Source organism: Coptis chinensis, chromosome 4, assembly GCF_015680905.1.
Source record: "Coptis chinensis isolate HL-2020 chromosome 4, ASM1568090v1, whole genome shotgun sequence".
NCBI lineage: Eukaryota > Viridiplantae > Streptophyta > Magnoliopsida > Ranunculales > Ranunculaceae > Coptis > Coptis chinensis.
The window spans coordinates 50,103,548-50,175,636 of record NC_141459.1 but is presented as its reverse complement, the minus strand read 5'-3'; the positions used below and the strand labels follow the sequence as shown (position 1 = coordinate 50,175,636).

General features: G+C 39.7%; 4 protein-coding genes across 11 annotated transcripts; 1 reads left to right on the top strand and 3 right to left on the bottom strand.

Annotated features, from left to right (window-relative positions):
* Nucleotides 1–15,002: 15,002 nt before the first annotated feature.
* On the bottom strand, nt 15,003–16,319 carry LOC147503849 (uncharacterized). The gene has a single exon (XM_086604979.1). It carries the CDS (start codon nt 16,317–16,319, stop codon nt 15,003–15,005), a length of 1,317 nt encoding a protein of 438 aa, XP_086461105.1.
* Nucleotides 16,320–26,944: 10,625 nt separating this feature from the next.
* On the bottom strand, nt 26,945–35,360 carry LOC147503848 (putative mannitol dehydrogenase). Its single transcript, XM_086604978.1, is given in 7 exon segments — nt 26,945–27,211; nt 27,327–27,483; nt 30,652–30,663; nt 34,515–34,862; nt 34,864–35,011; nt 35,132–35,245; nt 35,347–35,360. Coding segments are annotated over 7 exon segments (996 nt in total). The 3' UTR covers nt 26,945–27,008.
* Nucleotides 35,361–38,039: 2,679 nt separating this feature from the next.
* On the top strand, nt 38,040–38,690 carry LOC147503847 (uncharacterized). Its single transcript, XM_086557028.1, has one exon. The coding sequence runs from the start codon at nt 38,255–38,257 to the stop codon at nt 38,549–38,551; it is 297 nt and encodes a 98-aa protein (XP_086413154.1). The 5' UTR covers nt 38,040–38,254; the 3' UTR covers nt 38,552–38,690.
* A 4,886-nt stretch (nt 38,691–43,576) lies between these two features.
* LOC147503846 (F-box protein CPR1-like) lies at nt 43,577–50,886 on the bottom strand. 8 transcript variants are annotated; one of them, XR_015192847.1, is made up of 4 exons: nt 50,410–50,886; nt 48,758–49,955; nt 48,320–48,390; nt 43,577–44,128 (listed from the first exon to the last, which is right to left on the bottom strand). XR_015192847.1 is itself a non-coding variant. In XM_086557027.1 (4 exons), exons 2-3 carry the CDS (start codon nt 49,901–49,903, stop codon nt 48,761–48,763), a joined length of 834 nt encoding a protein of 277 aa, XP_086413153.1. In that variant the 5' UTR covers nt 49,904–49,955; nt 50,410–50,886; the 3' UTR covers nt 48,156–48,390; nt 48,758–48,760. The 8 variants fall into 8 exon arrangements, 5 of the variants coding, with proteins under 5 accessions (XP_086413153.1, XP_086413150.1, XP_086413148.1 ...); XR_015192849.1 differs by having other exon boundaries at nt 43,577–43,990; XR_015192848.1 differs by having other exon boundaries at nt 43,577–43,984.
* Nucleotides 50,887–72,089: the final 21,203 nt, after the last annotated feature.

Sequence of the window (72,089 nt, the reverse complement as noted above, 5' to 3'; positions counted from 1 at the left end):
TAGGATGAGTAAGGAAAATAAAGAGAAAAACCTGTGGGAAACCAAAATAAGTTAGTTGCTTCAGAAAAGAAAAAGAAAAAAAGTTTTCATCCAAAGAAAAGAAAATAAAATAAAAAGTTAGAACTCCAAAAAACAGAATCAAATGAGTCAAAAGCCAAAACAAAAGGGCTAAGGATGGAAACTAAGTGTAGAAGAAAAGTAAGAACAAGGTGATAAAGGTAAAATGAATAGTTCTACTCACGAATAGAAGATTGAAACTTAAACGCAAGTAAAACTAAAAGTAGACTTTACGTGATGTTTATCAAAGATTATTCTACTCTCGAATCTATTGAAATAGAGTGGAGTAAAAGATTCGTTCCACTCCTAGTTCTTTAGCATTCAATGTTTTCTAATATTATCAGTCCTAGCCAAAGTTAGTGAGAGTAATGGTGGGAATTTAATACTACGATGCAAATTTAACTAACAAGATATGAATAACTCAACTACGAAATGCTAAGGTTTGAATCTAGATAAAGAATTAGGGAAATTTGATTCCACCTTGAATCCAACTTAATAAACTAGTATAGATTGTTGTAATCCAATTCTTACGTTCTTACGATAAGAATTGGTCGTTCTAATTCCTAATCAATCATGACAATCTCTACCAAATAATGACTAGCATGTGAGGAAGTCCAACCTATTTTCATGACGAATCAACTACCTTCTAGAGTGGAATAGACTCTTACAATTAGTTCTACACTATACAATCAAGTTTTCATAAAGGCTTCATCAAACCCCTCTAATAGAGATTTAGCTAGAATTCATTAGACTATCATTTCTAACACAAGAACAATAAAAACAAGTCATTATTGAATAACTAATTAAACTTTCTTAATCTAAATTAACAATAGTCTAAGATTCAAACATGGATTACAATTGAAATTTAAACTAATTTAGAACTAAGATTATGAATACTAATTATCAATTTAAAATAACTAAATCTATGAATGAAAAATTGAATTCGAATTTAAATATTGAAATATAACTAAGTAATTTATTCTAAAATTCAAAACTTGTTCTCACAACTAATAAAATTGACAACTAACTAGATTAATCTATATAAACTAATTTAATCAATTAAAACTAATTATATATTACAAAACTAAATTTTATAAACTAGAACTAGGTTTAGATCTAGATAACTTAAGAGCTAAGCTTTTGTCTCTTGATATAGAAGAGCTAGATCTCCAAATTCGTGCATGGGCTGAGGAGTCATGTTTTGGGCCGAAAAATTGAGCCCAAAACCCAATTTGTTGAATCCAAGACTTTCCATTCTGTTCGTGTTACTGTAGCACGAGTTTCTACCAACTTATACTACTCTGATAGAGTCAAGGTCTGGACCATTGAAAAAATGTTTCTGAGCCGGTCATTTTGATATAAAATGGGCCCAAATCCGAGGTCTAAGTCCAAAGATATGGTCTTTTGAAGTTCTTTTGACTTTTCTTCAACTTTCTAATCCGATTTGACTTTCACTTAACAGCTTTGACTTGGGCTTTTTAAGGGCTTTTTCTCCATAAAACTTGGGCTTTCTTCATAGAACTTTCATAGCAATCTCTTTAGCTCCTTTTAGCGCCTAATTAGTAACGAATTTACATTTATTCAACTCCAAAGCCTAAAATACTCAAAAACACGTAATTTGTGATAAACCTATATTAATTATTAATCACATAATTGGTCTAACAGCAATATTGTTAAGGGGTTAAAACTACAGTTTTGGGCTCTTATCACAAGGTTTTCTCTAGTTACATGTAATTGAAGACCCTATTATCTCAACTTATTTATTTGAATATCCATTCCATTTTTTCTTAAACCATCACCTCAACCCTGTATCACCTAATAAATACCTCTAGCTCAATTAGGATTAATTTGGTGTGATAGTAAGTAGTAGATGTGTTCGATCGACCTCGGCTTTCTTGGATTGTCATTGAGATTATGAGGAAACGTGTGCCCACTGCTCACTGAAGTTAGCAAACTTCAGTGGAAAAATTAGAGTTTTATGTGCCTTGACACATTCCTTGTGAGAACCTACTTATGCACGCTACCCAAAAGTTTCAAAAACAGATGTCATTGCATTTCATAGCATAGTTCATTATATAGTTGTTTATCTTCACTACACCATTTGGGTGAATTGGCCACAATTAGGATTTATCATTAGTAACACTTCTTCATCCGTTAGAAAGTTAATCACATTTATTATCCGTTAGGCATACTATTAACCGTTGCTTAAATAGTTGAATTATTCAATAACATTTATGTAGATATTTAGTGACGATTAGTAATATGTTTGAAACTAAGAAAAATCATAAAAATAATAAATCACATGGGAGAAAAAGAAAGATAAACTCAAGCGGGAGTTTTTCACTTCTCGTGCTCATCTAAAAAAGAGAAAACAAAGGAAAAAGCCTGACCGAAAGGATAAAACGAGAAAACTGCGAGCTTGGACGAGTAGTGCTGCACTGCTGCCGTGTCGTAGAGTTCGTCCTCTCCATTTCTTCTTTCTTGTTCTTCATCTCATCTTCCTCTTTCTACAAATAATTATTTAGGGTTTTGATTCTAATTTTGGTTTTGTATAGTTATCTTCCTCTTTCTACAAATAATTATTTAGGGTTTTGATTCTAATTTTGGTTTTGTATAGTCATGGTTTCGAGATTTCATTTTTAGGCAAAATTGTTCGATCTATTGAACAAAGGATTCTCTTTAATAGAGGTAAGTAATTGTCAGTCATGGTCTGGGTTTTCCTTTTTTGTTGAACATATTTAAGTTTTGTTGATTGTTGTTTATTATGTTGATTTTATAGAATCCAGTACAAGATTGTTTTTAAAATGAGAAAAAAATGACATTTTTATGAAATTTCATTAAAGATTGATTTTTTTTTTATCTCTGTTTGTTAAGGTTCCAATTCAGATATCACACAAACTGAGAAATTTTCCAGTTCTCTGTTCATAAGGTACCAATTTCTCTTATTGGTTGTTACTAATGCTTTGGTTTTGAACCAAATTGCTTACTTTTAATCATTCTCTATCAAATTCATGATTTGGGGTTCAATATTTTAAGTTTTTGAAGGTGCTTGATGTCGTTCTTTGTTGTAAGCTTCTTCGAAAGTGTTCGATCCGCTCAAGGTAACAACTAATTAATGTAGTGTTTTTAGTGTAACAAGTTTGTGACATTAAGGTTTTAGCTTATGGTGGTTAGACTTTGGATTATTATGTAAAAGATTGTATGTTTATAGCTTCATATATGGTGTTCTCAAGTTCAGTTTCTTATCAGGTTTTATAGTCAACGAGGTTTTTCTTTTTACTTCTTTTAAATAGTATTGGAATAGATAATAGAAGTGAAAAAATTATTCTTGTAGTTTAATGTAATGCAATGTCTTGGACTAAAACATTGGATTCACATTAAAAAATCAAATCCTTGTTAGCAACTAGTAATTGCTTGTGCCTTAACCATAACTTCAAGCTTCAGTTAGTGTTAACGGCTTACTTGCATCCAGATTTGTGAGTATTGTTTGATTTTGACACCCATAAACTTACTAGGTATCTCTTATTATTGTTTCATTTTTTTCTTTTCTTTCCTGTTTATGATAGAACAATATTGTGGAATTTGTAACATACTATAATGATATCACAATCATCCCCAATAAATGTTATAATCTAGAATTCACTTAAAGGTGTTTTTGGAAAATTAAGTTTAGTAGTGTTTCAATTATTCAATTGTACACGTTGCATACACGAGTAGAGTTTTTGGTTAATTTCTTTATGTCAAAGCTAAAAGGTTAAGCTTTATGTGAGTAAATATATATATATATATACTGAAAATTTAAAAAAGTGTCGATTTTATTGACAATAAGTATGCAACTAGTTGTATATACATTAGTATAATTGGGTTTTATTATATGGATTAGTTATGGTTCACTAGAATCATTATATATATATAGGCAACATGAATTGGGTAGCCACGTACCAGAGAACATGTGCATGGGCCATTGACAAGCTTTCTTTTGTGTGTAGATGAGATGTTGGATATGGATAGATGATGGTCATTGAACAAAATAGAAGCGTATCAAAACCTAATTATCCCTCAATAAGTAAAGGATGAGTAGGGTATCGTTCCACTTTTAAGTGTATGTTTATATGAAGGACAGGACTGGAAAGGGGGTCTGAGGGATTAAAAACTATTATTATATATTTTAGATTCTAATACTAAACTAAACTATTGAGAATTTATAAGAAAGAGAATTCAAGAGATTAGAATCCACCAATACTTTTGATTCAATAACCTTTTGCTTCATAGTTATTCTCATAAGTAAACTACAATTAGGCAATCGAGCGAGTGGCGATGCCCTCTTGGACGAAACATCGTTAACTAATAACTCTACTTAAGGTTGTTCCTATGTTCATGTTACTAGTATCTTCTTTCCTTTTATATGAGCTTGTGCAGCTATTCAATGAATCACCATCTAAGGCAAACACAATGAATATTTCCCTTACTCTAAAACACTACACAACTAGAAGAAAAGTAGAGAATAATAGTATAATATTCAATGACAATAAATAAAACCCTATTCTAGCATTGTATTCAATTGCAATAAATAAAAGCATGTTACTAACAAATATTCAATTGCAATAAATACAACCCTAAACTAGCATGATATTCGATTGCAATAAATAAAAACCTTAATCTATACTTCCATCCCCTGGTCTGGGCAATGGAACTAATGACTAAAAACATAAAGAACTAACCTAATTGAAGAACACCATGAACCAGAAGGATCATTAAACCTTAAACACCGGCTTCATCTTCTCACTTGAAGGAGAAGATTAGCCTTCTATAAAGAAGGAAGAACACGAAGAAGAAGAGTTGAAGAACATAAGACTAGAAAGACTAATTTATTAAGACTCAACTAGTTAAAACCAATCTTTTATTATTAATCTCTCTCTGCCTCAAGTTCTGGAGACAAGAGTATAAGTGAATTGGCAAATTACATGAGGTACTTAGGTCCTCTATTTATAGAGGTTACAATGAGCTCTAGAAGCATTCCAAACCGTCATTTGTTTCCTAATACAAATAGACTTCTTTCGAAGTCCAACTTTGTCTCCAAAACTGAGAAGAAATTGGCTACAGTGTTGATCCATGCGTCTGGACGCACTATTCATGTGTCTCAGATGCAATCAATGTGTTTGGACGCTCGATCCATGCGTCCCAGACGCGTTAGCCGATTTTGTCTCTTCTGCTCTATCCTTATATCCTCTTTTGCGGGCTTTGGTCCATGTAACGAATCCTTTGGCCTTGGGCTTCCAAATAGGCTTTAAAATAGGTCCAAGTCGCATCTTTAATAACTCTAATTCCTTGGCCTTCTCCATGATTGTCCACGGGCCTCCCATGTGATCCTTAATGCTCCGAATTGCTCCGTTTTACCCCATTTTCTCTAATATTCTACAAAACTCTTTTTTTCACCTGTAGAGTCTTAAAACACAACTTATAAATACTATTAGTCCACTAAGATGGCTAAACAAGAGGCATAATCGAAGGTTAAATAGCACTTTTTGAGCACTTATCAGCCATGGGCAAAATTAATAAGTTTGGAATATCTTACACCTCATGCTTGTAGTTGGAATTAGGTGTTGGACTTAAAAGAGTAACCCATTGGTTACATACTTACCTAAGAGGGTATCTCTCTTTATTGAACCTCAAGCTGGTGGAAGGACAGATGATGGGTTGCCACTCTTATTGAAGGGGGATAAAGAGGCTTGAAAAAAGGGGGGACATGTAGCAAAAAAGAAGGGGAGAGGAAAGCTGAATGAACCACGTACCCAAATGGGAGCTTGTAATTCTCCTTATTCTAATTTTAATTGGTTTTGTTTCCTACTGCGGTTAGTTGAATTTCAATTTTATTTGCATATGAATATTGGATTCTAGCTCTTTAATTGCTTATTCTTTGTGAGATTGATTTCTAGTTCGTGGTAAACACCTCTTACGTATAAGAATTGAAATCTATGGCTATGGAATTGCTATAATTTCTTGTATTGCTAATCCTTAGGATAAAATTGGGTATTTCTTTATGTTTTTGGTTTGTGGGTTGCTTGATGTGATGGGGGTGATGTTGGGCTTACTTAATTTGTTGGCAAAGTTTAAGGTGTTTTGGTACTTTGTGTTGCATCCCTTTATGGTTTGATAAGATTGTGATTAATGGTAGTATTCACTTAGTTCGATTGAATAAATTAGGGACTGAATTATGTATAATTGTATCCAATTGTTGTTAGTGATCTATGCTTATGACATTGCTCTTGAATATAACAATGAATATTATCAATGAACCCACTACTCTTATTCTCTCCTAGCCTCGGAAAAAAGGGGATGAGACATTTTGGATTCTGCCAACCTCAGTATCTCTTGGGACTATGATTCTATATTACGAGTTGTGTCTCCTGGTAGTTCTTTGCTATTCTAAGTATTTTATTCCTAAAGGTAATTTTTAAAGTAAATCCTACTTTCTTTTTTGGTTTCTGTATGTCATTCCGCTACAAGGAAGTACAGTCATGCTAGAAAAGTAGTTGAGATCTTGTCTTGTATGCTGAACAATAATTTTATAGGTATCTAATTCCAGCTGACTAGACAGTGGGTCAATTTGTCTTTGTCATCCACAAAAGAATCAAGCTGAGTGCTGAAAAGGCAATCTTCATATTTGTAGACAATGTCCTCCCTACTGCAGGTAGTTTTCTTCTGAAGTTTTTATAGATTCAATAATTGGTAGGCTCGTTTCTATTCTTTTAGAATACAAAGTTCTTTTAAATGACAGAGGTGTCTGTATGTGTTTGTTTCAAGAGCATTAATGTCTGCAATATATGACGAGAAAAATGGTTAAGATGGAGTCTAAGGCCCGAGATTTGCCTGACAAGTGTCCGGCCTCTCACATCTGTGAAGGCGGTGGCATTGCTACAGCTTTTTCTTCACCAAAATGTAAGACCTATGCTACTAAATCAGCTCATGGCCTTGAGGTTGAGAAGGAAAGAACCCTCAAAGGAGTTGGTAAAATGTTTTCAAAAGCTTGTGTTTTGCTGGTTTCTTAAGTTTAAAGGCAAGGATATCTATTTAGTTTTACTCCTCATATATGATTCACTTGGTTCTTATAATCATTGCCTATTGAGACCATAGGTTTAAGTGGCTAGAAAAAATGTTGACTCTTCGGTATTCGTCAATCTATAATATTTGGGCTCAAGTTAATCATAGATAGAGTCAGAATCCAGTCGGGATGGCTTGCACAAAAAAGTTAGTTTTTCCAATCTATTTTCAAATAGACCAGTTTCATTGCATTTAAACATCTGTGTAAGGAGTTCTGCTTCCTTGACGACGGGCTATTTAAACTGAATTTTTCTGCTCATTTTCCTTTCATTTCTTGTGAATTATGTTATATATGTAGACTATGGTAATTACTAGTTTTCCTTATTGTGTGAGCACAAAACAACTCAACCTAGCACCCTCTCTCTCTCTCACTCTCCTTTCTCTTTTCTTTTTTCTCTTCTCACACTGTTCCTTTTATATCTCCCCCTTCCTTTTTGAGTCATCCATCTATCCTTCCATCTTACGGTCCGCCTCCCGTCCGTACCAGTGCCACGTCTGCGGTCTAGGGTTCTGCGGTTACGATCCAGTGCTCTCCCTTTTTCTTTAGTATTTTGCATTCTATCCCCTGCATCGCTAACCCAGTCATCTTTTCCACATTATGCCACTACAAATGCCCCTTCTCGACTCCGCGGTCATGTTAAAGGATCCGGGGTCGAAAACCTTCATCGCTTGTCTTTTCTGTTCATTGCCCCTACCCCTTTTTCCTCGATTTGTGTGTGAGGTGAACTATCATCATCACGCATGTTCCAGCCACCCTCGTGTCTCACGCCCTCACATGTCTCATCCTGGCTGGATTGTCACTCCAACTCCTCGAATTCCCCAACTCTCTACATTTACCCCTTTACCCTTCCCCCTTTTTAAACTCCTTTCCTTCTCCCTCTTTCTCATTTCCTTCTTTTCCTTCTCTTGCTCTGCCATTATTCTCTCTTTTCCGATCAGCCTCTGTCAGTGCGAGCTCCACTATTCTTCTGGCGATTCCCCTCCACTTTTGGCACCCTTTTTCAGGCCTAACATCTCTGTCCTTGTTCCCACCGGTACGTTTTTTGGACTCCTTCTCTTTTAGTTTGAACTGGTTATTTGGGTTTGTTCATATCTCGCGTCTGTTCCTCTACATTTCCGATGTTGGCCAGTGAATCCGATGAATCGGGCTCATCTCCATCCCTTGGGGTAGCGTCACCACCCCCTACATCGTCTGTGGCAGTACCATCCACTTCGGGGCGTCAAGGTCCCCCATTACCTCCACCATCTCGATGCCGCCGCCCCGATTTAGACTCAATTAGGGTTTCTTATGGCATTCTTGCCAATATAAATCTAGAGCATGTGCCATCCACCACCCATTACCCCCACCTGGTTCCCCGCAGACCGGGGTGCCTCGTGATCACTATGGGTCAAATAGTTGTCGGTCTACAGCTTCCCCTCACCCTCCTGGACGTTGAAGTATGTAATCATTTCAATATCCCCCCATGCCAAGGCATTGGGAACTTTTGGCGGACAATGTTTGCCGCGAACTCATACAATAAAGCTGGTGAACCTCAGATCACCAGCCGCGATATCATTTCTCACTATTTCCTCAAGAAGAGCACCAAGGATGTCGGTGTGGGGTACCAATCCTTCTGTGTGCGCCATCAGAAGTCCCCCCTCTTGCTCCGCGTCACTACCTCCGATAAGGTGTGGCACCACTACCCTTTATACGTATCGGGGCAGTTTTTGTCTGTGGACCTTCCTCCAGAACTGACACTTAACCATCTCGCCTTCATAGCCCGTGGTGAGTATCTTTATTATTCTTATCTCTTTAACCGTCTGTATCGTTGTCCACTAACCGCTGATTTTCTCCATTTTGTAGGTTGGCGACAGGATTCCAAATCTCAAATTTACTCAGGCATCTCATGTCCCGTCTTCCAGAGGCTCCGCGATCTTGGTGCTGGTCAAGTCGAACTCATGGGTATCAATCCTACCACCACTACTCCGTTATTGCAAATCCCTGACCTACAAACTTTCTGCGGCTTATCTGCTCCATTTTACCGTCCCCCTCCTCCCAAAGAAAGGAAACCGCAAGCCTCACCCCCTCCCAGAAAAAGATCCCAAAACCCAAGCTCCCACCGTCGTCATTCCCCACCTTCCTCACGGTTACGCAAATCTTGTGAACCCCGCCCTTACTCTGCTCCCGAAGACATTCCCTCTTTCCGCTCCATATCCACTTGGGACGATCAATACACCTCTCCCCTTTTCCCCACTAATGATATGGATATCCGCAAACAGAAATTGTTTGACAGCGATTCCAATGGAGATGACGATGTCATGGAGATACCTGTCCCTGAAATCAATGTATCTGCTAAAGCACCGCCAACCAAAAGGCCGCGGACTTCCACCTCTGCCGAGTCCGACCAAATCGCCCAGCAGAACTCCGTCTCAGAAGATCCTGAGCCCATCACTTCCCAACCCTTTCAATCTGCAATCCCTTCCCAACACACTCACCGCCCTGGCAAAGAACCTTGTCCCCCTGTTGTTCCTTCTTCTGATTTGTCCCCTGTGGAAGATTTTCGTCCCGTGTTCAACATACGCAATCGCAGGCTAACCACCGCCGACTCTGCCTTGGACAATGCGGCCGTCACCTCTTCTCTTTTTTATAATGCTCATTTTCTGAAAGACATAATGTATTCTGATAAGGGTTCGTTCGATCAGCATCGTACGTCATTGTATACCAACTGGGAAAGGGTACGCACTCTCTCCCTCTTTTTTTTTTTTTTTTTTTTTACATCTCGCCCTATGATTCTAGGTAAGCTTGGACATCTCTTACATGGTTCGTGGACTCCTCAACGCCAAGAATAAAGTAGTATCCCTTGAGAAAGAACTCTGCAGACCTAAAGGCTTAAGAAGCGCCTATGTCGAGCTTCAATCCGATCTGGAAGCTGCCAACCTTGCAAAAATCCGAGCCCAAGACGAGCTTAGGTTCGCGGAGTCGACTCACCAGCATGATATGGACAAAGTCATTGAACGCCTGGAACGACAGAGAGAAAAACTTCTTCAACAGCACCAATGCGACTTGGACGCTCTTGCTCACCAACATCAAGAAGCCATGGATACCCTTACGCAGACACATCAAGCTGACTCCACTGCCTTGCAACAACAACACCAAGCCAACATAGCAGCCTTACGCAGCCACTTTAAGCTGTTGGCCGATAAGCGAGTAGCCCGGAAGATTCAAGAAGAGCACGTGTGACTCACTCGAGAAGGGAGACTCCTCCCCGAAAGGCCCACCAACCCTGAGCTTGACAGAACTGATGCCGCACTGGAGGTCGGACGACCCACTAATGTCATCCTCGATCCTCCCAGTCAAAAGGACTCGTCCACTCTAGCAGCGGCTACCAACGACTCCGCAACTGCGGCCATAGACGAAGACTCTGATATCCGGTCTCATGGTAACCCCACAACCGAGCAGCTTTAGCTCTTCTCTTTTGCATTATGCTACATCTGAACTCTTGAACTCTTACCATATTCACTCTTTTGTTCTGTAAACATTTGATGTTTGTTTTGTTTCAAAGAATGCTTGTTTTTGTTTCATGTGCGTTGTTTCTTTAGCTATGGATTCCAATGCTTGATTAATTTTTATTGTACATCCATACCCCATCTTCTCATGTCTATATATCTTTCCTGAGATTTTGCTGCATTGACTTAGATAGTTAGTATTCTTTCTCAGCCGTTCTCTTTCTGCTTAGCTACCTAGCCAGAAGTGGTCCATCTCCACGAACCGCGTGTAATCTATAACTCTAGTCTACAACCACATAATTCAATTGGTACGTCTCAACTCGCCACCGACTCCGCTCCGGCCTGGTATCGGCGAAGGGCTCATCCCCTCCGCTGACTTTTGCTACTTCTGGGTTCAATGCCCCACGTGTAGTTCAACTCTCTCGTCCACGAATGAGGACAACTCCTCTTGTCCCCTGCTTAACAATGGGATTATGTCAGCAAAGGGCTCATCCCCCCCGCTGTCCATCTCTATTCTGGGGCTCAATGCCCCATGTGTGATTTGTATCACTTCGACCGCAAAGGGCTCTTCCCACTCCATGGTGTTATAGACACGGGAAGTCACTTGGGGCCCCTTACTTTGCCCCATGTATAATTCTGAACTCGTCTCAGTGAAAGGCTCAACCCCTCCACTCTCTTTCTCACACGGTTTCCACATCTTGTCCCATGTTCATTCTGGAGCTCTTCTACTATTACTGCTAACAATTTCATCTCAAAAGTGTCGTTGTATTATATATTTACATACAGCTACATATCTTTGCTCTGGATTTTCGTTACATTTAAGTGTGAAACTTTTTGAGCATTCTAACATTCCATGGTTTCTCTACCAACTTGCCTTCCTTGGTCCGCAATTTGTAGGTTCCTGCTCCTCCTACATCTACCACGATATACGGCCCTTCCCAGTTCGGCCCTAATTTCCCATCATTCTCTCTCTTTGTGCTAGGAGTTACTCGACGGAGGACCTGCTCGCCTATCTGGAAGTGTCGCGGCTTGACCATCTTGTTATATTGTCTCTGTAACCTTATGTTGTATTCTTCCAACTTGATGCTGGCTGTGTCCCTTTTTTCTTCCCCCAAATTCATATTGGCTGCTAATATTCTCCAATTTGAACCCTCCTCCACTGCCTTTGTCCGCGTTGTTGCTGCAACCATTTCTGAAGGTATCACGGCCTCCACACCGTAAGCCATAGAGAACGGGGTCTCCTGAGTGGAGGACCGAGGTGTAGTCTGATAGGCCCAGAGTACATGATTCAAGCTCGTCTGCCCAAGCCCCTTTTTATCTTCCAACTTCTTCTTCAGATTGTTCATAATAGTTTTGTTGGATGACTCTGCCTGTCCGTTACCCTCCGGGTTGTAAGGGGCCGAGAAACTCTGTTTCACCCCGTACGCTTGCAAGAAGCCAGCCACTTTTGCTCCGGTGAACTGGGTCCCGTTGTCCACTATGATGACATATGGTAATCCAAATCGGCAGATGATGTTCTCCCACAGGAACTTGATCACTTGTGTTTCCTTCACCTGTTGCAAAGGTACGGCCTTGATCCATTTTGTGAAATAATCAGTGGCTGCGAGCATGAATCTTCGCTTCCCGCTAGCCATGGGCAACGGTCCCACTATATCCATTGCCCACATAACAAAAGACCACGGTGTGAAAACGTTGTGTAAAGGTTCCGCTGGGGCGAATATTAGTTGGGCGAATCTCTGACATTTGTAGCATCTTTTAGCAAACTCCACTGCATCCCTCTTCATGTGAGGCCAGAAATACCCTTGTGTCAGCAACCGATGAGCCGTAATTTTCCCTGCTGAATGGCTCCCACAATCTCCTTCGTGCAATTCGGCCAACACCTCAGCTGCTAGTCGTGGGCTCAAGCATTTAAACAGCGGTCCATTGAAGTTTTTCCGGTACAACTCCCCCTTGAGTAGAACATATCTCTGAGAAGTCTGCTGCCATCTTCTTCTCTCCTTTTTGTCGGCCACCTCTTTTCCCGCCAAAAAGTGTGTGATAGGATCAATCCAACTCCCCTCTTCCCCCGTGACCTGACATATTTCTATTGCATCCTCCGTGCTTAGTCTTTCCAACCTTCTCACCTGAATTGTTCTTTCCTCTGACCCTGAGATTGCGGCGGCCACATAAGCCAGGGCGTCGGCATGCCTATTCTCACCGCGACCCAAATGAATGAACCTAAGATTTGTGAAATAGGCAGACCATTTGCGCAACACCTCCAAATATCTTGCCATTCAGGGACATCGTGCGGCGAACCCTCCATTCGCCTGGCACACGACTAGATTCGAAATGGAGTATACTGTCAGCTCCTTCACACCCAAGTCCTCGGCCATTTTCAATCCTGCTATTACTGCCTCATATTCTGCTTCATTACTGGATGCCACAAATCCCAATTTCGTAGTTTGCTCTATTCTGTCATTATCGGGTGTAACCAGCACAACCCCTATGCCCCTATGCCGCTGCATACACCCGTAGCTGACCCATCGGCGAACACTCTTCATCCGTTCCTCTTAACCCAGGGGTCTAACAAGTCTGGCTCTACCTCTCTCTCTAGTTCCATGACCATCTCTTCTCCCCAGGTGGGATCCTCCATGGGAAACTCTGCCAGAAATTCCACTACCGCCTGTGCCTTTTCCGCGGTCCGTACCTGATATTGTATTTCATACGAACTCAACATCACCGCCCATTTCAACATTCGGCCAGACTTTTCTGTCCTCAAAGCTTGTTTTAGGGGAAGATTTGTCACCACCACCACTATATGTGCCTCAAAGTAGGGTCTCAGTTTCAAGGTTGAGAAAATCAATCCCAAGGCATACCTCTCGATCCTACTGTATCGGGTCTCTGCATCCAACAAGGTCTTGCTCTGAAAATATACTGGCTTCTCCACCTTGTCTGCCAGGCGGACTAGTACTGAACTAACAACATACTCCGTGGCCCCGGATACTGATCTGACTTCTCCCTTTACTTTTCGGCGCGACAATGAGAGACGCTTTGCCTAGATATATTTTCAACTCCTGAAATGCCTCCTCGCACTCCGCGGTCCATACAAAATTAGGTGTATTTCTTAGCAATCTATACAGCGAACAACACTTCTCGGATGACTTGGAGATGAATCTATTCAAAGCTGCGACCCTTCCGGCTAGCCGTTGTACTTCCTTAACATTCCGCGGTGATGACATCTCTACCAAAGATCTTATCTATTCGGGATTAGCTTCAATTCCCCACTGGGTAACGATATATCCTAGGAATTTTCCTGTTGTCACCCCGAATGTGCACTTCTCTGGGTTCAACTTTAAGTTGTATCTTCTCAATATTCCAAACGTCTCTCTTAAACCTTCTATATGTTCCTCCTCTGACATACTCTTCTCTACCATGTCATCTATGTAAATCTCCATTCTCTTTCGGATCTTGCCTTCGAATATTTTCTCCCCTAGCCATTGGAAGGTAGCTCCCGCATTCTTCAGCCCAAACGGCATCCTTGTATAGCAATATGTACCCCCCTCCACCACAAAGGTCATCTTCTCCTGATCCGGCTTATACATCGCTACCTAGTTGTATCCCATTGATGCATCCATAAAGGAAAATACTTTGAATCCTGTCGTCCTATCCACTAGCTCGTCTACTCGCGGCATCGGGTAACTATCATTCAGACATTCAAGATTCACATCAGCGAAGTCGACGCACATTCAAACCTTGCCATTCTTTTTCGGTACCATGACTATGTTAGACAACCAGTCGGTGAACTCCACTTCTCAGATTATCCCGGCTCCTTTCAACCTCGTGACTTCTTTGCGGATTCCTTCCGCATATTTAGGTCTGATGCCGCGCAACTTCTGCCTCACGGGTTTGGCGTTTTCCTTCATGTGTAACCGGTGACACGCAAACTCCAGATCTAACCCAATGACCTCCTCTATTGTCCAAGGGAAAACATCTTTATTCTCAAATAAAAACTGTATCAACTTATCTTTCTATTCTTCTGGCAAGCTAGATCCTACCGTCGTGAACTTCTCCTCTTCTCCTTTCCCAATATTCACCATTTTGATTTCGTCAATCGTCTTCAGTCCCTCTGATGTCTCCGCCTCCACCTCCACCAAGGCGCACTGTAGTTGTTATGTTCGCCTTTTTCTAGGATTAGAAGCTTCTCCCTCTGGTCCGCGGATCAATCGCTTCACGGTGCCCCAGTGACTATTCTTGGCTGTCACTTGGTCACCGTAGACCTCATACATGCCGGTAGGTGATGGAAATCGTATCACTTGATAGTATGTGGATGGTGCCGCCTTCATCTCATGGATCCATCGCCTCCCTAAAATCGCATTATACTACGAAACCGAATCTATCACCATGAACCGCGTGAAAATGGTCACCGGCCCTATTGTCACTGGCAACAAAAGCTCTCCCATGGGTTCAGTCATACTTCCATTGAATCCGTATAGATTGGTCCGTGAAGGCCGCAGCTTCTTAGGATCTACTCCCATCTCTTCCAACGCCCCTCTGAATAAAAGATCCATTACACTTCCACAATCAATCATCACCCTCTTTACCATGTAGTTCCCCATAGCTATTGTAATTACCAGGGCATCTTCATGCGGTGAGTCCACTACACGGAGATCTGCACTGCTGAACACTATTCTGTCCTTCTCTGATGCCGCTCTTGAATTCTGCCGCGGTCTATCCACCCTCTCACTGATCTGTTGGATGCTCGCCGTCCATCTTATCTTGTCTCTATGAGCATTGTGACTTAGGACTTCACCGCTGTAAATCACATTGATAGTTCCCAATATTCTTCCCCGCGGCGGCATGCGTTCCTCATTCTGCTCTCCTCTCACAAACTCTCTCATCCCTCCTCTCTCCACCATCCTCTGAACCAACCATTTCAAGGCGTAGCAGTCATTAGTCTCGTGATTCCGCATCTGATGATAATCGCAGAACGGTTTTTTCGGTATCTCTATTGGTGTACTCCGCGGTCCCTCGTACCCCGGTAAATTATTGATTAAGGGTAAGATCTCGCTCAATGGCTTATTCAGCAGTGTCTGCTCTGTCTCTCTGTATAGTTTTCTCTCCCGATACTCTCTTCGGGCAACCTTCTGCGTTCCTGCTACCCGTGTGCGGTCTCCGCGGTATCCCCCGCCTTCCTTCCCGGCAGTCTTCGTCCTCTTACGCTCCCTTCCTTTTTCCAATGACAACACTGCTTTTCCTGACTTTTTGGAATCCTTCTGCATTGTATCCTCATACCTTATGTATTTCTCCACCCTCGGATAAAGTTCATGTAAGGTCGCGATCTCATTCTTCGCCACAGATTGATGTACTCCTGTTCCCGGGCGCAACCCTCTCTCAAATGCTATCACTGCAGTCCGTTCATCCAGATTTTCAACTTTCAATGTCTCTGCCTTGAATCGACATAGAAACTCTCTAACTGACTCTGAGGACTGTTGTCTCACATTGAATAGAGTCGCGATATCTACCACCCGCCTCTTCTGGTGTATGAAGTGATCTATAAATGCTTGCTCCAACTCTTGGAAATTGGTTATGCTCCCCACTGGTAACCTGTAATAGCAATCTGACGCTCCTCCCTTCAGACTCGCTGGGAACATCATGCATCGCAGACCACCATATCGCGCCTCCTGCCACAGAGGCATCTGTTGCCGAAAATGATAGATGTGGTCTGCCGGATCTCCCTTACCATCATACCTTTCGAATCTAGGCTGAGCGAACCGCTTCGGAACCTCTGATGCCCATATTTTATCTGCCAACGGGTTGTGGTTCAACCCAGCCACCACCTGACTGGCCGCTCCTCCTTGACTCTTCTCTTATCATCGGTTAACTTCCCTATCGTTGTCTATCATCTCATGGACTTGCTCCATAGTCAATCCTGCTACCGAATTTTCCACCAGATTTGGTCCCACCATCTCTTCCTCAGCTCTCCCCCTCAGATCCCTCATTCCCTTCTTCCTGGGTCTCATCCTCCGCCCTTTCTCTCTCCCTTCTCTTCCCTCAGCCTCGCGATCTCCTCTCTCATCAGCCTCGTTTCTTTTGTTTCCCGTTCCTCTCTTCGGTCTCCTTCTCCATCGATCACACCATCCGGCGCTAGATCCGGCATTGCGTTCTCCACCGCCACCTTTTTAATTAGGTCTACCTACTCTCCTCTTCGGTGCCATTCCTCTCTTGGTTTTTTTTTGTCTTCCCCACAGACGGCGCCAAATGTATGAGCACAAAACAACTCAACCTAGCACCCTCTCTCTCACTCTCCTTTCTCTTTTCTTTTTTCTCTTCTCACACTGTTCCTTTTATATCTCCCCCTTCCTTTTTGAGTCGTCCATCTGTCCTTCCATCTTACGGTTCGCCTCCCGTCCGTACCAGTGCCACGTCTACGGTCTAGGGTTCCGCGGTTACGATTCAGTGCTCTCCCTTTTTCTTTAGTATTTTGCATCATATCCCCTGCATCGCTGACCCAGTCATCTTTTCCACATTATGCCACTACACTTATGTTCTTCTCTTAACTTATCAACAATAGGAGCATAAAAAGCTAATACCTAAAAAGTAAGCTTGAGATAAACAGTTCAGGGTATAACATACAATTGGTGAGTGTATTTTGAGTGTACAATGGTTAAACTTCGGAATGTGACTCAAGAAGTTGTTAAAGCAGAGCTGCATGCAATAAAGCCTACATTACAGGTCAGTCATTGTTGTAATGTAATGATTCCACTTCATTGTCAAGTGCAGACATCACTAAAGAAGCATTGAATTGCAGGACGATGAAGGTTTGATCCAGAAAAAAGCATAACTCTTTCATACATCCTCAAGGTAGTAATATTTCTCTTTTCATCTCTCAATCCCCTCACACACACACACACATTTAGAGAAGAGACACACACCTACCCAAACAATAGCATCAATTGTAAGTAGAGGAAGTTTGGCCCTTTAATAGAGCTTATAGTTAAACTTGATTCTATCCATCCATCCATCCGTTTTGAGTGTGGTTTATGTGCCCCTCATATAAAGTGTTACTTTATTCAGGTATAAACAGAGGTTTCCTCTTAATAGAGTAACATCAACATCAATTAGAGATGTTATAGACACACACACTAACACTCATATGTTAAATAGTATATCCAAATTAAGTACAAGCAATGGTTGCTACCAAGGCTTACAGATTATGTAAAGCTTGTAGAGTTAATGTACAAATTAACACCTAATTCTTTTGTAACCTTATGCACAAATATATATTAGGTTCCCTAGCTACTTTTCTTACACTAATGACTATACTAACTTGCTTTTTCTCAAAACAGATTGTGGAGTTGGCCAACATAGAGACATACATCACCAAAGAAACAGATGACATTCGAATCGAGTTTATCGACTTCATCCAAGGATTTTTCCCTTTATAAAGGTATTTATGGGACATCAATTTGTATAGTTTTATATTTCAATTTTAGGCTTAGTTAGTGACGATACATTTGATTTAATGTGCGTTTCAATTTTTAGAATTAGTGACTATATTTTTTTCTTCGTCAAAGTATCATCAATATGAAGTGATTCATGACACTCTCTCCAACATATATGCATGTAACCTTTGGCTACACTAGCATGCCATAGTAATTATGCCTAGTGTAAGAAATGGCTCTTTTACACCTCATAGGTTGTGTTAGTAGTACATATACTCCCTTGTTTATTTTAATTTCTTTTGGGGGGGGGGCTTATAAGTTGTCTCTTATTATCTTTGTCTGACCTGTGCATATATTGAATTTTTCTCTAAGAGTACCTCGTCTGTTTTCTGTCATAGGTGTTGGGCATGGTTTGAATGACAAGCTTCTATTTCACTTGTCTGTTTTTCTGTTTGCTTCAAGATTATTCACAAGTATTTTGACAACTGGTGCCAAGCAATGCAACTTACTTTATACCTTCTTAACTTCAGTGTCTTTTGCATTCTATATCTTAATATTTTGTTATTGTGCTCTAAACTCACATAATTCTAAATGCATGCAAAAATTATTTGTCAAATACTCAAATGCACTTGATTATATACTAGGTATAGTTGATAGACCGAATTTAGTAGTACCATTGGATACATGATTTTTTTGCAATAAATACATTAACTTAATTGTTTTTATAAACTTTATTAGATGTCAGCAGGTTTAGAACGGTCTTTAATATGGGTTTTTGTTGTCATTGATTTGACAGGGAGATTAGCAGGGGTAGCAATTGCAGTTCCATCTTCATCTTTGCTGAAAATAGTATCTATGTTGGTCGAATTAGGCAACATAAGGTGTTCTAACTAGTCCTTTAACTTTTTCTTTGCAAGGTGCATGTAGTTCTTGTTTTTATGAATCTAACGTGGACAAATTCTACTCATTATTATGTATTGATCATTTCTATTTGGTGTCATTGGACTGGTTGCAGGTGTCAATGACTTTCATGATTTCTAGAGGAACGCCGATATGATATCAAAGGTCAAATGTTTCGTTTGCGTGCTACTAGGATTTATTCTATCCATATGTTTTGTTTACAAACTTATTTTACGAGTTGTTATTATATTCTTGGTTGTTTTCTCATTGTTGAATAAAATGTAATTAAGAGTTAAGACTTGTGACTTATGACTTTATGAATGAATTATGGAATACGTTTGGTTTAAGTGATATTCTTTGTTGCTATTTTTGTTATTGTGTACCCAAGTGTGTTCTTAGGCCTTTAATGGGATGGACAGGAGGTTGTGTAATGTATGTAGGATGTATGCTAGAAGCAGGTGCAGGTAACCAAACAACAATTGGAACCTAAATTTTTTTTTCATATGCTTCTAGATTTAGTAACGGATGTATATCCGTTACAAATGGATAATTGCCAACAATTAATTAGTTGCAAACGAAATCAGCATGTGTTACTAATATATTGTAACGGATATATATCCGTTACTGATATTAATTTTAGTAACACTTGAAAACCGTGACTAAATTATGTAACGGATATTAAGCTTTACTGATTTTCGTTACTAATATTTGTCATGCATTTGTGTCAACGCAAGATAATTGTTACTAATATTTTTGTAACGGATGTATATCTGTTACAAATCAACAATTATGGTGTAGTGTTTAAGATGATTTGATTATTATGCATGCATTAATTTAGGAGTTAGATTGATTATCCTTGTTTAAATGCTAGTGAGATGTGTAGATATCTGAGATAAAATTAGGGGACAATTACTTTTATTTCTTAATCGTTGTAGTATAAATAAAGTTTGTGAGTATCTTCTCTGGAAAACTCTCACGAGACTATAACTCATCCACTAGGGAATTCCTAGTGATTTAAGGTCTTATTGGCTTATTGCATATAGTCAATGCAATCACACTCTGCGAAATGAAATTAGTTAGGAACATATTTTTGGCCACTTATCTATTTTTATTTCTCATCTTTGCTTGAGGACAAGCAAAACGCTGTTTGGGGGTGGTGTTATAAGCACCCAAAAGTGTAGTTTAGATCCCTTAATATTATTATAATTAGGCTAATTATGTTTATAATAAATAAGAGTTAGTATTATTTACGTGTTTTTGTATATTTCAGGTCTTGAAGTTGATTATGTGCTTAAAGATGTCATTTTGTATGGAAAACGAGTCAAGATAATTACTGAGGAAGTTTTACGTTTAAAGCCCAAGAATCATGAAGAAAAGCCTTTTTCAAGCCTAGTCAAAACTGGGAAGTCAAAGTCAATTCGAGTAGAAAAAGAACAGAAAAGTCAATAGAACTTCAAATGGGTGTATCTTTGGACTCAAGCCTCAAAATTGGGCCTACATTATGTCAAAACGACTGGCTCGGAATAAGATTTCCAATGGACCTATTTTTAGCTTTAATCAGAGCTATAAAAGTAGACAAAAAGAGCACTAAAGTCATTTTCAGCAGTTGTGGCCTCTTTAGACTTAACCTAATGGACTTTGGGCCTCTAAAGTGAGCCCAAAGTCCCATTTTTTAACCCATGCACGAAAATGTAACCCTAACCCTCTCCTGTATAAAAAAAGTTAGGGATAAACTTATTCTCTCATTCCTCCCCATTTGTTTAGTTGTAATTTAGGGTTCTCTCTCTCTCTCTTTCTTTAGAATAGTTTAGTTTAAGTTAGGTTAAGTAGTTTAGTTTATAGCCACCATTCATTTCCATCAATAAAAACTTTAGTTCTTAAATTAATTTATTGTCTTTTCAATTATGTCTTATAATAATTGTTTAGTTAGTATGATTCCAATGAATTGTGGCTAAACCTCAATTAGAGGAGGTTTATGAAGCCACTTGAGGATGCATAGCCATTAGTATTTATTGTGTTGCATAAAGAACTTCAAGTTCTTCGTTATGAGTGTCTAGAGATAGAGCTCATAATAGAGAACTAAAGTTTTGAGCCACCACCAAAGAGATTTGTGGTGGAGCTAAACTCTCAAGCTAGTAAAATCTTGATCCGAGACGACTTGGTGTTCACTAGGGATCAAAAGGCAATTCGATAATCAACCTAATGGTCAATCAAATTGCATGGTAGATTACCTCTCTTTATATCTTTTTCTCAATTAAATCTACTGTTTTAGCATAATTATCTACTGTTTTCATATTATAAATTAGTATCTCATTATTGAATAGTTGTTTAGTCTAAATTCGTGTCAAGTACGTACAAGCAAGAGTGGATTGAAAATGATTACTCTCCTATTTCCAACATGTTTAGAGAGTATTATATAAATTGAATAGCATGAGTTTAGTATTGTAGAGCTACTATTTTTACACTATCAAATTAAAGTTGTCAATAGTACCACCTTATTCACATGGTACAGTGCAAATCATCAATTCAAAGACCAAGCTTGATGCTTAACATCAATTCAAACACCATCAACACATGATTAATTTCTGTGTAAGTCATGTTTCTCATGACAGTTAAGCTCAAACTATTGCAAGGTTCAGTACAGACATTAAAATAATTTCTTTCTTGCTCAATAAAAAAAGCAATGCGCATGGAACAAAAAATGATAGGTTGGTAATCGAAAGCAATGTAATAAGAAAATGCAACTCTATCAGGCCGTATACACTCAAACATTTTTTTTATGAGGCATGAAATGCAACGTTGCACTATCAAAAAACTAAAAAGCATAATTTAAGGAATGCACCCAACTAACGCTAAAATGTCAAAAAATAACAAAGAATAAAATTCTTTCCTCGCTACATATGAAATCGTGGACTCACCCCTTGCACTTGGAGCAGATGACATTTCGTGAGAGTGATAACTTCTTGGATGTCCCATTGTAAAGATCCTCCAAGCTAGCCTTCAGTGGATGCATCACATCCTTGCCCCTTCTCTGCCTTCGTCCTCTGCTGCTACCACCACCACCTAGTAACAAATTTCTTGTCAGACTTGCAATCTCATAAACAGAATAGATATAAACATAATCTTTGTTTAAATATGTAACTCAAGCTATAATATAATAGTCAAGCTCAAATCAGTATGTACCATTAATTTATGCAGCAATTACTAATCTCATATCAGATCAGTATCAATAGTAACAACATAATACAAAACAATATGATTATCCAACACCTTTAGAAAAAAAAATCTTATGCTTTACATTATTTTTACCCAAATCAGTAAAACTCACTATTATCAAATAAATCATACATAAGCTAAAAAGCCAAAATCTCATACCCATTTCTTATTAACCTATGTAAATCACTGGAGAAAAGTAGTGAGAGGTTGAGTTTAATCTACTTAGCTTAAAGCCCTAAAAAGTTTAATCTAATTCGGAACCTGCCTATTTTATAAGAAGAAAAGAGGTGTGAGACCATAGTTCAAAACGACACATTGATTTTAAGTACTATTCAAATACAAAAGCAATAACAAAATTTAGGCCACCACTACATTGTCACGAAGGGAAATAATTTGGAGCTCTGAAATCTTGACAGGTTGTGCATTTTCTTTTTTTGGGAAATTGTATTTCTATGTCGACTATATCTCTGTTTTGTCATACATACTCTAGTTTTAGGACACTAAATACTAAAAAATGTGAAGAACCCATGTCCTTTATAATGAAAAAAAAATGAGGAAAGTTTTACCCTGGTGTGGCATAACTATTTGACAGAATGGGTGAAGGTGGGTGTCGTCCTGGTAATGGTATCTATAACGACTTGAGAGCTAACATTTGAAGATCGCTCACCAAGCCATTCATCCTTTTAATGTCCGCCACCTAACACATCACAAAAAATTGCACCCAAATTCAGAAAAAACTATTTGTTCTCAGCATTTTAAGATTAAACACCAATTAAGGGTAATGCATATCTTGGAGAAAAATATAGCATGCATACGATTTGTCTTATAAAGATTTTGCAGACACTACATTATTTGTATCCCTTCATCCCGGTTTTCTTCTTGTATTTTAAATAGCTCTGGTTAAACAGGAAACAAAAATATTAAGCGCTAGCAAAGCCAAATCCATATTAAATTAAATTTTATTGAAGATAAATATGGCTCATTTGCCTTCATAGCTTCCTTCCAACCACTTTAGAGTTTAACATGTAGTTCATATCAATCACCAACTCAATCATTTGAACCATTTAACTACCACCTAAAAAATACAGAAAACATGTAAAATTGATGTAATGAATTATGTTGCTTAGAGCTTCAGTGAAAATGTAACTAACATATCGCCATATTAATACAACATTGATCTTATAAGCTCTAAGCTCTATCAAGAAAATTCATGTAGGGTAAGGTTAGAGCATCTAGCAGAACACTAAAAGCACATATCCGAGGAATCTTGACTGTGGCTGGCTTACTACATTAATAGTTGATTTGCTCAAGCCTACTACTCAAGTGTATTGTGCAATTATTTTTAATTTGGGCTCGGCTTTCTTATCATTTTTTTTTAATTACCTCAACTTTAAGTTGTTCCTTCACAGTTTCTGCTTCAGTCAGCTATATTTCGATAAAGTTCTCAAGTTCTTGTTTTAGTTGTTCGATTGAAGTTTCTGCCTCAGCTATGTTTCTTTCTGTCACTTTAGCTTTCTCGAATCTCAAACCTAAACTCCGCATTCAAAAAATAACAAAAAAATGACTTAAAAGATTATCCATAGAAAGGTCTAGGTCTACATTGCTTAATGAGGTTAATCATGCAAGCCAATCAACTGCAGAATTATGCTCGCATCTTGTCTAAAATTGTAGTCTTGTACAAAAGTGTTTGAGATGTCGAATGCATAAATGTGTCACGCACAGACAAATTATAATTATGTATACTGAGAAAGTGATATTAATGCATGCATGTAACTAAATAAACTATAAGACAAACTTATGGACACAATTGAGAGTTATCAAACTTGGAAAGAAATAAGACCGTTCAAAGTCCTCCTTACTGCTTTCCATAACTTGGGCACAATCAACTACATAAGACCTATCTCTACCCAGCTCAAGCACTCCTCTATCTTGGGCTTCAACATTTGATGCGGGTGACCTGAAAAAAGATACCACAATTCCAAAGAAGTTCAAAACTGTACCTGCTAACGTAATCAACACATTCTTGACAGACTCAAAGTCATTAGTTGGTGAACTACTTGTTTGCTTCCTCCCACTATATTGGATTGTTTAAACTTTAAGGTTAGGTGATCAGAAAGTAACAACATAGTGTGTTGAGAAATGGTACATGAGAAGTATTAACAAAAGCTTCCGCACATGGATGATGCATCTATACTACTAAATAATTAGTTTATACACTTGCAAAAGAAAGGCCACAATATTTGCATACCAAGACGTCAAAGCCAACTTTGCACACAACTAAAGCATATCATCCAAAATCAAGTTTGCATACTAACTGTATAGACCCCCACTTTGTGGCTTATTAAGCCCACGGATCCAGCCCAAGGGCTTAATCCTAGCCACACCCAATAAATGGTCTATTTAAGAATATGTCCAAGTTCATTATTGTAGAAAGATAAGGATAAAAGTTCAAAGAGATAACAATTCTTTGGACAAACAAACACAGTCCTCTTAAGACTCAGTCTCTACCAATTCATAAAAAATATTCTCTCTCACAATAAGGAACTACGTTGAAACTTGATCCCTAGATAATAGATCTTGGGTACGTAGGCAGCCATTATCTTGATTCAGTTTCATCTCCCCCAACATCAATTTTCTCTATTTCTTAGTGCATTCTTTATCATTTACTCTCGTTGTGTTGAAGCAGGTTAGTGCCGAAACACTAACATTTCCCAAACATGCATTATATTATCTGCATGTAATATTGTATGGGAATGAAGTCATCATGATCAATTGTATGAGAGTACCGCTTGTGATGCACCAACACTATTTATCTTGTCCAAATGTGTAATCGTATAAAAAAACTGTAGGTATGTTATTCTCTTAGAGCGATACATTATTCAGACCACATAGTAATTAAGTGTCATAAAGTTTATCACTAAAGTTATAACCGATAGGTAAGAAGAAAAATAGTGATTGTGTCTAAAGAAGTCTAGGTAGGTAAATCTCCCATCTTTTGTGTTTGAGGCGACGTTGTATTATGGTGCATTGGTTCTATTCTTTTGATATATGAATCCTGGCTATTCTGAGAATAGGGAATGTGGTATATATATATATGTGATAAGTGCTCAAAAAGTGCTATTTAACCCTCGATTATGCCTCTTGTTTAGCCATCTTAGTGGACTAATAGTGTTTGTAAGTTATGTTTTATGATTCTACAGGTCAAAGAGAGAGTTTTGTGGAATATTAGAGAAAATGGGGTAAAACGAAGCAATTTGGAGCATTAAGGATCACATGGGAAGCCCGTGGACAATCATGGAGAAGGCCAAGGAATTGAAGCCATTAAAGATGCGACTTGAACCTATTTTAAAACCTATTTGGAAGCCCAAGGCCAAATGATTCGTTGTTTGGACCAAAGCCCGCAAAAGAGGATAGAAGGATAGAGCAGAAGAGACAAAATAAGCTTACGCGTCTAGGACGAATGGATCGAGCGTCCAGACGCATTGATCGCATCTGAGATGCATGAATAGTGTGTCTAGACGCATGAATCAACATTGTAGCCAATTCCTTCTCAGTTTTGGAGACGAAGTTGGACTCTGAAAGAAGTCTATTTGTATTAGGAAACAAATGACGGTTTGGAATTCTTCTAGAGCTCATTGTAACCTTTATAAAAAGAGGACCTAAGTGCCTCATGTAATTTGCCAATTCACTTATATTCTTGTCTCCAGAACTTGAGGCAGAGAGAGATTAATAATAAAATATCGGTTTTAACTAGCTGAGTCTTAATAAATTAGTCTTTCTAGTCTTATGTTCTTCGACTCTTCTTCTTCTCGTTCTTCGTGTTCTTCCTTTTATATGGAAAGCTAATCTTCTCCTTCAAGGGAGGAGATGAAGCCAGTGCTTAAGGTTTAATGATTCTTTTGGTTCATGGTGTTCTTCAATCAGGTTAGTTCTTTATGTTTTTAGTTCTTAGTTCCATTGCCCACACCAGGGGATGGAAGTATAGAATAGGGTTTATGTTTTGCAATATTAATATCATGCTAGTGTTCTTTACTTTTCTTCTAGTAATATAGTTTTTTAGAGTTAGGGAAGTATTCTTTGTGTTTGCCTTAAGTGGTGATTCATTGAATGGCCGCCCTATTAGAAAGTACTCCTTGATGTTACTCTCGGTAATACATTGAATGGATGCCCGAGCTTACATAAAAGGAAAGAAAATATTAATAGCATAAAGATAGGAACAACCTTAAGTAGAGTTAATTGTTAACGATGTTTCGTCCAATAGGGTATCGGCACTCGCTCGATTGCCTAATTATAGTCCACTTGTAAAAACAACCATGAAGCAGAAGGTCATAGATTAAAAGTATTGGTGGATTCTAATCTCTTGAATTCCCTCTCTTATAAAGTCTCAATAGTTTAGTTTTAGTTAATTTAGTTTAGTTTAGCATTAGAATCTAAAATCTCTACAATCATAGTTTTTAATCCCTTAAACCCCCTTTCCAGTCCTGTTCTTCACATAACATACACTTAAAAGTTGAACGATACCCTACTCATCCTTGACTTATTTAGGGATAATTAGGTTTTGACACGCTTCTATTTGTTCAACGACCATACACCATCTACATACACAAAAAGAGCGCGTGTCAATATGCAAAATAACCATCCAAGATTTCTTCACAGAAGAACAATTGGAGAGTCTAATAATTAAGAGACAACACAATTCAGCAATTCAGAGTCATAATATGAAGTTTGAAAAGAAACATCTTAAGGTTTTTCAAACATAAATAAATCAGCGTAGTTGGAACAGTTCTTACCTTATGTCAAGTAGTATTAAAGTAGCCATCCATTTGTCTAAGAATATTTGAGTGTATTCGCCACATCAATGACAAATTGGTATCTAACATCGCCTTTGGCAAGTCGTTCCATAGCAGTGTTCACATAGTTTATTGGAATGACCTCTATATTTGCTGTTATATTGTGCTTTGCAGCAAAATTTATCATCTCTTGTGTCTCTTTAATCCCACTAATGCCACTTCCAGCTATAAGCTTCCTCCCTACAAAACAACTAACAATATCATATAACTTGATTAAACATCTAATTTTTAATTTGTTCTTTGAGCTCAAACAGTATCCATAACAATTTGGCTGACACATTTAGTTTGCACTTACCCATAAACAATTGGAAAACTGATAGCTCCAAAGGTTTTTCAGGAGCCCCAACCATAACAAACTTCCCATGATTCTTCAGTAGACCGATTAAGGGCATTAGAGGGTGAACAGCATAAACGGTGTCTATGATACCAACAATATCCATCATCAGAGCAGGCTAATAATATACCAACAATATCCATCATCAGAGCATTATATGTAAGTGATGTTTGTAGAAGTGGGTGAGTAAGGGGTGGTTTTGTTCATCTTGAATCTATGCAAAGAAGGAAGGTTTTGATGATAGAAACTCTCACTCTCTAAACTTTTCTAATCAAACTATGGGTTGCTTTTGGCGTTATCAAAGTAAAAACTTAGTTGTTTAATGGGAAGCTTGAAAACTAGACTTTTAAGATTGTTAAGATGAAAACATGTATGGAAAGAGATTTGTTAAGATTGCTTAGTCACCAAGTAACACTCATTTGAACTTGTCAAATGAGTGAACTTTGTGTTTGGGGATGTGAATGCAAGATTAGAAAGATGTAATGAGATAAGAGTGGTAGGAAACAAGAATGAAAACTTTGTATTGAAGACAAATAAGAACTTGATTCATTAACTAAAGCATGAAAAACATGAAAATGGAAAACAAGGCAAATAACAATTAAACTATTAATTAAAACATATTAAACTACTCCTAATGATCAAAGATTAATTCTAGGGTAAGTTCTCTCTCCTCTCACTTTGGCTTATATACTACACCTTTTACACTTTACAACTTTGCCCTCATCCTTTAGAAATAAGACACCTCATTAGGGTTGCTTTCTGCTTTAGGTATCTTCTTGAACAAGATTGCTAAAGATGCCCACTTTTGAGTTGAGGACATAATCTTTGGTCTTTTGGGTTAAGGACATGATTTTCTGTCTTTTGGTTTTGAGTCCCTAACTGTTGACCGTTGACTTTGACTTTGACTTTTTTGGCACTTTTTCTCCTAAGCTAGAATCTTCCCAAGCAGCGTCGATAGCACTCATTTTTGTGCTAAAATGCATGTATTAGGAGTATAAGTCTTAAATGGCATATATCCTGCAAAAGGTAGCAAAAACTATGAGTTGTCTGTTTGCATAAGAATGACATATTTGAAGCATTGTAAAAGTAATTAAACGTGCATTTGGGGACTGGTCAACTATCCCCCAAATAGCATTTTGCTTGTCCTCAAGCAAAGATGAGAGAAAAAACTAAGATCACAAATGTGTGATTTATTATACTAGTCTTGTTTCGCGGAGTGCGATTGCATTAACCATATGCAACAAGGCCTTAAACCACTAGGAATTCACTAGTGAACAAGCTTAAGCCTCGTGAGAGTTTTCCATAAAAGGTACTCACAAACTTCCTTTATCTAGTGCAAAAGGTATTGCTTCCTTGTTTATTCTCAGAACGTACTCTATACATCTCATTAGCGGGGGAATAAGGAAAAAATCTTTTGAACTCAGAATACCATATATACAGTAATTTAATCATCTAAAGATAAACGTTCAAAACATGAGCAGTGAAATACAAAAGCAGAGTCGTTTTCGAAACTTTTGGATAGCGTCCTTAAGGTGGGTTCTCACAGGGATGTGTTAAAACACAAACTCTCTGATAGATTCACTCAAGTTTCATTCTCTCAAATGCAGCGGGCATTTATATTCCTCACATATGCGAATGCCGTCTAAAAAAAACTGGAGTCGATTGATCACACTTGCCACTTACTATCACACCATCCTATTCCTAGTTGAGCTAGAGGTCTTTTATTAGGAATTACGGGGCTAAGGTAGTGGTTTAGAAATAAAAAGGAAGGGAAAATAAACTCTGATAAGTTGAGAAATTAGGTCTTCATGATATTTGTACCTAGAGAAGAACCTCGTTTTGTTCTTTTCTTCTGAATTTGTGATTCATTCTTTAGCTCTTTAGCTTTGTAACTCCATACGATGTTGATTTTTGGGAGTTCTAACTTTTCTTTTGTTTCTTTTGAAATCAACTCCTTTTGATTTTGAACTTTTGGGATATTTCAGTTTTTGAATCTTTGCTTTTCTTTTCTTTTCTTTTCGAAGCAACTAACTGTTCTGTTTTTGTAGAAGGTCTTCTCTTCCCTTTTTACCGTTCATCCAATTCTCAACTCGTCAACTGGTTACGCCTTTTATTGTGTGTAGTAATGGGTCAGGGATTGATGGTGAAGAATAAAAAGGTTTAATAATTTATGAAGGCTCAAAAGGTAATAGGTCAACTAGACGAAAAAAATATCTTTTTGGGTTTTTAACGTTTATTTGGCTATATCGATCCAAAAAGAGCCTAAATTCTCTCCTTGGATATGGCGTGGTGATCAAGCAAGTGGACATGTGGTCTTTCTATCCGGACATCCTTTGTCTCATCACTCAATAATCATTCAGATGAGGCTTTTGGCTAAATTCTCACAGGATATATAACTTAATTGTTCTAACCTCGACTTTGGAAACTTACTGCTATATACAATCAATGATGCATGTTGATGCATGTCATTCATGAAAAGATGCAGAAACTATTGTATGTATAGTAGTCTGAGTTTTAAGAACAAATTTTTACTCTATTGCTATAATAAGACTTTTAAACCATTTGTTCATCATAGAAAAAGGAAAACAAGACTTTTAGTACTAAACAAAAAAATATTTTTGGTCCTTTCGATAAAAATTTACAGAAAGAAAGAAATATAGAAATATACTTAATATATCTAATATAAGAATTGCGATATAATAAATGCCTAATTTTTGCAGAATGTTACTATACCACCCCCAAACAGAAATATGTTTTGTCCTCAAACTATGGAAAAAAAAAACGACAGTAACCTATACTCTATTCTTCGTGATGAGAATATACCACCCCCAAACAAGTTTGGAACATAGGTTGATAGATATAGAACAAGATGTACATGAGTTAACTAAAAGTTAAAAACATAATTATTCTAACATGAAATTTTTGGGGTTTTTTTTTAAAAAAAAAATTATTTGTAAAAACATGCATGGTGCAAAAATAAGAAAAATTAGGCATGATGTATTTGTATTTTCTTCTGCTCATATACCATAAATCCTTATACAAATTCCACAATACACATGCATACATAACAAAAAATATTAATATCAGCATATATACAACTACAAGTGCAGAAAGTAAAGACATGTACTAATACGAAAACAAACTACATCTATCTATGCAGACACTAGGGAGCTGCCTAGTCAGAATCCGCGTGGGATAACTAACTACGTTGAGATGAACTCGAACTACTTTCTCCCTACTCGCGTAGAGCTCTCTGAGTGCGAGGACTAGGTTCTAGAACTATCACATCTCTCAGTTCCTGAAGAGTCTCGAGAGTGTTGGCCTAAAAGACACGCTGCTCTTGCTGAACAGTACTCAACTGCTGATGCAATTGACACTGACCCTCATACATGAATCTCAAAGCATCCATGGGTCGCGTGAATTGAGACAGAGCTCCTGGAGAAAAGTAGTCTACTAGAGGTGGAGGAGGAGCAGTGTCGTCATCGAGACCTTGCTCAATCTCGTCTACACCCTCTGGGGACCAGTCGTGCTGAACATAGTGAAGGTAAACAGGAGTGAATGTGGCAGACTTCACTGCCACAAAGTCACTCGGAACTGCTGCTCCCCAACTAAGCATGAGCTTATTACAAGGGTAGGAAGGGGAGCAGTACTCCGTCTAGTATAAGTAAGTTGGTCCCACAGGAAAGAACAAATACCGAACCCGTTATTTTGGGTCTGTAAGATCCAAAGAATGTGAAGGATTAACTTACCTATATCCGAAGGTTTCATCATCCCCACTAAGTTGTGCACAATCCAAGTTGCCACTGCCAGCTGGTTCTTCCTCAAGGAAGTCTACCACGCGCAGGTGGAACCAGTGTTGTACTCGCCCTCTAACAAAGTCGCTTGGATCAAATCAAGCACTGTGCCATAGAACTATTGGCTCTCGGGGACCTCGTGTCGTGTCTAGATACCCAAAACCTACCCAATTGATTGCCTAGTCAACTCAAGCAAACCTCCCCCAAATGAAATGGTAACGAAACCCTCGTTATCGCGAGCTAAGCCGCGATAGAAAGCTTGAACAAGAGAAAGGGGAGTAGTTAGCAGTGGGTTCTAGCAAAAGCAACGTCCAACCTCTTCTAAGGATCTGACCCTTAGAGAAAACATCAAAAACCCCTGAATTAAATAGTTTTGAAAAATCTATTTCGGGTACAATCTTTCGATTGGCAGCCAAGGGTGGATGTTTTGTTAAATTGAAAGTTGATATGAGGTGGTATGAAGGTTTGCTAGAAACTATAGGAAGGATTTTTAATTTGGTGAAGATGGAGGCGCGACACATGTTTATGAAGCGCAGGCGCAGCTCAATTTGATTTTTCTGGAATTAGGGTTTTTGCGAAAGAGAAAGGTAAGTCGGGCGGTAGCGCAATTGGATTTTAAACCCGCTTACGACCATCGGTTGTTGGGTTTTTAGGGTTTTGAAATTTTGACCCTAGCCCATATGAAATTTGGAAATACCGAAAAGGTCCTGTTCCTTCTCGTAACGTGTAAAATGGAAATCCCCGCTTCATTACCAGTCCAATTTGGACAAACGATCAGTGCAAAAACTCCTATCCAACGGTATATCACATGCTTTGATCCAATGATGTATGACACACAAGATGATAGATGAACGCCTTGAAGCGTGTAGATGACATAAGTTGTATACACGAATGAGCTCTAAAAAAAGAATAAAGTGTGCCAACTTGAAAGCAAATGTGTATGAATAGCGGAATGAATCAAAATGAGTGTTACAAGAGCAAAGGGAACGAATGGTGGAAAGAATATACAAACGTGAAATTAAAGATTAATTAAATAAATTTTTTTGGATTAAATTTTTGAAATGCTGTAAAAAGGTAGGTCGTTTATAGTCAGATCCCCAAGACTGAATACAACACGGATCATTCCCAACCAGACGGTGGAATGACACGTAGAAGTTGTTGACGACTTCTGTTTGGGAATGATTCGTGTTGTATTTAGTCTTGGGGATCTGACTATAAACGACCTACCTTTATACAGCTTTTCAAAAATTTAATCCAAACAAAATTAATTAATTAATCTTTAATTTCACGTTTGTATATTCTTTCCACCATCCGTTCCCTTTCCTCTCATAACACTCTTTTTTATTCATTCCGTTATTCGTACACATTTGCTTTCAAGTTGGCACACTCTATTCTTTTTTAGAGCTCATTCGTATATACAACTTATGTCATCTACACGCTTCAAGGCGTTCATTGATCATCTTGTGAGTCCTACACCATTGGATCAAAGCATGTGATATACCGTTGGATAGGATTTTTTGCGCTGATCGTTTAGACAGCTCGTTTGTCCAAATCGGACTGGTAACGAAGCGGGGATTTGCATTTTACGCGTTACGAGAAGGAACAGGACCTTTTTGGTATTTCCAAATTTAATATAGGCTTGGGCCAAATTTTTAAAACCCAACAACCGACGGTCATACACGGGCTTAAAATCGAACCGCGCGACCACCCGACTCACCTTTCTCTTTCGCAAAAACCCTAATTCCAGAAAAATCAAATTGAGTCGCGCCCGCGCTTCATAAACCCGCGCCGCGCCTCCATCTTTACCAAATTAAAAATCCTTCCTATAGTTTCTAGAAAACCTGTACACCCTCTCATATCAACTTTCAATTTAACAAAACATCCACCCTTGACTACCAATCGAAATATTATACCCGAAATGGATTTTTGAAATCTATTTGATTCAGGGGTTTTTGATGTTTTCTTCAAGGGTCACATCCTTAGAAGAGGTTGGAGGTCGCTTTTGCTAGAACCCACTGCTCACTACTCCCATTCTCTTGTTCAAGCTTTCTATCGTGGCTTAGTTCGCGATAACGAGGGTTTCGTTACCATTTCGTTTGGGGGAGGTTTGCATGAGTTAACTAGGCAGTCAATTGGGTCGGTTTTGGATAATCAAGCATGACACAAGGTCCCCGGCAGCGGCCCCATTTAATGTTTGTAGAAGTGGATGAGTAAGGGGTGTTGTTGTTCATCTTGAATCTATGCAAAGAATGATGGTTTTGATGATAGAAACTCTCAATCTCTAAGCTTTTCTATTCAAACTATGGGTTGTTTTTTGTGTTATCAAAGTAAAAACTTAGTTGGTTAATGGGAAGCTTGAAAACTAGACTTTTAAGATTATTAAGATGAAAACATGTATGGAAAGAGATTTGTTAAGATTGATTAGTCACCAAGTAATAGTCATTTGAACTTGTCAAAAAAGTGAACTTGTGTTTGGGGTTGTGAATGCAAGATTAGAAAGATGTAATGAGATAAGAGTAGTAGGAAACAAGATTGAAAACTTTGTAATGAAGACAAATAAGAACTTGATTCATTAACTAAAGCTTGAAAAACATGAAAATGAAAAATAAGGTAAATAACAATTAAACTATTAATTAAAACGTATTAAACTACTTCTAATGACCAAAGATTAATTCTAGGGTAAGTTCTCTCTCCTCTCACTTTGGCTTATATACTACACATTTTACACTTTACAACTTTACCCTCATCCTTTAGAAATAAGGCACCTCATTAGGGTTGCTTTATACTTTAGGTATCTCCTTGAACAAGCTTGCTAAAGATGCCCACTTTTGAGTTGAGGACATAATCTTTGGTCTTTTTGGGGTTAAGGACATGATTTTCCATCTTTTGGTTTTGAGTCCCTAACTGTTGATCGTTGACTTTGACTTTGACTTTGACTTTTTGGCACTTTTTCTCCTAAGCTGGAATCTTCCCAAGCAGCGTCAATAGCACTCCTTTTTGCGCTAAAATGCATGTATTAGGAGCATAAGTCCTAAATGGCATGTATTCTGCAAAAGATATCAAAAGTTATGAGTTGTCTGTTCATCAAGCATAAAAAGAACATATTTGAAGCATTGTAAAGGTAATTAAAAGCACATTTGGAGACTGATCAGTAAGATCAGCAATATAATGAAGTAATGAACAACAAAAATAAATAATTTATCATTTTTAATGACATAGCAAATTAGGTCTCTTGTTGTCAATTTTTAGCTTGTGGCAGTGAGATCAACTAAGACTTTTAATTTTGGTAGCCATTTTTTTGGTGCACCTCTAGTTAGAACATGGAATCATAAGTATTTGTTTACCTGCAACTGACCAAAAAGTCATCAGCACCAAGATGTTCAATTGCTTTTTGTTTCTTGCAAAGTGAAGTGTTGATCACTGTAACCTTCAGTCCAAAAGCCTTGGCAAATTTAACAACAACATGACCCAACCCACCAATCCCCACCACACCCAAATGCATGCCAAGCTTGCTGAGTCCAAAGTACTTCATTGAACTATAAACAGTAATCCCAGCACACAACAACAATGGAGCTGCTCCATCCAAGGGAATGTTGTCTAGAAAGTTAATCACAAAGTGTTCATCAACTACTACCATATCAGAATATCCACCATTATAAGTTCTAGTTCCATCGCGGTCAGGAGAATTGTAGGTAATTAATTATTATCTTGGTGCAGTAATTCTCCAAGTCCTCGGCGTAGCTATCACAAGAGCGGAAAGATCCAACCATGCACCCTACACCGGCTTTATCACCTATTTTACATTTTGTTACGTTGCTTCCAACTTCAGTCACTAAACCAACAATCTCATGCCTACACCAAATAAAATTTTATTATAATGTGTTGGTGGTGATTGTGACTTGTGAGTGCTTTTCCGCTTATATCACAATCACTTGTGATTGTATATTGAAATCTTAGAAAATGTCAGATTACCTAGGGATAATAGGATATGCAACATTGCCCCATTCATTCTTAATAGAGTGAAGGTCCGAAAGACAAATTCCATAGTACAGTATCTTCAGGGTAACATCATTGTCCCCATTAGCCCTGAAAAAAAAGCAGGTGCAATTGTGCACGATGGCTACTTAAAAAAATTTCACAAATAAACAATTGACTATAGAAAAGACGTCCAAGTAGTGCGGTTTAACCTATAATCAAGCATATTATATGATTGAAATATTGGATTAAGAGGTAAAAAAATGCCCAATCGAGATAAAAATATAGAAAATTTGAAAAAAAAAAATCGTACCTTTATACTTTGATGGTTGGATTGTTGTGTTGACTGTTGAGGGAAAAAAAGGAAGCACTTGCGATCATCTTAGTTAGGTAATTAGAGAAAAGCACCACCGTGGAGAGGAGAGAGAGAGAGAGAGAGAGATTAGTTCAAAGTTCAAACCTATATTTTCTACGTGAAGAACGATGGTTTCGTGGAACTCTTAAGTTAAATTTCCAATTTTGGGTATCCTATTTTTGCGTAATCCCCCTGGTGACGTGGATAGCCTTAGAGAGCTTGAAAAGGGACTGTTATTATATATATAAATTTTAAAACTTTATTTTGTAATTGGTTACTAGAATGGTATTTAGTACATGTAAGTACATATATTCATTTAATATTTAGCAACCAATCATGGGACGACATGTGAAAGACGAGTCAACAATGCATCAGAACAGATTTAGATGGGTAATTATCGAAAAAATACAACGCATCAGATCCCTTATTAGCAATTTGTCGAATAATTTGCGAATCGAATTTTTGAAGGGCAAAACATATAATACTTCCAAATGTTTGAAAAAATCGGAATAATTTGCGATTTTTTGCCTTTAAACGTATAATACAGATTTTGGCAAATTTTTCAAAAATTCAGCTAAAAAATTCGGCTCTAAAAAAAAAATGAATGAAAATTCGGTTGCGCTTTTGTTATTTTTTATGTACTTTATGTCCTCACTCTTACTTTAAGTCCCCAATTCTTACATTTTTAGTGATAAATTAATCCAAAAGCTTTGCTTTTATATATTTTGGACAATATTTAAATTGTCATGTCATGGTGTGTATTTTGAAATTTGAACGGTAATTTCAATCCAAGAACAAATAAATGAAGGTACTTATGTGAACCATTCAATTGGTTTCAATGTTTTTGTAGCTAAATTGTTTAGATATATTTGTTATGTTGTAAAGAATAACAACTATTATTAATATTTACTAACATAATATCATAAATAACCAAACGTTTAAAACGCGTATTAATTAAACACCGCATAATTACCGTATTACGAATTTTTGACCGTACTATTTTTTTGAATCACCAAATAATTCTCGAATTATTCCCGCACCAAATTTTTGCCATATCACGAATTGCTAACAATGGATAGATCAATTAACAGATCAAGTCATATGTGGTGGTAGATGTGGAACTTGGTTTTAACTTTCATTACATGACGTACAGAAAAAGTGTCTCATAGACTTGTAGTCAAATAACTTCGCAAATTACCCAACTCTTTTGGTGCTTGATTTTCCTTCAAATTTTGAAAACTTTCCTTATAAAGATCATTGACTTTGATTGGACTTACTTTAGCCTCAAGGTGTCTTCCTCAAACCAGTCTTGTAAGGCAATTTGCTTGATCCGTATCTAACAATATATTATCTTAATAGCAGACTTTACAGATAAACTAAGAGTCATTTCATTAGTCATATCTTTGGTAATGCACTAACACTGATCTATTAAGCTCATCCTATAAACAAGTTATATCATGATTCATGGATAATATAGATTAGTAACAAATGGGACGTTTACATTGCTATGGTCACACTGCATAAAGGGACTTCTTGAGTTATACATGTTCTCCACGATTGATTTGTTTACCATAAGAAAAACTGCAGGTTTCAAACAGGTCCTTCGTAAACTAATGTGCCAGTTACCAGCAGGAGTGATCTTTATCAGATTGCTTTGTAAGTCAATTTAAACAATAGTATTACTGTAACTCCAGGTGTTAGGCTAATGAGTTTCAATGATATCTTATGCCTATTTTTAGTTGGAAAAGAAGCCAAAAAGAAATATGCCTTTTGGTAGTTGAGGGCAAATCAAGTTGTTTCATTCAGCAATATGGTCCGTACATGTATGAGTAACTTTTAACATTTATGAACATTTTGCTAAACCTTCATAGGTCATATAAAATGTGAATTTTGATCATGACTAGCTAGCTGAGTCCTCACCTTGAGTCGTTGATTCGGTCAATCGGTCATGACTGAGTCCTTGCATTGGGATCAACTGTACAAATAAAATAACTTGTTTCATATTGATTTTCATATTTTATCCAATTGCAGTTTATGTTAAGATAAAAATATACCCCAACTGAGCAGTGTTAGTCAACAACAGATATATATCGATCAATGTAATTCGTAAGGCACGGTAAAGCGCAGCAGTAAATGATTTGAGTTACTCAGACGCGGTCAAGGCTCCCTTTGTTTTTGGGGCACTTGGCTCGTGTTATACAGTATTATGAGTAGTGGCAAGAACGAGTGTTAACCAATTAGCCAAGCTTGGACACATTGAAGCTCGACTAGTTCACTAGTTAGGCTATGATTGAATAGCTACGAAAGTGTTCAGCAAAAGCTGGGTTCAATTGTTCATCCTATCCGACCATTAGACCATGAACATAATTTTAAGGCTTTATTTAAAAAAGAAATAAAATGTACTCGGTTGGCTCCAATACCATCCCAGTTGCGGGCCTCGACACTAATTTTCGGGTAAAGAAGGATTGTGACTTTGTGACTAAGCTTGTGGGGGAAAAAGAATGGTTTATCGAAACTAATTGGGAATAACGACCTTCCAGTAAGATGCCACATTCTTTTGATGAATTAGGCTCCATGGGGTACTGCTTAAGACCCCACAAGTATAGAAAAGCTTATGTTTGATTCACACCACTAACACCAATATGCTATTATTTAAGCCGCACATCTGGACAATTAGTCTTAAGCAATCCTGAACAATATTTCCACAGATTTCTTAGATACTACCTACTCAGATTCCGGCAGAGTTTGTGCTAGAATTGAAGGAGATGTGGCCCCTATTGGCTGCGGTGAAGCGAAAATTTGGAAATATAAGGAAGAGTTCACGAGTCGCCGATGAAAACATGTTTGGCGAAGGGAACGACGGGGCTGAATTGCATCATGAATGGAATTTTTTATCAGTTCTTGAAACCGTTGTGCAAGGACCACTCTTGCTATTTTCTTGCGTTGCTCAACCTCAAGTTACTGGTGCCGATGGGATGTGGGTGCACGGCGAATATGGTAGGTTCTCGGAGATAAACCATCTTATGGTGAACGATGGCATGCGCTATGCCATTCTAATGTGAATATGTGTGTGGTTGATTAGCCCAACTAAATTTTTGATCGCTTATGTAATGTTTCCGTTCATCCGTTGTCAATTAGGAGAGAAAGATTGTCATGTTCTTTCAACTTCAAGGTTCTTGCAATTTACGTAGTTGAAGTGCACTTTCACCCCTTCAAAACAAGTTATTGTGACAAGTGCGTATTACACGCTAGAAAGTAGAAACACAAAAATGGCCAATTGAGAACAATCATTTTAATTGGCAAGTTATTTGTTAAACAGGCATTTGAGAACCTCTGTTAGGTTACCACTAATGGTGAAATTTGAGCCGAGCGGTTCGGGCTCGGTTCGAGCTCGTTCGTTTAACTATATGAGCCAAACTCGAGCTCGAATTAAAACTCATCTAACAAATGAGTTTGATGAAGCTCGGCTCGTTTAGCTCAAATAGCATCTTTGTAGTGTAAAATAACCAAACTACTCGGGCTTGGCTCAAACTCACTCGTTAACTATATGAGCCGAGTTTTAAATCAATTTAACACTTGTGTAATAAACGAGCCAAGCTTGAGCATAGTAAAGCTCGGCTCGTTTAGCTCGAATTCCACTCTTAGTTACCCACTAACCAGGCTTAGTGTAACTGTTTCACATCTTTTCCTGGAGTGTAGTCAAACCAAACAAAGTTGGACACTTTTGAGTCATCTCCACTAGGCACAAACCTCTTCAAGGTCAAATCATCTTACCTGACTCGAACTACATACAGCGGTGCCAATTTACATACAGCGGTGCCAATTTTGTACACGAAATTAGCAGGTTCGGGTTGGGAAAAAAGATTTTTGGGTCATTTAAGCTTTTAAGGGTTGACCCGTCCACCTGTCAAATAAATGGGTTGGGTTTGGGTTTGCTCCTTCAACTTCAACCCATGATCCGACAGCACAAACATGACCCTGTTAGAGTGTTAGAAATAATAGTCCCACATTGCTTGGATACTGCATAAGCTAGTAGATAAGTTCTTGGGCACGCTCATTTGGTAAGTTGGTTTTGTAAGTGAGTTCTACCCATGGGTTTATTGACATGGTATTAGGGTAGATCATTCCAAACAATGAGTCAATTTCTTGATATGTATTGTGGATGTATCCCCCTCTTTAGGGATATTTTACATTGTGTGATATAAAAATATTTTACATTGTGTGATATAAAAATATCGTGGATATATATAAAATATCAACAAATATTATAGATATTTCTTGATATATCTTGATATATCATTTATATTTATTTGAAATATAATGGTAAATATTAAATAAAATTGTTTTCTAAACAAAATATCTCTAAATATCACAATATATTCTAAAATATCATAAATATTATCGATATTTATAATTGTATATATCTCTAAATTTATCACAATATTTATATATCTTTTGTTGAAATCTCAATATTTATTGTGATATTTTATACTATGGCTCAAAGGGAAAGTAATGAAAGTGGATTCCATTTAATAATCATTTGGACCACGCATATAAGAGATCTTTTGATTAGTTTGGTAAAGGCTAGAGGTGATCTTCTAAGAAAGTATAACTAATAATCAGGCAATAAGTTCTTTTTAATTCATTGCTTGATTATCAACAGTTTCTAAAATAAGTTGGCCCCCTATAAGCACCTACAGTGATTTTTGGAAAACTTTATATACTTGATACTTGATTTCATACTGTACATGCAAGTGAAAATGAAGACTTCATACTTGATTTTCGCAATCTTCTTGGTTTTCTGTCTTGTCTGCTCTGGTAAGCTAATTACTACTCGGTTGAATTAGAGTTTCTCAAATATGTTCGGAAACATCATCAAAACTTTTGATTTCAACGCTTCCACGCTATAAAAAATTTGACCGAATTTTGTGAGTTCATTTTGTTGTGATTTTCAATCGATTGAAAATGGGACATTTGCGATCGCAAGCTTAAATGACAACTTATTGTGAGTCATTAACTTTCCAACACCATCGTTCTTCAAAGTTGGTTTTTGACGAAGAAAAGGCAATGGATTAGTGTCTGACTTACATGAATTTAATGAGTTATTTTACATATAATGTTCTTAATTATTGTTCAAGACTGTTAATTAAGAGGCTCAGATTGAATATTTTGTTGAACAGGTGAAGCGCAGAAGATAATATGTTACACGACGTATAAAAATGTAGAGCCATGTCAAGAGAAATGCCCGTTACTTTGTTATATTTTGAGTGGAAGCGGGAGATGCTCTGGGAACGTTTGCGCATGCCAGTATAGAGCTATCAAATGTGAACCTCCCTTTATTGATCACTCTTAGATTGTTTACATCTTGTAGATTTAATATGGTGATATATATATATATATATATTCCATAGAAATAGAATATGTTGTATGTTATGTGTGATCATATGGATTGTATATTGGGAGTATAAAACCATTAATGAACTGTATAGAGTTTTGTGAAGAAGATGAACAGTTAACAGTAAACATTATTCCATAAAATTTGTCTGCGCAGTCTTTTATTTCTGTTCAGATGGAGATCTTTCCTTTCTCAAATGTCTTTCAAATTTAATCTTTAGTTATATAATACATTGAACTCTGACATATGTAAATTATGGACAGATCCAACGGTGGAGTTTCTGTCGAGACACGCATAAGTGTGACTAGTCGTAGTATATACTATGCACAGAAAACTGCACTGCGCAATCATACGTTTAGGCATAGATGAAGGATGACCCAGTACTGGATTTTCCTCAAATTTGATATGTATCATTGACACAGTAGTCATACCCATTAATATTTCAGGCCTATCCGACGGTGGGATGTCAATCGAGGCATTGAAATAAGAGACTATTGATTTTTGATAAAGTTTTGAATGGAAAATGGTTAAGTTTATTGAATAGATTGTTGTTTATGATATTTGTGCATGATAAATAGTATATTTACATCACAAGTGTAATCTTGGTTTATTTGAATATTAACATGGAAATTGATTGAGTTTGTGCAAACTGCCGCTCTTGGGAGTGTTATAAGAACTATTGCATGCAAAGTATTGTTGATCGTGAAAATTTATTTTGTTTTATATAACATATATACTATGTGGATGTGAAATTATTAGAAAAACTATGACACTATTAGAATAAGACGGACACTCATGATGATTACGCATTCCATCTCTAGAAGATGTGACGTGAATGCGGGTAGAATACATTTGATGTTTAGACGCATCCCATCCTCTTGTGAGATGTGACATAAATGCGGGTTTGGATATGTTTTATGACGCATTCCATCCTTGTGAGATGTGACGTAAATGCGGGATTAAAATTTATAACAAGATTTCATCTTTTAAGGGAGGAACTAAATGTCTTTTACCTCACTAAGAGATGTGACGTAAACCTTGGATATGTGGATTCATCATATGATATTTTATAACGCATTCCATCCTTGTGAGATGTGACGTAAATGCAGGATTAAAATTTATAATAAGATTCCATCTTTTAGGGGAAGAACTAAATGTCCTTTGCCTCACTAAGAGATGTGATGTAAACCTTGGTTATGTGGATTTACATGATATTGGTATTTCACGCGGTTGTTCACACGTGTCCAAGCGTCCATTATGTTATTGCATTTCTAGTTGTAGCCCCAACAGAAATGTGAGTAAGAAATGGACTTGGGTGTGAATGAGAGTCATGCTTGGGCAGGGCATATTCCAACACGAGTTCAAAGTGCGGAAATGGGAAATGGTCCTTTAGGAAATATAAAAGATGTTGAAGATAATTTAATAAATCATGGGGGATGGGGGTCTTAATTAAAAAGTGTATTAACAATTTATATAATAATCGAGACATTATTTTTATGTTTTATTGTTATCATTGAATTAACTCTGTTTTGCAGGAGGGTGGGCTACCTAATCTTTATTGTAGTGATGAAGCCTACTCCAAACTATTAGGCGCTAATGTATTGTATACTTCTTTAAGTTAGTGTTTAGATAGTTGGTTACAATGTTATATTAAATTTTATGTATTATATTGGTATGTGCTATAATGATTGCACGTTAAGAGAAACTAAGTTTCTCTTGTCAGTTGGTAACAAGGGATCGATGTCTCTAACGTAGTCAAATGATGAATAATGTAAACGTGGTATACATAACCTCATGGTGATAATGTGTATTGTTATGAACCACCATGAGTATGTATTGCATTTAGGGCACTCACACCAGCATTTTTAATGCTAACCCCAGTTTGCTTTGCATTCAGGGGTATGTTCCTTATGGAACCTAGACCCTTCGCAAGAACCACAGCAGTAGTAGCTGTTTGAGTTGGGAAAACCGTGGAGCTACAACTGGAGTATCTACCTTGCTTAGGAGCTATTTTTCTTTAGAGATTTTACCTTTTTTATTATATGTTGGATTTTGAGTTAATAAGTTGAGATGTTCTCGTTTATCTTTATTTCGGTTTGATGTTTCTTGACATATCAGGATGATTGTAATTTGGAGGTTATTCATTTTGGATTTATGCAAGTATTCTATTCAAATTTTTTTTTAAGCTGTAATTAAATGCATATTTATCATAAAGGTATGGTATCGATTCACGCATCGGGATTTGTAGGATTTGGATGTCGTGGAAATAAAATAAATATCTATTTATTGTCAATTCGGATTCTACAAAAAATGGGGTGTGAGAGTATAGTGATCACATGAATATCAAATAATGATCATCGTATGCATCAAGATTCAACAAACTGAAAAGGGAGTATCCCATGCGAAAGGTCCTAAAATCTCTTCAGCAATGCAAATGTATATCCAAGTTCGGCACATTCAAGGGCTGCTAGCTCAACACTAATTTTCCCCTGGCATGTGCTTTGGCTCTTTAACTATTAGCAAGCAGTATCTCGTCATCGTTCACCATATGCGTCTCTAAAATATCTGATAGATTAATCATAGATAACTTTTTGAGTATAAAATAAGCACCAATCACGTCTCTGCTATCAGAATTTGGTGTAGTGGGTTCACGTTCATGCATGACTTGCTATTCTATTTTTTAGATATTATACGTAAAACTTTTACCAGTGAATGCATAGCTCTATTTAGAAGCAGATAATACATAATCACAATGTAGCTTTCTTATTTGGTTTGTATCAAACAAAGATGATGGTGGTATACTGGTATGTAGTTTGAATTGACGCATAATAGGCTCAGATAATTGGCACAGAATCATGGAGATCGATGTACAGGACAAGGTACAAGCATCGGCATGCTTCAGTGTGCATATACAGGACGTGCCAGATGCATCACCATGCATTCATGCACATCGGTGAATACTTCTCTCTTTGGTTTCCTTCAGTTCTTTTGATCTCCAAAACAATAAGAGCAAGGCTGTTTGCAACTATGAACTTGACAGTCAAAAAATGTCCAACCTCTCTTTCACTTCGATAGTTTCAGAACCTTCGGCCAAGTACGACTGGAACTAGATAGCATTAAGGACTCAGAATAATGACAGTTTAGAAATTACACTAGAACATGCTCATACTGACAGATAAATGGTTCTACCACGCTTGTAAACATGTGGTTTCTACCGTAGCTCATTTACAACCTTGTTAGTCACCTACACACGCAAAAGACAAGTGCAGCAAAGAATCAAGCAAGAGCATCTAAAACAGATACAGTTTAGACTACTGTTAGCCAAAGGTTCTGGAGCTAACTGTAGGATATGATCGATATTTTGTATTGGCGAATTCCGTGTCAATTGTGTAAGCGTTTATGCTGAATCAAGGTACCGTGGGAACAAAGCTACAAAAGAAAAGGGGTTTTTGAAGTCTTTGTTTGCTCGTTGAAATGTGAAACAATTGGGTATTAATTCACTTGCTACTGGTCTTTCATACTAGAGATAGCTAGGAGGCTATGTATGAAAGAAGGAGCTATGGGCAGACTAAGAGAAATTATGGTGGCTGCAACTATTATCTTTTGGAAGAAATTTTTCCTTGTGATAACTTTGTGGAGATGAAGCTGTCGGATATGCAGTTGAGTGGTTGGGAGATTAAATGGAGAATGGGCTATAAAATCCCAACGATTGGAGTGATCAAATTGGAGATTTAGGAGGTCAGAAAAATCAGTTCGTTGTTATTAATCTTGGTGAGAGGCTTTACTCTCATAATCCATGAAGGCATGACCTGTTTTGAATACTCCCCTCTTTCGAACGAGATTTCTTCAGCCATGAATTCAAGAAATCAGCTCTTAAAATCTGCCCAGACTTTGTATTGAGAGAAATACATAAGAGAGTTCATTTTTCCTCCCCAAACCATTTCACCTATTTCTAAGTCTGTCCTGTAACCTTTATGGTGGTTGTGTAACCTGTGTGGTTGAGTTACCACCTGCGCGGTCGGGTTTTGGTCCGTGTAGTCACTTGTACGTATGAATGCATACAGCGAGGTTGGGAATTGATTGAAGCGGAGTGACTGAGCAATGGTTGGCGATCATTGGAGTGTCTTCGTGTTGCTGGAAAATCATTGTACCTATGTAAGCTTTAATTTCAATCATAGTGCATTTTGACTTTGTGTAGGTCGTCCGAGATTTTTTAACCCGTAAAAGTTTTTTCTCGTAAATCCTCGTTTTGCATTTATGTTATTGATGTGTTTACTTGCTCAATTTAAATTTGTTAATAATTGGAAAATTGCAACAAAACATTAACAAACATTGGGCACTTGCCTTGAATTAATAGATAAAATGCACCTGGGAAAATTCAATTGAAAATTTCCTAGGAGTATTAAATTTATTTATTCACGACAATTATCTTATTGCAATTTTTTAGAATTTATTAAAATTAAACTGAGCAAGTAAACACAAGAATAATTTAAATGCAAGACGGGTATTTACAAGAAAAAACCCTCACGGGTAAAAAATCCTCGGACGACCTACACAAGGTCAAAATGTACTATGATGGAAAATAGAGTTTACAGAGTTCAATGATTTACCGACGACACTCCAATGATCGCCAACCATTACTTGGTCAGTTCGCTTCGATCTATTTCCTACCTTGCCATGTTTTACTTACGCGCCAATTGACCACACATATCAAAACCCGACCACATTGGTCGTATGTCAACCACACAGGTTGAAACCCAACAACCATACAGGTTGAGACAAACCACACAGGTTAGAAGACAGACTTAGATATAGGTGAAATGGGGATGGCATGAGATTCAATGTTGGTTTCCTAAACTTCACGGCTGCGATGACCAAAATCAGGTCGAGGTTTCAGGAGGAGATGATGAAGTCTCTTTTATATTTCTCTCTCTCAATACATAGGGTGGACAGATTTCCTCAGCTGGTTTTGAAGTTCCATGACTGAAAAGTAAAACCATAAATCATCTTTCGGGAGAAGACCAATAATTAATGTCGAGAGTATAACAATGAAGTCATATCCCCCTGGCTTCTCAGTTTAACTTCTCACAAGATTTCCTCTATTCCTAATTACTTGTGTTGCTAACACACTGAGTTTTCTCCCCCCTAAAATCTGCACTTTGATCGTAAGAATTGGTGGGATTTTATAGCCAATACGTCATTTAATTAACCCAACCACTCAACTGTATATCCGACGGCTCCATCCGGCTCATCTCCACAAAGTCACCACAATGAAAGATTTTTCTGAAAGAAAGTAGTAGCAGCCACCATACTGTCTCTTCATGTCTGCCCATGGCTCCTTCTTTCATGCATAGCCTCCTAGCTATCTCTAGTAACAAAGACCAGCAGCAAGTGAATCAATACTCAATTGTTTCACATTTCAACGAGCAAGCAAAGACTTTAAAGTTTAAACACCCTTTTTCCTTTGTAGATTTGTTCCCATGGTACCTTAATTCAGCAAAACTTGAATAGCCCACTTATGTCCTTCTATTGCTGTCACACGTCAGAGTATAGTTGACCCGCATAAACACTTACACAATTGACACGAAATTCTCGCCAATACAAAATATCGACACTACAATCACCCCCTTTGGGCGATATTTCGTGACAAAACAACACATTGTAAGAGTAGTAAAACTAACAGTAGTCTAAGTTGTCTAAGCTCGAGGTTTAACTTTATACAATGACTCAACTGACTTACACTGAGAACCAACAGTAGTCTAAGCTTTATACAACTAGAACTAGATAGCATTAAAGACTCAGAACAATGACAGTTTAGAAGTGACACTAGAGCATGCTCATACTGATAGATAATTGGTTCTACCACGCTTGTAAACATGTGGTTTCTACTGTAGCTCATGTACAACCTCTTTAGTCACCTACACACGCAAAAGACAAGTGCAACAAAGAATCAAGCAAGAGCATCTAAAACAGATTCAGCCTGCCGAAATTAGAGCTTTTCCAATATCCCAGACTCTTGCGGTTGAAAAGAATGCAGAAAGTGGTAATGAAGATTAAATTCATTTATCTGAAGGAGTGTATATGGCAAGTTCGGCAATAACGTTTATGTGATGAAGGTGACAATTTCATCAATTTGAGAGTAGCTACGACTGACGTTGTAAGATTAGAGTTTGTATAATATGTTCTGTATTTTGTAGTTGGTGGTTACATCAACCCCAACCCGCCGTGGAACGTATGAGTGTTGCTTTTTCCACTAATCTAACAAAAGTTCTCGTGTTTTTGCTTCATCATGAAGTAACCCATGTTTTTCATGTAGCAAGTGAGAAATTACGAGAGAGGAGTCTCGAAGGTCATGCCTTCTTGCAAAAAAGGAAATGTAGATCATGCCTATGCATTCTGCAAAACTGAGGGGTCCCGTAGTAACTCCAAATTAATGAATCTGGTATTTAGTTTTTAGAAAAGAACTGATCTGAGGAAAAGGCAGGGTTCAACCTGCTCAAGCATAAAGGATACTTTAAGAAGATAATGAGAACCTTTAGAACACTGGAAAGAGACAATTGGAATCGGGATCCAGAAAGAAGGGAGGACCGTCAGACTCAGGCTGGCTACCTATTACTTCCTATTACAATCCCTTACATGAAGGAAGAGAAGAGCAAGAGGCTTTAATTACCTTTCTACAAACGTTTTACTATAGTTGGTCTTATTAGGCATAGAGGAATCAAAAGAACATAATTAGAATACTAGAAAGATCGATTCTCTCCAAAGGATGATCCACTTTTAGAAGGATATCTTTTTGGAATATGAGAAAATTTGACTGATTCCCTCCATGGTGGAAAGGATACAGAAGTAGATGGGAAGAGGGAGTCACAAATAGAGCGGCAAACCTAGGATTTTGAACACTAATAGAACGGAAAATCTAGGTTTTCGAAAATGTTTCAGAGGAAAGATGAAATATCCCCTAACTTGTAGATGCTCATTGGTGCATGTGGGCATGTGGCAATGTTTAAAACTCAATAGCCATTATATACTGGACCGCACACTAGTTGGTGTGAGCAGTCATTTTGGAAAGACTCGACAGGAAACCAGCCATCATTTCAGATTTGGTTGCCCTCTCACGTCAAGAAGCATATCTTATAGATACATAAGTTCCTGTCGACTAGTAAAGAGGTCTTGTGGTACCATTTTCAGCGTGAATCACATAGATGACATGGTAGACAGATGAACCCAGATTCCTACGTAAACTACTGGGCATTTCATAAACACATCCCATAAGCCACAAATACATCCTACTTTACTTTATCCCAATCGGGCACATAACTTTTAAATAATTGTAACAATTGAAGATATATAACATGGTACAAACAAATTAGATGCAATCTAAATGCAGTTATCAAAACACAACACTCTGTAAATAGGTCCAGATTGATCTTCTAACCTCTCTTTCTCCTGACTCTCAAAGCAGCCTATCGAGTGTGCTCACTGGTACATCTTCATTCAGACATCAACCTGATGAAACAAAAATTCAAATATAACACTAAGTGTAAGCAAAAGCAAATACCAGATGAATCCAGTTATTCTTTACATTAATGAATCCATTGCCATCATGAATAAGATTTGCCAAATAGGCCACAATTCCAACAAATCAACCTGTTTGGCGCCTACCAAATAACCAGACATGGAGTTTTGCACCAGGTATAGTTTTAAATATCTAATGACTAACACAAGCATATCCCTATTTGTATTATACCAAAATTCAAAAGCCTTTCCCTCTTTCAAACTGCATATAAAATTTTCTTAGATAAGTAAACATGAAATTTTACAATAACTATATATACTAAACAAGAAAAATAAAACGAAAGATATCCTTTTTTACCTCTTATTTTTCTTCGTGCAATTTGTTCTTTATGCCTGTGCTAATTGTTGTGGCTAGACTATTGCCAGGCATGCCCATAAGTGAAGCTATCGGAACAAGACTCTCCACGTACGTACTTGTTCTGAACCTGTCAGGGATGCCGGAAACACTTGGAGCTTTAGTTAAGTCACTTGCTGGATCATAAAAAAGTAGGCTTCCAAGACCCATTTGCAGTAAAATCTCCCCACTCTTCAGCAGGAATAGTGGTTCCAAATGCTTTGTCGATCGTGCAATAGAGAAATGTTTAGTCCAAGTCCCCTTCACTCCATAATTCTTGATCATCCATATGTCGACACGTTCTAAATGAAATGAAAAAGTACAAAGACTCCCTCGTAACACTCCTAACCCAAGATCACGGTAACTACGATCCTCAAACGCAGGCCATGAAACCTCACCAAATTTCTCATTTCTAAGATCAAAAGACACAATCGATTTCCACGACCCAACTCCAACCCCCCTTAAACCAATCCAATAAAGAACTCCATCAACATGTGCAACACGATTGATATTCCCAATGTAACAGCAAGGGGTATCATCAACTAATCTCCACACATTACTTCCTAATGTATACACCTTAACTTCAACTCTATTGAAATCCGTCATAAAATCCGAACCATCCAAATCATAAAAGTACTCAATCCTAACCAACTTATACTTTTCACAAACACCATCATAACCAAATCCCATTACAACACCACACAGCTCATTTTTAATAACTGGATCATCACAAGAAAGTTGAACAAATTCTCGAATCGAAGGGTTCCATAAAGAAATAAATGTTTTAAAATTTGATAAACAAATCAAACCATTACAAGAACCAACAATTGAGGTTCCACCAAACTTAGGTAATTTGAGATTGACAAATACAGGTGCATTACAGTTTTCGTAATCTAAAGAATGGAAATTTTTGTGATAATTTGAAGCAAGAATTAGCTTAGGGCATCTTTTATTAACATGATTGAGCTGATATATGATGAAATGATTAGAGGAAATTAGAGTGCACCAAGATTTGCATATGGACTTACATTGAACAATGTACTTTATGGGTAATCTTGAAAGAACTTCCATCAGCAAATCCTCTGTGAGACTTGATACTATGGTTGACATTTTCTTTTGCTTGTTTTTCTTCTTTAGTGAAAACTAATAAAGGATGGACTACCTAGATGGCAATCAATAGTTAGTTAGCAACTACTACATATGAAGTACACATATACTAGCAAAATGGTGTCAGTGACATGAATTCCGGGGAGCAATTTCAGCCCCGGTGTCATACTGTCATAGAACAATAAAAGCAGTTGTTATTGAATTCATTGGAAAATCTACTCTACACATTTCCTGTTGATTCTCAAAATCTCGGTATTAATGTACCTCGTAGGGAAAGTCATAAAAGTGATTGTACGTTTTGATTGTTTGATCATAACGACTACAAGAGATCTTTTCAAAAAGAGGATAACTAATAAATAGAGATAATATTATGAGATATTCACAACTTGATTTTAATTTTCAAGATTTTGACAATCTCTACCTATATAAATTCGTGCCATTTGGACGTCTGAGCACCAAGTGACATTTGGAAGCAGAAACTAAGCACCAAGTGAAAATGAAGAGTGTACCTAATTCTCACCATCTTGTTGGTTTTCTCTCTCGTCTGGTCTGGTAAGCCAACTACTCATTTCGAATTCAAGAAAAAGTGACAATAATGGTCTGAGCACCAAGTAATTATTGTTCAAGTATCTGATTTATTTATTTCGGTGGACAGGTGAAGCGCAAGGGGCGCGTAAGAAAGTTTGTGTCAAGAAGTATACTAATCTAAATACATGTCAAACCCAGTGCCAGCAAACTTGTGAACTTATGTCTGGTTCAGGCCAATGTTCCGGGAACGTTTGCACATGCACATACTTAGTGTAGGGGAGCAATATCCCCACTAAGGAACATTGCAGACGAAACACAAGCGACCTAAACGCAGCGACCTCCAAGACCGATCTGTGAACAACTCCTTACAAATAAGTGTGTTTTGCAGACGAAGCACAAGCGACCTCCAAGACCGATCGTCGAGCGACTCCTTATAAGTAGATGGTACGAACGAAGATACTTCAAGATCTGAACACACTTGGCCGAGGCGTAACAGCCCCACCGGATGTAATCATTGCAAAATCTTATTTGCATTTCCCACCACTTAGGAAATAGGGACTACCGCGCCAACTCCCAATCAGAGTATGACGCACACCAAAACCACTCCAGCACTCATTCACGATCTCGCGCCCTACATTTGTACATAAAGGGTACACGCAGTCCGAAGGATCTCCACCCCGAGAATCCTATAAATACCATCTAATCGGAACTACGTCCGGACACGATTCTTCTCTCCCCATAAAAGGAAAAAACGAGAGAAGATACGTAGGCAGATCGCTCACAGCGACCTCGGTCACATCCAAAATCCAAACCCCTTCCGTTCTTCCTTGTTGTAATTAGGAGAAGACCAAAACGCTCCTTTACATTGGCGCCGTCTGTGGTTTCGATTACTGGAGAACCACCTTAGATCAGTTCAGCCATCTCTAATTCTCCAGCCCACGAAGCATGGTTAGCATAGAAGCTCAAGTTCAAAACCTTGCTCACCAGTTGGGAGTAACGAATGAGAGCATTTCCTTGCTTTCGGGGAGGAAAATGCTACTTTTACGCTTTCAGGTGGATAGTTATCGGCAACAACAAATTCGGAAATGGAGCCGAACACAAAGATCAATGGCGTTAATCGGCTTTAACGAGTTATCCCAAAGGATTGGCGGACCTCTGCGAAGAAGGACTCGACCGGATTGTACACAAGATGCTTAAGGACGATCAGCGATCTCCGTTCACCGCAGAGGTCCTCAAAGAAATCCTCTCCACCACGACGACTTCATCCACCACGCTTTCCCATATACGACGGCAAAACCGGTCGAAGATGTGGCTCGCTATATTCAAAGTCCGGCACTTTACAAATTTCACTTTGAAGTTTGATTATCTCCATCTGCAGATTATTTCCGGCCCCAAAGGATGGCGCTCGATGGTTCTTTTCAATCGGAGTCCGATTCTATAAACACCTTCGGCGACTTCGATTTGTTCGCCCGGTCAAGATGCGTCCACAACAGCGGAAGAAGGCGGATCTTGATTTCTGTTTGATTTATCATTCAAGGACGGCGAAACTATTCGAGAATTCTTAGGATTCGGTTCAAGGCGAGCTGGCGTGCATGGAAAGTGGCTTGAAAGAATCTTTTCGCCATTAATCGGCCTTTTCAATGCTTGCCGAAGTGCGAAATAGCGACCTAGCTAGGTCGTTGATGAAAGAACGCCAGAGACACCGTCCGAGCTCTAATTTCGCGTGGATAAGTACATCAAGTTGCAAGAAACTTTAAAACTCCATGGTTTAGCAGATTAGCCCGAGGTCGCCGAAGTCTCGGATCGTTCTCCTCGGGGCAAAAGAAGCGCCGGTCGCGATGCCCGGCAGCTTCGTGCCGCGATCGGATAATATGAGAGAGTTCAGCGTCCGACACGTTCTCGATCCACATTTGGATAAGATTAAGCGGCGCCTCATTTTTTCCGGCCAACCATCGAGGGCGGCCAGTAGTCGACTGGCAAGCCTTTTTGTGCATTTCATAAAGCAAAGTGCCATGAAACCGATGCATCTTTGGGGGCTCAAGCATTATCTCCAAGACACGGTGGAAGCCGTTATATCAAACACTACATTAGCATTCGATGGCGACTGCGTCACAAGTTCTTTCGGTTTCGTCGCGGTAACGCTGATCGATCTCCACCCCACCGCCAAAGGGATACGGGCTCGTCCTCGCGGTCGAGGGCGGCTCGAGTGGCGTTCGCCACCAACCGGCGAAAGCTTTCGTCCGATCGTGACAATGCTCGCACTATTCATGTGATTACCTTCCGGACGATTAGTGACTTCTTCCCAGAGAAAAGGCGTCGGTCGGGCTCTTCGGAAGTCTATCATTTTACTTCTTCACATTTGACTCCGCCGTGGTTCAGTCGCAAAGCCAGCAGCGATATCACTTTCACAGAGGCCGACTTAAGCAAAGTTTGCCTTCCTCATAATGACGATTTGGTCGTTCATGTCAAAATCGGCGGACCGGACCGGTCAAAGCGTCTGATCGACCACTCGGCAGTTCTGTGACATCTTATTTTACCACACCATGCAAGAGATGAACCTCCCAAGTCCGTTCTCAAATCGACCCGATCGGCCCCTTTTATGGGTTCAATGGCTCGAGCCGACCCGTTGGTGACATTATCTTACCGGTATCCGTGGGCTCGAGAGGATAAGATTACCGCAATACTCGGTTCGCGTTCTCGACAAACAAAAGTCGCCATACAATGCCATCCTCGGACGACGCTGGATTCATCAGATGCAAGCTGTACCGTCCACTTTACATCAAGTTCTCCGTTTCCCCGGACCTCGAGGCATGATGGAGCTTCGAAGCAATCAACTTGAAGCGTACCATTGTAACCAGGTCCAATCAACAGATGCACCTGCTAGTGAATTGCTTCCCACCATACAGGAGCCCTCCAGCTACACAATGGCACGGGACTTAGTCGCAGAAGTCCAACCCCGAACTGCCAAGCAGAACGCTGGGGGCTCTTCCAGGCAGAAGTTCTCTCCACTGCCGATACCTGCACTCGCACCCCGAGTCCTCAATACACCGGCGAAGACCTCTAGCTTTGACCCTGCGACAGTGGCTTCGTCAGTTAAAGTTTCAGAGATCGTTTCAGCCCATGCCGCGTCGCCACAGGTGCCAATAGCAGCCGCACCCTCAATGTGTTTGCAGCCAGGTCCCACTCCCCGGTTAAGTGGCTACCCCGCGCGCCAGCGTTTAACAAAGTCGCTCCATCATCAGCGACCAGTCAGATCGTCCCACCAGCAGTTCCACCCTTCTCTGGAAGTGAGTCGCCAAGTAGTGCTCCACCACGGTTAATACAAACCCGATGGCGAGAAAAAGAAAAAGTGAATCTTGGCACGTAAGGCGACCGAGAAGTTTGTATATGGGGGGCTAACCTCGACCTTTTTCGGATCTCAACTTGTAAATTTCTTATCAATGAATAAAGATGTTTTGCTTGGTGGTATATCGATGTGTTCGGAATCGATCCTAACCTCGCTTTGCCACAAATTAAACGTGAACCCAATGCTAGACCCGGTTCGACAACGACCTCGCCGACTATCCTGGCGCTTTCAAAAAGCCATCAATGGCGAGGTCGAAAAACTCAAGCAAGTCGGTTTCATCGAAGGTCGACTACCCCGAGTGGATTGCCAATATTGTTGCCGTCCCCAAAAAGAATGGCACAGTTCGCTTATGTGTCGATTTCACAAATGTCAATCAGGCCACGCCTAAAGATAGCTTTCCCTTGCCTCGCATTGACCAACTGGTCGACCAAACCTGTGGTCACGAACTCCTCTCCTTTATGGATGCGTACAGTGGGTACAACCAAATCCCACTCGCCGAAGAAGATCAAGAGAAGACTTCGTTCATTACGGAACAAGGGATATATTGTTACAACGTCCTCCCGTTCGGTCTGAAGAACGCTGGAGCCACATACCAACGCCGGTCGGATATGTTCCAAGACATGTTAGGCGACACCATGGAGGTCTACATTGACGACATGGTGGTCAAAAGCAAAAAGCTGGTGATCACCTCACCCACTTAGAACAAAAGCGTTCTCGGACTTCTACGCCGTCATGGGCATGAAGTTGAACCCCCGAAATGCCTCTTTGGGGCGTCCTCCGGCAAGTTTTTAGGGTATCAGGTGTCGCAGCGAGGGATCGAGGCAAATCCCGACCAGATCCGAGCGTTCTTAGATATGCCCGATCCACGCACAAAGAAACAGATACAGAAGTTGTCAGGAATGGTCGCGGCGCTTAACAGGTTCATATCAAGGGCCTCAGATAAGTGTAGACCGTTCCTACAGCTCCTCAAAAAAGGCGAGCCGTTCTCATGGAGCGATCAATGTCATCATGCATTCGCTACTCTCAAAGAGTATCTCACCACGCCTCCCGTCTTAGCCAAGCCAGTACATGGAGAGACATCGGGTCAGATCCGCCATATCCGATTTCGCCATCATTTCGGTTCTCTTTAAAGAGGAGAACAATTCAGAGAAGCCAATCTACTTCACGAGTAAGACACTCACGCCAATTTAAAAGAATTACTCCTTCCTGGAACGAGCCGTACTCGCTTTGTTGTATTCCGCACGGAAATTCAGACCGTACTTTCAAGCACATCCAATCAAAGTTCTCACCGACCTTCCATTGAAGAAAGTCCTTCATAAAGAAAACAAGACTACTCGAATGGCAGTTTGGGCCGAAGAACTCGGAGAACACCACATAGAGTTCGTCCCCCGCACTTCTCAGAAAGGTCAGGTCGTCGCTGATTTCCTCGCAGATTTCCCAGTCGAGGACCCCAACTGGGAACAAGAAACGGAGCTCCCAAACATGCAAACGCGAGTCAAATCGCCCTGGTCTCTCTTTGTGGATGGTTCGAGTAACCTCGGTGGAAGCGGCATCGGAGTCGTATTAGTTTCCCCCGACGGAAATATGATTGAAAAGTCAGTTCGCATTGACTTTGCCACTTCCAACAATGAAGCGGAGTACGAAGCACTAATTAGGGGACTAAGGATGGCGCTGCAGCTCGGTGTCGAAGAGCTCCAAGTCTTTGGGACCTGCAACTGGGCCGTCCGCCGGTTGCAAAAGAGTACACTACCCCAGGAGGTAACCTTTCAAAGTATCTTCAGGTCGTTCATCGGTTATTGCCCTCTTTTTAAGCGGTACACATACATCATTTCTTTATGTGAGGAGAACCGCCACGCAGACGCTTTAGCTTATTTGGCTACCGGACTCGAAAGCTGCGTTCCCGACAAGTTCTCATAGAGGTCGCCCGACCGACCGCATACCAAGTCGACCATACCTTAATGATAAGCGACCTATTTCCTCTCTCCGCCCGGTCGGTTGAGCCAAACATGGATGCAACCCATCATCGATTATATTCAAGACGCAAGACGCTCCGACGGAGCGTATCAAGGGCAGTGTCTCTTATCAAGCTCGGCGTTATTGTTTAGTTCAAAACAAGCTATTCAGAAATACCGGTGGCCCACACTTACGATGCATTACCCGAGCGCAAGTGGTCGATTGATTTTGCCGAAATTCACGGGCTTAATGTGGAAAACGCCGGCCGCCACGCTCATTAGCTCACAAGGCCATCTCTCAAGGATATTTCGCCCCGGATGCGATCGATGCTAAAGCATACGCCCTCAAATGTCTCAAATGCCAAACGTTTCGCCAATAATATCATCCAACCTGCTCGCTTAACCGATCAAGATAGCGAGCCGCGGGCTATTTCACATGTGGGGCATGGACATCATGGGCCCATTCATTCCACGTAAGAGTAATCTTGGTTTCCGCTTTGTCCTAGCCGCAACCGACTACTTCACCAAGTGGGTCGAAGCCATAAGACACGTTAAAGAGTCCCATGTCCGAAACTTCATCTGGACTCACATCATCACCAGATTTGGTTTACCACATACACTAGTAATGGACAATGGGCCTCAATTCAAAGGCCGAACAGTTAAAGAGTTCCTAGCCAAGTGGAAGATCATTCATGCGTTCTCTACTCCGCAGTACGCTCAAAGTAACGGCCAAGCAGAAGCCAGTAACAAAGCAATCTTGGAAAATTTGAAGAAAAAGATTGAGAAAAATAAGAGCCAATGGCCAAACCAGTTGGAAAACATTCTATGGGCTCACCGCACCACAGCTCGCTCCAGTACCGGCGAGTCGCCATTCTCCTTGTGTTACGGCACAGAAGCCGTAATTCCCACCGAACTGACCGTCACTACAACTCGATCAGAACTTGTCGAGTCAGGGCATAACGACTCCGTGTTATCACGAGACGTCGACCTGCTGGAAGAAAAGCGGGACTTAGCTGCCGTCAGAGTCGCCTCTTATCAGCAAACTCTGAAGAACTCCTACAATAAGCGAGTTCATCCTAGGTTTTTTCAACCTGGAGACCTAGTGCTCAAAAAGACGCAGGACGATTCCAAGTTAGCCCCCACATGGGAAGGCCCCTACATAGTGGAACGCGTCGTCGGCAATGGAGCATACTGGATAAGAACCCAAGAGGGCAAGATGTTGCCTCGACCTTGGAACACTTATCTACTGAAAAAATTTTATCAGTAGCGCCATTCATGTTGTAAATCTTTTGTTTTCATTAATGTAAGACAAGTTTTTGTGCTGACTGATACTATCTACTCCAGTTAGTTGTATTGGTACAGCTCACAGGTTACATAGCCTCTCCAATTCTTGTAACGTCGAGGACCTATATTTCTAGGATCGACTACACGAGAACGCTCTCATTGAGCATCCAAATTCTCGGGGAGCTCACAGCTACATAGCCTCTCCAATTCTTTGTAACGCCGAGGACCTATATTTCTAGGATCGACTACACGAGAACGCCTCGCGAGCATCCGATCTCGGGGAGCTCACAGTGCTACATAGCCTCTCCAATTCTTGTAACGCCGAGGACCTATATTTCTAGGATCGACTAAAATGAGAACGCCTCCGAAAGCGCATTCTGGAGCTCACGGGCTACATAGCCTCTCCAATTCTTTAACGCCGAGGACCTATATTTCTAGGATCGACTAAAACGAAGAACGCTTCGGCCGAGCGCATACTCTCGAGGAGCTCACGGGGGGCTACATAGCCTCTCCAATTCTTGTAACGCCGAGGACCTATATTTCTAGGATCGACTAAAACGAGAACGCCTCAAGAGCGCATTCTTCAGGAGCTCACGGGCTACATAGCCTCTCCAATTCTTGTAACGCCGAGGACCTATATTTCTAGGATCGACTACACGAGAACGCTCTCCATGAAAGAACGGAGCTCATCGGCTACATAGCCTCTCCAATTCTTGTAACGTCGAGGACCTATACTTCTAGGATCGACTAAAGCGAGAACGCTCTCAGCGCGCAGACACTCAGCTATCGCAAGCTACATGCATTATACACAGAATACATAACATGCATGCGACACACAACCAGCAACAATATTCGATCAAGCATTGCAATAGATATGTCCACCGATCTGCTGGGATTACCCAGAAAATCCAGATCGGCGTCTCATACAAAATAAACAAAGTATAGGACTGCCGCTTTCGCGGAAACCAGTCCTCCAAATAAAAAGGCGAACTGCTCAGGCAAGCCCGAAAACACAGCTCTATTGTCAACTCTCACATAAGAGAGAATAGCGTAAACTGTACCTACAACTCCTCCCTCACATACACTACGGCTGATCCCATTATCAAAGCTCACCTATGACGTGCTTATCCTCTGGTGGCGCGCTGGTAGAAGCCGTGTGCCCGGTAGATCTTAGCACCACACGCGATCTTCGCGCCTCGCTCATCACCCGGGCCGCTTTCAGATCGCCATACTTCTCGCCCGAGGCGGCGAGGGTAACACAAGCCTCGGCATACGCCTTCTTTGCTTTGGGCGCCACCTTCTGGCATTTCTTGGCATAAGCAGTCACCACAGCTACCTCCCTCTCTAGCTCTGTCATGTCACCACTAACACAAAGATTCTCGGCCCGATAGAACGTTTCGATATTTGGTCGTCATCACTTCGGCCTCCTCTTTGTCGCCTTCCCCACGCAGCCCGCGATACAACCGACATGAAGATTATCACCAGTCTCGGTATTTTGCACAACATTTTTCAACTTATCATACCCTGCAAGAAACTGCAAGAGCAAAATCAGCATACCACTCCTTTGGGAGTCGACACAACAGCTTAGGGCGTCCTGAACTCACCAGACAAGCGGCCATATCCATCGTCCCCAGCAGTGTACCCATGTCCTCGTCCTCCACCTCTGCTTTATCACCATCTAACACGATCCCCTTCAGAACGCTAGTCGCTATGGGCGCCGAGTGGAAGCTGCAGTCTGAGCGCTTCACCATTCGCTTCTTCCCCGTCTTCCCCAGGTAGTAGAATTCGCTCCCCACATCCCTACATTGGGAGGACGAACTCTCACCATCGACTCGACGACCTTGCCTCAGATCGTTGCCTTCCGCAAGCAAGGATTTAGCCGCTTCGCGGGCGACTAACACAACGCCAGCCCGGGCGACTAGCCCCTTCACCGATCGTTTGTGACTCCTGGGCTCACCATCAGTGACCTTCCTCTTCCCACGATCACCAGGCACATAACGTTCAAACTCCATTTCCTCCATTGATAGTGGGGACGTTTCTCTCACAAACGCACGACATCTAGCCATCCCAACCTAGCAGCAAAGTTACGGCGGCTTCAGTTAACACTTACTCTAGGTATTATTCAAACAGAATAACATTTATAAAGAAGGAATCACGTACCTGGTGAAGAAGCAAGAAGAGCAAAGCACGGCGACAGGGTAGAGCAAAGAAGACAGAGAGCAGCGCAAACTCAACGATGGCCAAATACCTTGATGGTATGCGATGAGCCGTTTATATTCCTTAGGAAACGTCTTTTCCTAGGCGCCTCATCATTACCTTGAGACGCCAAACGCCATCTGCCCGCCATCATTATGTCCCCTGAACCCCTCGCCTCCCTACACGTGTCACGCACGTGAAGAAACACTTCGGGTTGCCGCAATGAATGCATCGCAGTTCGAACAACGCCTCGGCGGTATAACCCAACATCAGGACGCTCATCCACGCTTACCAGTCATCAGCAGCTAAGTGGTCACCGCAACGCATCTACCACGTTCTGTTATGCGCACTCTAATCACACTCAGCTATGGTCAAACAAACGAGTCAAGCACACAAAGCAAAACAAATCTCCAACACCGTATGAAAACAAGAAACGACCTGGTTTACCAGTTTTCTCATACAGATCGTTGTTTAGCCGAGTTGCTGAGACTACTCAGGAAATCCAACCCGGCTACACAAACACTAACATCGCATGGTTACCCCGAATTAGCACGGGGTACCAGCTTGCTCAAGAGTATAATATAACAACACAAGAAAACGAATCGCCCGGGTTACCCCTGAAACCCGGTTCTATTGTATCCACAAAGATATAAGCCGACAAGAAACAAAACAAAATAAATTCACACCGCCTCCATGGGCACCACATTCGATTCGCCAGTTCAAACGCTTCATCAACCTCAAAGTGACGCTTCCCTCCACTTCGATCGATATCCGGCCCGGTTTAAACTCATCAACAGACAAAAAGTAACAGCCAGTTTCCGGACACCCACGGTTTCGGTAAGATCAAGGAAGACCCAATCGCCCCACCGACGCGTCCTCTGCAGACTTTCCATCGGTGCGGGACGCAGTGCGGCGTGCATGTTCCTCCTTCAAAGCCTTGTACTCCATTTCCGGATCTCCGTGAGTCAAGCATCGGATCGTCGTGACGCCTTTAGTAGCGTCCCGAAAGCAATTTTTATTAAAAAGGGTGTAATCGTTCGACCTCCCATTTCCCAATTTCCATTGCACGAACGAGCGTTACCTTCCGCTCCTTCTAACTTTTGCTTCCGGATCTTCTTCTTCGGTGTCTTTCAAAGATCTTCGGGTAATCGAGCTTCATGTGCCTTCCGCAGATCCTCCAGCTCATCATCACGCTCCATCTTGGCAGCGCTGGCCCCGCATTCTTTCTCTTCAGCTCTTCACCAACCTCAAAGACGACTCCTATCCGTTTTCAAATAACAGCAATCTTTTCAACTTTTGGAACCCGGTGACACAAGGCAACACACGCAAAAAGCAGATCAAAGCAAATGAATAGAGGTTAACATGCTATACTAACGGACGATAATTCTAATGTACCGGACATTATTGCGCGATTTCCATCCGGACGATGGTATCCGCTAGCCCTTCTCATCAAGTTCCTTGCGGTTCCCATCCAGGCGACTGTTCCAAAGAACAAAGCCGCCATCTTTACTCGACCGAAGCCGCGAGCCGGTGCGCTTTCTGATTCACGCCTCCGTGGTTTCGGGTACACAAATTGAGCCTCCAGCTCATCCCCACTCACAACCGCTTTTCCACTCGCCTTACGGGGAGCCTTCGCTTTCACCGGGGGTTCCCAGATTTGTCGAGGGCGGACTAGATCCCGCGACCGAAGGTGGCCAAGTCCATGACTGTTCAGACGCTACCGATCCGACTCCCACCGCCAAAGCACCACCTCCTCCACTCGAAGCCCTCCCCAGACACGCCGCAGCTTTTAGCTACTCGAGCTCCCTCCGGCTCGGCCACTTCTCCCTCTTCTCCGACCTACCCCCGGAAGGAGCAGTGAAAAGCGATCTCCAACTCCACGGAGCATCAATGGTCACCCTCTCGGGATAAAAGCTCGGTGCCGCCCCCGCAGCCTCCACAACGGATCGCCGCCGAGACACCCCCCCTACCGGCCTCGGTCCTCCCGGATCACTTTGTGCGTTTCTCCATCACCCTTTAAGCCGTTCGACTTAGAGCCCGCTCCTTCTGCACCTTCCTCTTCTCACGGATCGCAGCCCCTCCTTTTTCCTCAAAGAAATGAGCAAACTCTGGAAGCTTAGCTCGCTTTTGTTCCCGACTCAACCGTGCGAACCTTTCTATCTCCCCACGATCAGTTCGAGTCAGCACAGGAATATCTGCAAACAAAACAAAAAGATGCACCCGTTAGAAGAGCAGTCGCTCAACCACTAACACAACACGAGGAAGACAATCCTACCCACCGGCTAGACTACACGTCCTAGTTCGCAACCTACATCCACTAGCACAGTAGTTGCCCACTAGCAACAACGGCCTCCTCGTCCAGGCCTCATTGCTTACACCATCAAGCACATGAGTAACGCTTCGGCATGGTTTGCAAGCTAAAGTTCAGATTACCAGACCGCCTCATTACGTAATGCTCTATTATGTCAGACACACCTATGTGGAATTCCCCACTCGCATTCAACAGATTGAACACCCTGAATAGCCGCCAGGTGTTGCCAACGAACTGGCATGGAGACTTCCCACAATAACTCAAGAAGTCACAAACCAATTTCGAGAACGGTAGCTGCATGAACGCTCTCAGCTGACCTTCACATATGATTACTCCACCATTCGGAGGCTTGTACCCCTCACTACGAACATTTTCACTCAGCCTAGGTTCATATATTTCCAGGTCAGGAACATTAATCCCATACGCCGCAGTTTTCAGAAACGAAATCCGAATGACTCTTCGGTCGGTCACCTGATGGCGTCATCCCTCCTCGACCAGACGTACTAGCCACCTCATTCTCTGACCCAGATCGGCTATTAACCTCCTCCACCCTAACTTCTTCTTCCACTACAGTCCGATCATCACCGCCGCTCAACGAATCCTCATCCTCTTCTTCATACTCTCCACAGCTCAGTGAAACCTCCCGTACCTCGTCCGAACGAGTATCATCAGAATCCGACATTGTAATATAACCTTATTCTCGAATCACCTAACCCTAAACCCTATAACCTAACACTAACCTACCAACTTAATAAACCCTACTGGAACGTGAAGAAAGCAAAGCGGAAATGAAAAGCAAACAGCAACAGAAGCACTCACCTGCAAAGCCCTCGCTTGCATTTTTGCGGAAGAAGAAGCCTGGAAATGTCTTTTTGGTTGCCTCAATTTTAATTTTGCACAAACCGCCTCTTCAGTTCCCAAGAAGTTATGATTGCGGCCTATGATATAGCCCACACACGTGTCCAAGGACCTGTCTTTTCCTGACTTCCGAATACTGCGACGACACGATTCCTTTCCAACTGCTATGATTTCACACGTACAAAGAACACGAAAATTTTCTTTCCCCCCAAAACACCTTTGCTACAAGTTTCCAACTCGGGCATCCTAAGCGTAACGATCTCCATAGCTCGCTTCATGCTTCACCCAAGTATTGAAGTCTTCTCTCCAGATCGCCGCATGAACCTGACCATTCTAATCGGAGAGGGTCAGGGGGAGCAATATCCCCACTAAGGAACATTGCGCATTTAAAAACACAAGTTTACCTAAACGCAAATCGAACCTCCAAGACCGACCGGAACAACTCCTTACAAATAAGTGTGTTTTGCGGTGAAGCCAATGCGACCTCCAAGACCGATCGCCGAGCGACTCCTTATAAGTAGATGGTACTTAACGAAGATACTTCAAGACTAACGGTTGGCCGAGACGTAACGCCCCACCCAGATGTAATCATTGCAAAATCTTATTTGCATTTCCCACCACCGGAAATAGGGACTACCGCGCCAACTCCCAATCGAGTATGACGCACACCAAAACCACTCCAAAGACTCATTCACGATCTCGCCCTACATTTGTACATAAAGGGTACACGTATCGAAGGATCTCCACCCCTTTAATCCTATAAATACCATCTACGGAACTACGCCGGACTGATTCTTCTCTCCCCATAAAAGGAAAAAAAGAGAAGATCGTGTAGGCAGATCGCTTCACAATGAATTCGGTCACATCCAAAATCCAAACCCCTTCCGTTCTTCCTTGTTGTAATTAGGAGAAGACCAAAACGCTCCTTTACACTTAGCTCTCCAGTGTGACCCTTGATTCTTTACTCCAAATCAATCATAGAGATTGAAATCCCTATTTTGTCTTATGGGCAGTTGTTCAACAATATAATACTTCTATCAGTTTTATGAAATAAAGCACATTTTTTTTGACAAATCTCCTATGGATCCCATACGGATGTTTTATAATTAGGGTGAACTAGTGTTGCCCCCTAGACGAGCCAATTAGGATTCCATTCCCTCTCTCCCTTTAAAAAAAAAATAAAAAATAAAAATTGGTGAACCCAATTTGATTTTTTTTTTTTTTTTTGTTAAGTGGAAATTTTATTAATACTGATAAGGAATTTTACAAATAATTAGGACAAGCGTGCAACAAGTCGCTACCAAGAAGTCCTTTTGAATAGCAAATCCTATTCTTCTAAAACAAACTCGTTAGAACCAACCGCCATAACGCTATCGTCCATAACTTTTGAAGTCTCTTGAGAAGCTCAATGATCGTTGTTCCAAGAAACCGAAAAGTGTCGAAACTAAACGGAATGAAACAATCTTTGGTTAGCCCGCAAGCTTCCTCATGCTTCTCCATCTTCCCCCGCCGCTCTCTTAGCTGCTTCTCCCACCTCAAAGACTCCATTCCAAAACCCTACCAACGGAGAGGCTCCAGTTACATCAACACATGCATGTCTCCCCTCAGATCAACTATATATCAATACATCCGCAGGCTGAAGTGTAGATCTTCCCTCATTCGGATCCGTGAGAAAATTCACAGGAGCCTCCTTCTTCACTTGTACCCTAGCCCTCCAAAATGCATCATATAAAATATCTCTGACATGATCATGTCGGTATTTGAAACCTGAAAAATGTCTACAATGTGCTGCATGGTCCCCGAAAGCATCTAGTCTACTTTTTTTGCAAACAGGGCATAAACCACCTTCAGAGTACAAAGGAATCATGAGACGGTACCGGAGAATAGAACGATACTCCACCGACGACATACGCTGACTAAGTCCTTCCATCGGAATATCAAGTAGAAAATATTTTGCGTGTTCTGACTGCAAACATCCAATGACTGCTTTCTGACGAGCAGATAACATAAACTCCCTTTCAATACCAACAACAATCTTACCATAGAATGCTTCCGCCAAAACTTTTTGTGGTTTTGAGGGGACGGTAGCATTCACGGCCATAAAACTGAGGTAAAAATCGGGTAGACAAAGACTCAATGCACTGCTAGCAACATCCAGAATCTCATCCAAAGGCACTAGCCCACAACTCCTAAGAATGTGATTCTGAAGCTCAGAAGTCTGACAATGGGAGGCCACAAAAGCAAAAGTAGAGGCATCAGTGACATAATAAATACCTAACCCACCAAGACATAATGGGAGTGTCGATAAACGCCACTGCAAATCACCGAAGTTAGGACCATCAGAAACCACAATACCCTGGAGAACACTGCGGAGATGCCGATCAAAAGTCTTTGCTGCCTCTCTAAAAAGGGATGGTGGACAAGTACGAATCGCAAAGACCAACTTAGAGAGCCCAGCACAAGCCCGTAAGAGAGCTAACTCACACTGTGGATCTTCCAATATAGCTAAACGGCTCATCAAAGTCACAACCTTTTCAACACGCTTACGAGCAAGACCGATGACAAAAGATGAATCGGTCGACCGACCGCACCTCAAGCAACAACGACTCTCTCGAGGATGGGACAACTGAAGAAAAAAGACCAGAGTGGAGCGACGTGGATCAAGTGATGGCCAAAATATCTCGGTTTTAGCCACATTAAGAACCAACCCGTAAAGAAGGTCCTTCTTCCTGAATCATACCCAAAGCTGTTGCCACTTGTTCTGTATCTCCGATCAGAGTTCCATTATCTAGATACCAAGCCTGTAGCAACAACTGACAACTAGACTGAACCCGCAGAATCAAGGGATGCAACACCGGTGCAAATAGAAGTGGGGACCCAAAGGGTCGCTCTTTGTCTGAACCCAAGAGCGTAGACCATATGTAGCCATCCCCATATATAACCCTCGCAGTTGACAATACAAGTACTCAACCCAAAGTGGGCAATAGTCGGGCAACGGATACTGAACCTCTCTCAACATGGTAGTCCGATTAACCATGTTAAAAGCATTCTGAAAATCTACAAGCAAAGATCGAAAAGAGAGGTACTATCATCCGTTAGCATACACTATGCGATTGACAAAGATGCGAATCGCCCGCTCCATCGTAAAACACCAACCCCATACCGAAAAATCTCGTAAGTATCCTACCACATCTTGGGAAACTTTTCATTGCAATCTTGGCGACCGTGACGACGCCAAACCATCCCCACAGCTATAGGGATCTAATACTATTATCCGCTTAAAAGTGGAGTAAGTGGGGGCACTCGCGAATGAATTCGCTTAACGGCTGTGGGCATCGCCCCTCAGTAACCAAAGATTCACCACAGGGGTCAATACATCTAGCAAATCAGTCGATATAGCTGCTGCAACACCACTCATGGCATCCAACAAATGTTGAGCTCGAAGACCATCACGACCACAAGAAGTACCCTTCGGAAATGACCTAATACAGGACAAAAGGGTGTCTCTCTCTACCACTAAAAGGGGCTCAACAACAGAATAGTTGGCCTTTACAGGTGGTAGTCGCATTGGATGCTTCTCCTCTAATGCACATATGGTCTCTGCAGTATTGGGGGCAACCCCTGATGATGACAACACCTTTACCGTTGCAGCAAAATGTCCATCAGCAACTTTCTACAAGAATCGACGCACATTCTGAGTAGGACCAGATCTCTGTGGTGGCTGGATTGAAGGAGGCTCTATAGTAGATTCTAGGAGACGAAACATCCCTCCAGGCTCATTCCATATCATCAAAGCATGGAGAATTTATCTCTGTTGAAGGTTTTTCCTGTTACTAGAACGACGTTCCTGACGATTCTGGGGTTGAAAAACTTGCAGAGTGCAACGTGGCAAGAGAAGGAGACGAACCCAAGGCATAACTGAACCAGTATCAGTCGTAATATCCCAGAGAGCAGATTTCAGTGCACCAGAAAAGGCCAAACGACAAGCACGTGGTATACTTTTCACAGTTCGAAAGGGTATATGAAATGCACTATCAAGTAACATCTCATCAAGAGGGATACGCGGATTAGGGGTATCACCACACCCCCGCGGTGTCGCGTGAGAGGGTAAGATCTGTAGTGTTAGGCTGGTGGATGCCCACAATGACACATGCAGGTTCCCCATTCTCCATCAAAACAGGAGGTTCAATGGTATCATCTGGATGACGACACGGCATACCATTGGCATGGATGCAAAGACAAAGGCCATAAATCCATTTACCTATTGATTTTAACAAATTCTCCACTGACAGATACAATTCACGATCACCCTTAAGTTCATCCCTCACCCTGTCAATACTCACCTGGCAATCCAAGTGTTGTTTATCGAAATGTGTGAGAATGTAGGAAACAGTGAACCCATTACCGTTTACCCCATTGGTGCATCCGGACGAATTCTCGAAAATGATAAAGGAACATGTTTCTTAAGTGGTGGAACAATGAAATCAGAAGAAGCAACAGTGGGTCCTTTCTTTCCCCTCATGTAGGTGATCAGGTGTCGAACGTGACCTCCCAACTGACCAAAGCACTAAACCAAACACTGAGCAATCAAAACCAGAAGGAAATAATGTAAAATTTGTTTCACCATGTTCAACTGTTCAATGGAATCCACAAATACCCATCAACATATCAGACCAAGCCATATACCATAAACCAAATTCAAACATACAGTTCTCAAAACCAAAAGGAAACTGACTAATAAACAACAATTGTCGAACCAGGAAACCAATCCAGTACCAGTAAAACCCACAAACCAAATAGCAAACCAGCAAAAGAACAAAGCAAAATCAGTATAACCAAACCCCAAACACAATTAACAGAATGAAATCACATTCACTTCTATTTTTTCGTTGGAAGATGGTGGTGGCTGCAGCGTGTTGTTGGAAGTCTTATAGACGTTGATTAATGATGGTGGTGACGGTGGATGGTGGGGTGCAGAGGACATGGCATGGTCGGGGAAGAAGGCTTGGCGGTTTTTTTTGTTTGTTTGTTTGTTTGTTTGTTTTTTTTTTTTTTTTGTGGAGATCCGGTCGGTGTTTAGGTAAGGGTCGTTTAATGGATGTTAAAGTTTGAATGCATTTGATGAGGTGAATGGGGGCGGGGGTGCAAAAGACGAAAGTGGTGCTTGATGGAGGGGGAAGGACATATGAATGGGGGACAGTGGTGCTTGACGGAGGTGACGGTGAATGGTGGGGGACGGTGGATGGTGGGGGACAGGGGGTGCAGCACGAGTGGTGCTTGAGGGTCGGGGAAGAAGGCTTGCGGGAATTTTTTTTTTTTGGATTTTTTTTTTCGAATATTTATTTATTTTTTTTTAGAGGGAGATCCTAACTTCCCATCTAGTAGGGGGAAAATCCTAATTGGCCCATCTAGGGGGAGCAATATTGGTTAACCCTTATAATTATCATGGAGTGACTCTTAGGACAGATCGGGGAAAAAGTAACTCTCATAACTATTTTTTTTTAATCACTCACAATAACTGGATAAATGAAAGGTCAAGTATATCTTTGACGCAAAATTAAAAACGGCTTGGATAAATGAAATGTCAAATATACCGGTGGCGCGAAATAATAAACGGCCCGATCTAACTGAAACGACCCTGTGTATATAGTATAAACAATCACTATTCATACATCAACATAATGTATGATCAGTAAGAACACCTATTAGAGTATCATACCTATTTGGGTTGTTCATACCTCAACATGAGTTATAAACACTCATTGTTAATACCTATTTGGGTATGAACAATTACTGGTTATATCTCAACATGAGTTATGAACACTCATTGTTCATATGAACAATCACTATTCATACCTCAACAAAATATATGATCAGTAAGAATATTTATTGGAGTATGAACAATTATTATGCTATACCTCAACATGAGTTATGAACAATTATTGTTCATACATCAATATATTGTATGAAGTACGTTCACCTATTTGTATATGAATAATCACTGTTCATACATCAACATAAAGTATGAACACTTATTGTTCATAACAAAACGATAAAAAAGATAAAATTGGAATATATTTATTTCAAATTCAAACTATTTGTCCTTAAAAATTATTTTCACCTAAAAATTGGTTCTCTAGGTTATTTTCACTCGAAAATTGTTCTTGTGAGTGATTTAAAAATAACGTTGGTTATGAGAGTGATTTGCACCCAAATATGGGCCTTGGGGGACCAATTTCTTGTATATTTATATCATTATATGCATGTGGTAAAAATATATTTGATATCTTGTTCCCATCTTACCTTACGAACTGTAGATATAGCATGTAGTTTTTTTTTTTTTTTTTTTTTTTTTTTTTTTTAACAAAAACAACTTAACGTACTATCTAATGCTTTTCAAAATGTGATTACCAAACAAAAAACAAATGCTTTTCAAAATGTCCTTGGACATGTTGCGAGCTAGTGCTTCGAATCCAAAGAACACTTACACCGTGCAGTCCAAATTTCCGATGCAATGCACAATGTACTATCAGCTTAATCCTGAAACAAATCATGCTGCAAGTTCCCCATTTGGTTTCTGCATAAACAAAATTAGCTCTGCTCTGTATTTAAGCCAAGCCCAATTTCCGTGAAAGTAAGATATCCATTGAGGGCATGCACGTAAAACAGGAAAAGACCTATCAAAGGCTTCTTCCGGAATTGCATGTCAACCCAAGCCTGTAGAAAAGCCCAACGGATAAAAGAAGTGTACGCGTCAAGTATTGAGTGACATGGAGAGAGTGGCATCACTGCTGACCATATAATTGCGCCAATGATAATTGTAGCTGGTGCCGGATTTCTTACTTTCTCGTCACTGCTCTGCTCCAAAATGCTATGGGGAATGCCACTCCCAGATGAAATTTTGATCGAAATCCTTTCAAGATTGCCTGTCAAATCATTGTTGCAATTTAGGTCCTGAAATGAGTGATTGAGATGTAACTTGACAAAGTTTGGCCTGCTGATTAGTTTAAGCCAAGTTTTGGAATGTCTTTCTGTAGCAATATGTTACCATCGACATCATTCTAAAGCACTAGTCATCATATGGGCGATGTCACACTCCAAATTTCTCCAAAATTAAAATAAGGAATTTTCTAAAATATAATTATCTCAATTGTCACCATATTTCATCTTCTAAAACCTAAGATGAAACGAAACCCTAATAACCAATTACTAAACACGATATAGAAAAATGAGATCAAATTAAAACCGAAAAACAATTCTTCATTTACAAATAAATTTTTTTTACTAACTAACTCTATTACATCTATTTCAAATCAAAACTTTCCACTTCAGAAAACTTAAACTAGTAAGATTCCAAAAGCGAATCCAAATCAAACATCGTCATCTACTGCATTCTACCATCTATGTTTCCAAGAATATGCACACGTTGCAAAAGAAATCAAACATAGGTCAACAAATTGAATTTGCTATTATGAGTAAGACTAAAATAAAATATACAACACTACATTCAATTTTCTAATAAATAAATAAAACATTACCAACAATTTCAACTTAAAAGACAAGATAGTTCTGTTTTCCAAAATGGCGTGTAGTTTCTTCCCAAGTAAGATTTCAATCCCAATAACTCATTTTAATGACTCAGTAATTGAATTAAATATTACCGATAACCGAATCTGTGTAAGGGTAGGACAACGTCTCTCTATAAAAAGTTAATAAGTCCTACCCTTCTGCAAAAACAAAATTAGATTTTTCAAACGTAATTTTTTAAAGTATACATTTATTTCACTCTCACTGCAACTATCATGGATATACATAATCTGACATAATAGATCGCCAATATTAACATTCATGTCACACCACCATATCCATCATGTCACGCTAACTACATTCACGTACATTCCTTTGTAAAAAATTATATGCATCATATCATAATATACAACCAATATAGACATTCATGTTACACTACTATATCCATCATATCACGCTAACCACATTCACTATATCACACAAACCAGATACACATTTTTTACTTAAAAACTACTCGTCTATTTATGAGAACAAGGAAAATCACAACCAGAGAGTACATTCATCCCTCGTGAGTATCAACTCACACAAACCACATAAATATTTCATTGTAAAAAATCATGTACATCATAATACATAAATATTCATATCCAATAACTAACTCATATGTAAAATTAATATTTTACTTTGCTTATTAATTTTCTCATTGGCTCATTTATTAATAAACACGGCCCAACCTTTAAATCCTACTCCACGATTTGCACTTCACACATTTGCCAAATCACACATACCCATGTGCCTCACTCACATCGAGTACCACTACAAGACATATGTCCTAAGCAGGGATATCGCCTCTAGGAAACATATTTTCATCTTGTAAACTCGTAAATTGTGAGTCAGAGCCATCTTTGGGCTTTCCATACACATAATCACAATATCTTTGGGCATAAATCTAAGGTCATTCATGGTACATTCAATGAATACCTTAGGTCATTCCCGCCACATTCAATGAATACCTATCATAACACTAATAGGTCATTCATGACACATTCAATGAATATCTTGGGTCATTCCTGCCACATTCAAGGAATACCTATCATAACACTAACAGGTCATTCATGACACATTCAATGAATACCTTGGGTCATTCTCGCCATATTCAAGGAATACCTAGACCTACATTCCCGTACACTCAAGGAATACAGCCAACCCGCAAGGCAAATTCCTTAGTTCCTCTCTAAGGCAGCTTTTCACATGACATCATTAGTCAAACATTTCATTTAATTTCTTTTCATCAAAGAGGTGTGGAGAGATCTAAATATATGGGCAACATATTAAATTTTCACAAGACTTTTTACAACACTTTTTAACACCCAAGAGTTATCATTTATTATAATATTTTCATTATAAAATAAACATCTTCTCACACAGTAGAATCATTAATAAAGATTCCAAGCACAATATCCATTCAACTCGCCTCAATATTGAATATATAAACCAAATATATCAAAATTCTCAAGTATGAGTAATGCATTAATGAAATGCCTCATGAATTAAAATACACTCCCAATCGAGAAGCAACACTCTGAAAGAGCACAATCAAGTTCCACATACCGTTTATCACAAAAACTAAACTAATATATAATAGGGTTAACGAACATTACCCCTAAATACACAAAAAAAAAACACGGTCAACCCAAGTTAAATTTTTTTTTGTGTGTACGTAGGGGGGAGACCCTAATTTCCCTATCTAGTAAGGGGGAAATCCTAATGGGCTCATCTAATGGTGGTGGTGGGGTAATACTAGTTAACCCTATATAATATATAATATAGTGGCTGCACTTTTGCTCAAAGCTGCCTACGTATCCAAATCTTTTAAAATTGGAATTAAGCCTTCGTAGTTCTTATCAGCCACATAGTTAAAGTAAAAAAATAATAAGAATTCATGCCTTAAGATTGCACACTTCATTTCCTTTTCATTTCTCAATTATATATGTATTAAACACAAACTTTAATGTAACATATCACATGATATAACATACATCTATAATAACATTTAGTGTATATGCAACAATTATACTTAGAATATAATATAAATGTAAAATTAAGCAATCAAGATTCAAGACTCCGATATGTCTAAGTACAATCATTTATGTCATTACAAAAAGAAAAATTAACTAGAGCTCCCCT

Bases quoted from the DNA above. Each gene is read 5' to 3' on its own strand.
- LOC147503849 (XM_086604979.1), bottom strand. From the start codon at position 16,319: ATGCCTCTGTGGCAGGAGGCGCGATATGGTGGTCTGCGATGCATGATG.
- LOC147503847 (XM_086557028.1), top strand. From the start codon at position 38,255: ATGTGGCCCCTATTGGCTGCGGTGAAGCGAAAATTTGGAAATATAAGG.
- LOC147503846 (XM_086557024.1), bottom strand. From the start codon at position 49,903: ATGTCAACCATAGTATCAAGTCTCACAGAGGATTTGCTGATGGAAGTT.